This window comes from Paramormyrops kingsleyae, chromosome 11 (assembly GCF_048594095.1).
Source record: "Paramormyrops kingsleyae isolate MSU_618 chromosome 11, PKINGS_0.4, whole genome shotgun sequence".
Taxonomy (NCBI): domain Eukaryota; kingdom Metazoa; phylum Chordata; class Actinopteri; order Osteoglossiformes; family Mormyridae; genus Paramormyrops; species Paramormyrops kingsleyae.
Genome location: NC_132807.1, coordinates 21377217 through 21438164, shown reverse-complemented (window position 1 = coordinate 21438164; position 60948 = coordinate 21377217). Strand labels below are relative to the sequence as shown.

Genomic DNA, 60948 nt, shown 5'->3' with positions numbered 1-60948 from the left:
GCTTCGTAGTACAGGCCACAGGACGCAAGACGGCACACGTTAAGGTGCAATGCTCCGAAGTACCGAAACAGACCAATGGCAAACGTAGTTCATTTTACTTTTATTTCTTTACAGTGCAGTGGATAAAATGAAAGTAAAAACACGCCTCCTGACCAGAAGCTGTTTGTTACCAATAGGGGGCGCCCGCAAGCCAGAAGCGGCGTTCACCTGGAAGCAGTATTTCGATAGAGCGGAAACGAGGCGAGTCATGTAACGTAAAATGGTGTGATCGAGACCGACTCGGTGTCAACAGAGATGTTTTTGGTTTCTGTCTTTGGCTTCTGTGCGACCCTTTCCCGCCCATCAGCCGCAGGACTGACCAAATTTCGCAGCCTTTATAGCACTTGGAAGCAGCCACACATAAGTATGCTGCCTTTGCATTACACGATTAGTATGTTATTTGGGGACCGCGCAAGAAAATGCTTTGCACGTTTGACTAGTAATCTAAGCTTTTTTTTTTTGTAATCTAAGACTTTTGTTGCTGCTACTCTTCATCCTGTTAATTTTGTCTTGGTGCTAGAAAGAGGGCGCCCAGCAATAAAACAATCGTTCTTTTATCGTTGCTTTAAAAGATGACACCATATTGGTAAAATAACCCAATAATAATAATATTTTAAACGCCTGTATCTGGACGTCAAACTGCCCAGCAATTATAGTCGGCCGGTAATTTTATAATGTCTTCCTCTGAAGGGAAACTGCTGCGGATCGGCGAGGAGAAGAAGACCGTGGTGAGTTGGCTGATGTGCTTCAAGGGTGTGCATGCGTTCATCTCGCGAAGGCATCTGACGATATTACTTGGAGGTAAAACCGGAACTTCTCAGACTGATTCATTGTTTTATTTCCAGATTTGTATTGAAGGAAACATTGCCAGCGGGAAGACGACGTGTCTGGAATATTTCAGCAAAACTAGTAACCTGGAGGTGTGTAGGCTGCAGTTAAAATAGTTAAATTTTTCATTTAGTGAGGGGAAAAATAACATCTAAGGAGGCGAAAAGCCTGAACCCGATGAAACATACTTGTACGGTTGTTTTGTACGTATATTTCACGCCCTGATTAGGAGTTTAGTCGTTTCGGTTTTTTTTTTCCAGGTAAACACTGAACCTGTTTCTAGATGGAGGAATGTAAAAGGACATAATCCATTGGTATGTAATGTCCATGATGAATGCATCAGGAATGAATTTCCTCATCCACCTGGCATATGATTTTGATGTTATCCTGTTTGACGGGCATGAAAACCCTCTCCAATATTTATTCATACTGTCATTTCAACCATTTCAGGCTGTGCATATCTAAGTCTCCCTGTATTTATTTTGCTTTTCGTGATTTACAATGTGGCATGGTGGTGCAGTGATTAGCATTTGTTGCTTTACACCTCTGGGACCAGGGTTCGAGTCTGTGCCGCATTTCTGTGCGTGGAGTTTGCATGTTTCCCCCTGTGTTGTCGTGGGGCTTCCTCCGCGTATTCTGGTTTCCTCCCACAGACCAAAAGCATGCTGAGGTGAGCTGCACTCACCAAATTGCCCATAGGTGCGAAGGTGTGTGTGCCCTGCGATAGTTTGGTGCCCCATCTTGGGTTATTCCCGCAATAGGCTCCGGCCCCCCGAGACCCTGCATAGGACGAGCAGGTATAGAAAATGGATGGATAGATTATGATTTAAAATGATGTATTGGTGTTGTGTGGCTCTTCATGCAGGCTTTGATGTACCAAGATCCGATGAGATGGGGCATCACCTTGCAGACTTACGTTCAGCTCACCATGCTGGAGCAACACCTTTCTGCTGTGGTGTGTACCCTGTGTGCTCCCTAATTTAGAGTCTTCTATCTTTATATGACGTTCACCCTCATTTTTAAACTGCTGTTTATTTCCCCCCCCCTAGTCTGCTCCCATGAAAATGATGGAGAGGTCCATCTATAGCGCCAAATACATCTTCGTGGAAAATCTCTACAGAAGGTACTGCGCTGAATATGATTACTGGCCACTGCCTTAGCGTTGGGTACTAATGGGCATGAATGTCCACAGCCAACCCAAAAAAATGTCCCAGAAAATAACCGGTTTTGGTTACCTTTCTCAGTAGGCAGAAAACGTTTCGCGTATGTGTTTCAGTGGGAAGATGCCACAGGTGGACTTTGCTGTTCTGACTGAGTGGTTTGACTGGATCACAAAAAATATCTACATTCCAGTGGATCTTATTGGTAAGCACTGCAGTGACGCAATGCTAAAAACATGGTGGTGTCCTTGATTTGTAAGTAATAAATGGGCGAGTAGATTAAATTTATTGTAGGAATTATTTTTGTACCTCATTTATTTAATGACACCTTTTTGCTTGTGTCTCCATATTTATGCATCACAAAATTGCCGATATATTTTGTCTAATATCACGAGTTCTGGGTGGGGAACTTGCCAGTGCTTATTAGCCGAATAACATTACGTCAGTTTTATTAAACGTTGATCTGGCCAGATTTATTAATGAATTATAAACAGCGGCTCGTATAAATAAAATATAAATAAAAGGCTGTGTCCCCCCTTTTGATCACAAACGATCCCCCAATAACTAATTTACAATATGACTTGTTCATCCTCCATTGTTTTTGGGTGGCAGTGTAGTTTCACATGAAATTACGTGTGAAGATTTTGCCTGAAAACTGCTTGCTTCATCGCTAATTTAGAATAAAGGTTGCAGTTCATGTGGTGCGGTGGGAAAGCGATACGCGAAAGAGGTCAGGAACTACAAAAAGTTCCTGGTTGAGACAAACAGTTTTGGAACTTTGATGTGAAGGTGCCCAATTACTTTGAAGAATACATGTATTGAAGGTTTATATTGTTGCTTTGCAGTCAAGTAGGTTTATGTAATAATTTCTTCTTTCTAATTAAGCAGCACCCTTCAATGAAATGTGTGTGGAATCTCCTGCATAAATTTAACTGGCAAGACAGCAAATTTAAATATTCCACAGTGCATTAGACTCCTTCCTATTTTTAACCAAGCAGGGTAAATTTTGTGTTCTCCCAGTTTACCTGCAGACTTCTCCACAGACGTGTTTAGAAAGGATAAAACAGAGATGCAGAGAAGAGGAGAAAGTGATTCCTTTGGTAAGAGACAAACATTTACTTCTTCTGTCTGTGTTAAAAGGATAACTGTGTGATTCTTGTATTTTCCCCCTTTGTCACACTTTTAGGAGTATTTAGAGGCAATTCATCAATTGTATGAAGACTGGTTGATTAACCAAACATTGTTCCCTGTTCCTGCCCCTGTTCTTGTAAGTGATCCTGTATTTCTAAGCCATTTCCTTTGCTTATTAATCCCTAAGTCGTCACAGTTCCCCATTGTCTCAATTAATGGATTTAGTGCAGGGGTCTCCAACTCCGGTCCTGGAGAGCTACCGTCCAGTAGGTTTTCTATCCTACCCGGCTTCTGATGAGCCACAGCTGTTCTCAGGTAAATACCAGGAACAGGTGTGGCTCATCAGAAGCCAAGTGGGACAGAAAACCTACTGGATAGTAGCTCTCCAGGACCGGAGTTGGAGACCCCTGATTTAGTGGTTAGTGAGTTTTAACCTGCTTGTAATTTCACCACATTGATTACCCTAGTAAAACTGTCTAATCTTTACTTTCAAAATATCTGTGTTGAACCACAGCGGGTTTAGGGTGCTGTGCCTATGATTGGAAGATCATCGGTTCAGGTGACTTCACTGTTGGGTCCTTGAAGGCCTTTAACCTCCAGTTGCTCCAGGGTTAGGGTGACCCTACTTTCTGACTTGTGTCCCCCTTTGGATAAAAACGGCCACTAAATAAAATGTAAAGTTAAAAAAAACATGATCTGATGCACATCCATTGTGTCTTGCCAGGTGATTCCTGCAGATCACAATCTTCAGAAGATGCTTCATCAGTATGAAGAGAACAGAGAAAAGATTTTAATTGATAGCAAATGACTGTCAACAGGGAAACTCTGCAGATTTTGTCTCTCCCTGTTTCCCCTGCCTGCCCCTCCCTATGACTGAATGCTCGCTTTTGTTGGCATCCTAGCGATTGCTGTCTTTTGGGCATCCCAGTCATGCTGTCGTAAGTGTGCTTTCACCACGGAGGGCATTTCCTTATGCCATGACACGTTTCCTGCTGAAAGCAAAGAGGTGGTCCATCCTTTTTTTTTTTTTTTTTTTAAGTTTTGCCTTTTTTGCTCTACCAGTCTTACTCATTCTGTAAAAATTACTTCAGTTAATTCCCCTCCTGTTTTTACAATAATTCACTAACACTGGTGCTTACTCAGAAACTGGTCCCGTTAGACAAGACTGTTGACTAATTAGTGTACATTCCATATTTACTGTACAAATTAGAGCTTAAACATATTCCAAGGGGACTAAAATGGGCATTTCACCCTTTTCATTCTGCTAGCCAGTTTGTTGTAGAAATGTTGTCAAACGTCTACATTACAATTTCATGAACTGACTGGGTCCCTGTGCCAACTGGGTTCATTCAAGAAACTGCTGAAATTTAGAAGTTCAATTAGTAGTGACGTAATTAACAGCTGTTACGACATGTTATACGATGAGATGGTGGGGAATACTGGAAATATGTGATTGCAGCTCCCATACTAAACTAATACTGATTAATGGGATTTTGGAGAATCGTGACGGTATTGGAGCTGTTAGCAGCCGCGAGTTAGGGCCCGTGATTGGGTCGTCAGTTCAAATCTGGTGGTTGGCAGGGTGATGTCGCCGTTGGGCCCTTGAGCAAGGCCCTTAACCCCCAATAGGTCCAAGGACTGGCAAGCACAGCTTTCTCAACTATACGTCACATTGGATAAAAGCGTCTGCTCAATAAAGTAATGAGGAGATTTCAGCCACAAGGAAGGGTTTGGAAGAAGGATGCCCACAAACACAGTGTTGAAGCAGCAAAGCTGAACAGGCCCCACTCCCAAGAGTAATACTGGCAATTTGTTTCTGCTGCTATAGGCACACTGAGGAATAGGACTTAAAACAAAGTTTCACAGTAACGATGTTGTCCTTGTAGTGGTTACTTAAACTGTGTAGTACATAGCACAGTAACACTGCTGCAGTATAAACATTTAATTAAAAACAAATCCTTCCCCTGAGAAATAATAAAAGCCTTCTCTGGGGAAAAAAATGTATGACATTTGGGAATTCATACTTTCTTCCTGTACATCGTCACCGACACAAGGCAATTCTTCATCCTCTTTTAGTTCAATTTCATGACCAATCAGTGCCGTGGCACAATGTTGGTAACATATAAATTGCCCGATGAATCACATAAAATTACCCCTTCACTTTTAAAGCAACAGGTTGCTGAATTACCATTTTTAAGATCTGCAGTGTGTGTGTATTAGCTTTTGCTAAGTCCTCTTACTTGGTCAGCTAAAACATATGGACGATGAACCTCACCTGGTAACCTCAATAACTGAACAGTGATAACGAGATTTAGGGGCTATGTGCTTCACGAGGACAGTTCACCACCCCCCATTGTAAATCCAACGTGGGGGTGGTCACCCTTGGCTCTTTGAGAAGGCACTGCTCGGCCGGTCGTCCTTCCTGTCGTTCTCCACCAGCACGTACGTTTGTAGCAGCTCATCCTCAGACCGTGAGCGGGCGGCCCCACTGGCCTGGAGACACTGTGGGCAGGAGTTGAGTTCTCCCGAGGACTCTGCCCTGCAGTCTAGCGTGGGGGTCTGTGAACCCAGTGGACTGGAGCTCGGTGGAATATAAAATGACTGTGGAGGCTCCTTAATACTATCTTGTGAGTTAGTGCAGCTGCTACAGTTAGGGATGTTGCAGATGGATAGCAGGGAGGGGTTGCACAGTATAGCCTGGGTTCGGATGATAGCGGAGCCGAGGGGCAGCATTTTACCCATCTCTTCCGGGTGGGATGTCTCTTCGATGGGGTACTTAAGGTTCTCATCTGCACAACGATCTTTCATTTTCAAGTTTCCCATCTTCTCAGCCAGGTCTGACATCATACAGTCTTCGCAGTCACGCGGTCTCTCGCCCGACCTCGCCTGTTGGAAACTGAAGGCTGCCGGCTGCATTTCCGAGACATTGGCGTCGGCGTCTTTCGCGGCAGTGTCCGCGGGAGGCTTCGGCGCGGCTTCGTCGTGCTTTGCCGGTGGCTGGGGGGCGCCGTCAGCAGGGCGCCGCAGCTCCGCCATTGCGGTCATCGAGGGCGGGCCGCTCATGCTGTCAGGGTCCAGGAAAGCCTGCCCTGCGCCCTCCGGTGGCCTCGTTTCCGCAAAGTGTCTGTGCTGATCTGCGAGAAGCATCTGAGATTTGCTGAAAATAGGCTGCTGCCGTATGGTGAGGTCGGGGTAATTCGCCTGCATCTCCAAGATAGACTGATCGTCGCTGAAATGTGTTGTCGGGGAAGGTTCCACGATGTTGGGGCCTGGTCTTTCTGGTACGAGTGGGCGTCCATCAAGCAAAGAGGTCCCCGGGTCCACCAGAGACCTAGCCTGGTCTGAAGACGGGTCAGAGACATCTGCCTCGAGTGACAAATTCACTCCCCCAGGCCTGTCTCCTGTACATGTGGCCATATTTCCCTGGTTGAGAAGGGCTGACGATCTCCCCTTAAGGACTTCAACAAATTCAGACTGTGACCTTTGACCCATGACCTCTAAGAGATACTCGCATTCCTGTCTGGCCAGGAACACTTCAAATCCCACTCTCATGGCTTTCCCGGGGTCGGCGTCCTTGCTCAACCTGTATTCTGTGTCGCTCTCCTGATGATATCCGATACTTTCAAGTATATTATTGGCAACGTGGTCTGGCAGTACTGCCTGTACATAGTACACGAAGGGACCTGTAAACGTCTGTTAGAAAGAAAGAGCCGTTTTAACTCCTCTATGCAGAGGAACTGGTGCTATTGATAACTGGCACACTGAGATATCTGATAGCTTAAGAGCCAGTTTCCCCCCTTCAGGCAGCATAACAACTCACACAGTAAAATATAAAGGGAAGGAAATGTAACATCTATATGAACTTGCCATATCCTGCCGAGTTTAAACATAAAAAAACATACTATAACCAATAAATTTGCCATCACAAATAAGCTATAGGGGATATAATACAAAGCATGACAGGTGTAATAATTGTATTTATTCATGCGTAAAGACATGTCCGAAATTATTTGGCTTTACTTCTACCTTAAGCGTCCTGATCTCCTTCTTCCAGGGGAACAGGAAGGCGTTGACACAGTAGGTCTCCAGCAGCTCCGCGGCTTTGGCCAGCCCGCACAGGGCGCGCCGGGGGTCCTGGTCGCACTGCTTCAGACATTCCCGCAGCACCGAGTAGAAATCGAAGGTGGTGAAGCGCTTCTCGGCAGCGCTTTCGGACAACAGGCGCCGCGCCTTGTCCGCCACCGGCGTGTCACCACACAGCTTGGCGTCGCCGAGCGGCCAGGCGGCCTCGTAATATGTCACATATTCGCCGAACGCGTCCCGCCGCTCCTCGGACATCTCCGCGCCGGCGTTCCTCATCGTCATCATCATCATCATTATCATCACCGCCGCCAGCCGGCCGAATGAAGGTTTTCGGGACGCGATCGCACGGATATCAGGAAACGCGGAAGCGACGCAAGCGGCCGCCGCAGGGACCCCCCCCCCCCCAAAAAAAGTCCCGCCGGTGCTTTTCGGAGCTGCGCTGCCGGTTATGTTTTACGGGCCTTTCGACGCGAACGAAGCTACCGAGGCGCCGGACGGACACGGCATGACAGCGCACAGGTGGCGGAGAAGGGGAAAGTGAAAGGGCATGAGCCTCCTCGCACAGAGGAAGTCGTCGGGTTACGACTGAAACAACCTAGAGCTACTGTAAAAAACTGCAAATCCGTGGCATTAATGAACACGTAACGGTACCATACTTTGGCAAAAATCTGCACAAATGATTCTACTTAATAATGTCATTAAACCATGTAACATGGTCGATAGTACACACTTCCAAAACAAAGCCTAGCCATCTGGGTTTCTTTTAAATGCCCTGACACAGTATTGGTACTTTACTGGCCCCTAGTGCCATTCAGGTGTAATTACAGCTTACAACTTTACCTACTGAACTGTGGGGGAGTCTAATGTCCATTCCCATCTTACCGGCAGATGGCGCTGCGATGATGGAAAAACCCATCTAGCCCCAAGGTAAAGCTGATGGTCATCATTGATTGAGTCGTTTCATTTACTAAATGTAACATTTTATTTCATTGTTAAATCAATGTTCACATGTAGGAATACAAGTTAAAAAACGACAATGGTCCGTCTAAGGGTAAGAAAAGTGTTCCCATGATTCGTGTAATTCAGAAGCATATTCTTGTGCTGAAAATGCCAGTTTACACAACACAGAAAATGGTTTTGTTGCTTTTCTTGGATGCTGTGTTTGTTTCAAACCCAAGTTGATAAACACGTACACTGCTGTTCCTTACCTGTATCGATTTCGTTTTAACATCACCTAGGGTAGCCATATATTTTGCTTTGCAGTAAAGATGCCACAGGGGGCAAGACTGAAAGAGAGACGTCAAAACAACGTAAATACGCACACAGAAAGTATTCTGATAATAGAAAGCAAATGGCAGCATGAAACAAAGCGATATCCCAGACATTTCAGGCATTTTTAGATCCCAAAACAGAGGACAAGTCCTAACATCACCCCTAGTCGCGGGCCTTATTGAAGACAGCATTGCGATACAAGGTGCCAACCTTCAAAATCGTTATTTATTTTGCTGCATTGTCACGTGTGATTTTAAATGTTGGTACAGTACATATTCCGTACTGGTATAAATATTTCATATTCAAAGCCTTTTCATACGAAAGCCAAATGCACTCAAGGTAACACTTGCATTCAATGTTAATACTGCACAAAGAAATGGTTCTTTACGGGAAACTAGCTGGAATTTTACACACATTAACTGCTTCTGTCAGCTGACACCAAGATAAGCGCAGTAGTCTCCTGTATATGCTCACACTGAACCAGACTAATCATTAACTTTTGCACACCAGCTGAGTCAGTCCTTCCCGCATGTCAGGTAACATTCCAGAAAGTGCCCTTTCCTCATTCCTACTCATCGGATTTATTGCTTAAATATGTACTGATCAACAATATCAATGTGGACAACTCTGGCAAAGCAACCATATACTTTGCTCCCACAAATAGTTTTTCAGTCTTGTACCATTAGATAGCCTGTCGTTCTGCTCCCCTCACTCAGTGACGAATGGCATTGGTGTTTACTAACAGTCCATTTTCCCTGACACAATTACTGTATAAGATTAAGTTTGGGAAGAAAATTGGATTAAAACAAAGCCTGACTTGCAATCAGTGGATTTTAGGTTGAAGTACAGGGGCGGGTTAGCTTACCTGGGGACCCTAGGCCAGGGGTGGCCAATTTTATCCCGAAGGGGCCGTTGTGTATGCAGGTTTTTGCGGCAACTCCATAATTAGATTTCTAATTAAAAACCTGATTGGCTGAAGTGTTCTCACACCTGGGTTTGAACAGCTGACCTAAAAACCTGCATACACACTGGGCCTTTGTGGATAAGATTGGCCACCCCTGTCGTAAAGGGACACCAGCATGTGGACATTCAACAAATCACTTCTAGAGCCAGGACCTGGTCCCAGGGCTGCCAGTTTTGGTCTCCTGACTGGAGTGAGATTATCAATTGGAGACAAGTCTGAACGCACATGCCCTCACATTTACATATATACAGTTTTGTTACCTTGTAAGTAGCCTGTAGGGTTTGCAAACTACCCCAACACTTTTGATGTAGCTAATTTTGGGTTTATAATGGAATAATATACGTTTGAGGATTCCTTGCGTGAGTGTGAGAGTCTGAAAGAGTGAGTGTCACGCCAGAAGCGTGACCGTTGGCAACACTGTGGTCCTGATGTTTGCTGGGGCCCCGTGTTATACCCTTGGATGGGCTATGCCTTAATCCACCCCTGCACAGGTACCTTTCATGCAGTTTAACATGATTATAACTGAAAGTGTACTGTAAGACTGCTTTTGATAAAATGATCTTTTGGGTTTCTGGTACTGGACTGTGTGGTTAAACACAAACATTCAGTTACAGTGCCCTGGTCTGTTGTAGTTAATCTTTATTAGTTGCAAAAGGTCACAACGTGTGTGTTTATCATCCAGTCTGTAAAAGAGAATGAGGATAAATTCTCATGTGATCACACCTGGTTAAACAGACCGACGGAAAATTAGAATAATACATTCAAATTTAAAGGCATATTACGCTACATTTATTATCGTATTCTGAGTATTGACACCATAACCTCTTGGGTACTAGCTTGCGTACAGAGACAGGTTTCTCTAAAAGACATGCGACCACAATGTCACGTTGACAACTATGACCCCTCTCACTGAACACCATGGGTACTTCTGCAGACTACAATTACCACACACCTTGAACACAATGGCTGCGGCAGCGAGGACCTCTCGCTCCTACTAAAGAAGCCCATCCCCCCGTGCTCGGACCATCCGCCAAATCATTTGTTGGTTCTGAAGCGGTAGACTGGAAGGGAACACAGTTCCTGGATTTATTGACCTTAGGTTGCAGTAGACAGGACTCCATATTCTAATCATCATTAAAGACCTAATTTCCCGAAAGCACTGGCTCTAGATGCAATTAGCTCCAATAATGGACGTCAGACTCTGGGCAGAGAGGCTAATTGGCGGGGGTGCATCAGCACAGACCATCTGTTCTGTCTCATTTGTGTTATTCCATGGCACTGGCGACCTGGGAGGGTGTGGCCCAGCATTGGCATCCTCACCAAACGCATTAAATATGGCTGCGTTCATATGGCAGATCAGGGACAAAAAAATAAATATATAAAAAAAAAATCCATGCAAGCCTTTTTTTTAATTTTTTTTTAAAAGATACATTTACAAGAAAGAAATTTTTTCTCACTTAAAAAAAAGATTATTTTTTTTGTTTATGTTCTAGGTACATTCTGTGGCCAGTTTATTAAGTACACCTGCTTGTTAATGCGAACAGCCTGCACCTCCAAACAGTAAATCAGTTAACTGACTAATAAGCTAAATTTAACTGAATGTTGAATGTGGTGGTGTTACTGTTTCTGCACATGGAGGTTTCAGATTCTCAGAATCAGCCACATTCTTGGGATTTCCACACGGTATGGTGTAATAAACAAAACCACCCAATCAATTCTGTAGCCAAAACAACTTAATGAGTTATTGAGAGAGGTCAGAGGAGAATGGCCAGATTTGCTAAATCTAACAGGAAGACCAAAAGGTGCAAAAATAACAGCTCATTGCAACAGTGGTCTGTTGAACTTGAAATGGCTCGTAGGCAAAAGTGGATCCTACCCAGTACCACATTGGTGTGCTTAATAATGTGGCCACTGAGTGTAACTTTGGTATATTTATATACCTGATATAACTGGAAAAGAAAGCAAGTGATTTATTATTCAGAGGATGAGAGAGGATGGAGGGACTCAAGCATAAAACATAGATGTGATTCAGGACCAGTGAAGATATCATGACTTGTTATTACCACAGATCATGATGCAGGACAGACGCAGAATCGCTCTTGGGGTGTGTTGGGGATTCCTTTGACTTCACTGTAAGTTAGGAAGTGTGTCCATGGTGCCACTGGCCCAAGTCGGCACTGTGCAATGTCTTAACAAGATGTTTTAGATAAATCTAGTGTGATCCAAATTATAGCCTAACATAGACTCTCTTTTTGGTCCATCTTTTTCCAGTTTAGTATGAGACACCCCCTTGGGTTCCTTTAAGAATGTGATGTCTTGCTCCTGGTTGCTTTGGTGCTAAGTGGGGACTTGCACTGACGTAACAGATAACAGAGATGGCTCAAAATCCTGATGCTTATAATATCAAATATGGTGAACTCTTATTATGTTTCTGAGAACACTTTTGCATGTAAACTCCAGTGAACACATACAGTTGTGTGTTTCTGTTAATACATAGTGTCACTTTTTCGAAACAAAGGATGTATCTTGGATTCTTAATGCAATCGTCTTGGAGTGACTATGCAAACTGTCTGCATTATTTCATAACCTACCTGTAAAATATAAGACCCAATACTGTCATCAAGAAACAGTTATTGTTAAAGGTTTTTTTGTGACAAACTGACAATAAATTAACCACGGTAAACACAGTTATAACTATATTTTCACATTACAAACCCAGATTTTAAAAACATTTCCAAAAGCCTCAATTTAATGTTGAGTAGCGATTTAAATATAATCAATAACCTGCAAGTCTGGCTATAATTATGACTTATTTTTATGAAAAACAATCACAAGGTCATTTTAAGAAGGGAAAGGGAATAATGTTGCATATATACTAAATAACAGTGAGTTACATGAACTCTTTGTTCGGAATGAGAGGATTCTTCGCCCTGATTGTGAGCAACTGCTGTTATTTACTTGGTCTAAAGGTTCTCATACCACTACAGAACTGCATCATTGCCACCATGCTCTTGAATGTCAAGGTCTATGAAATGAGTCTGGTCATGGTCATTGGCCGCTTACTGTCCAGTGAAAGAATGCTTAGGAGAAATGGGAGGTACTGAGAATGGTGACATTTCTTAGGATTCATTTTCACTCATTTTTCCAGAAGGCCAGTATGGAGATCTGCCTGGGTGTTGGCGAGATCTCCTAACTGTATAATTAGTATGAGCCTGCTACTCTGTTCAGAAGTTTTAACAGTCTGCATTTTATAGGCATCATTTTCTGAGAAGGTTAATATTGGCGAATGGAATCCTCCATTTCATGTTAGCTCTGAATACAAAAAAGCTATTCAACCCTGGACATGTTATAGAAATACGAAGGATGTTAAGTGACTCATCAGGAAGCATACAGGAAATCCAGCATGCTAGGAAAGAGCAAAGATCAGGACTGTGCTAAACGGTATAATAAATAAAGAGTAAACAAATAATAATACTCTTGCATATCAAACCAAATTCATGATTTTGGTCTTGATTCCTCATGGGCAGTAGAATTTTATACCTCCTTGTGTACTTTGGTGTGTGTAACACGTAAAATGGTGGTCTTCGTTGACAAAGCCTTGCGATTCACTTGCGTGTTGTCTGTCGTGCTTTGGAGAAGCCAGGCTAATGCAATCGGCAAAGCACATGAATCTAACATTAATCACAGTCATCAATAGTGTCTCCTGAACAATAAACCGTTCGCACAATTGTCTGCTTCCTAGACAGCAAGAGCAATGACCTCCATTAAAACTCTCTGGAGAGATACTTCCATCTTTGCATGTCACGAACCTGAAAACATGACCGTAGGAAGAGCAGGGAAGAGAATCTGGGTCCTGATTTATTTTTCAAAGGCTCTCTCTCTAAACTAGGAGCCATTCCGGTGTCACAATGCTTTTCAGGTTTAGGTAAATGTCTCTTACTATCTTACTATCCCTGGTTCCTTCATCCAGTTAGGAAAGAAATAAGAAAATAAAATGTTGAAATGACTGAAAAGTTATTCTCCTGTTTGACTATCGCACATTTACACTGGGCAAGTTACAAACAGACAGAACGACATTTTTATGCTAGTTCCACTGATTTTGTACTAACTTCCTATGATTCTCATGGGCTGTGATATCAATGTTTTCAGTTTTCGTACGTCCTACTTTTTTTTTTCTTTTTAATTCACCAAACTACCACTGTTTATAAAGCCTACTAAACAGACTTCTGAATTGGATAAGCAGTTACAATTATCTGTTTGTGTGTGGGTTGTGTCATGTGTATCTTATCAAAGACAGAGTGTAGAAGACGGTATAAAATGATACGGAGATCACATTAGAAGGCTTCAGTTCCTCGTTAGCCCTGTGTTTGTCATGGCAGTGTCCACTGTGGCAGTTGGTGTCAGAGGCTTCCAAGGACATGTTCGTATGTGTGTGATTTGTTTGTATTTTCGGGGAAGTGGAAGAGAGGAAGTCTCCGTGAAGGCTTCATTTCAGACTAGTACATTTGTGCTGTTCTCTTGGGTCTGCTTCCTTCGGATGACTGGGGTTACTCGAGTGGGGAAAAACAAGCTAAGGGTTAGCTGTTGGAAACACAGGAGGTATTGTGCTTGCCTTGCCCACATCGTAGTGCAGCCTAGAGGATTCCGTGCGGCATGGCTTGCCGAGCCGTGCTGTTCGGCGACGTGTGTTTGGGCAGATCCATGGGGATCAGAGGGATGGGGCGGTTATGTCCGTCGCCTGCGATGGCCTCGTAGGGGGGCGCGGCCTCCGCTGGGAGGGCCGCCAGGGCCACGGAGGCGATCGGTTGCTGTATTGCCCCCTGGGGTCCACTCGAACTTGGGAAGGCCCTGCCGCCCATTGCCCAGGAGGCTGCGTTTGGGAACTCTCCCGCCTCCAGGCAGGAGTGCACCTCCTGCTGCTCCCTCCAACGGCACGGGTCCGTGAGAGAGTACGGAGGTGGGTCGTCGGTGGGAATGTAGATCTGTGTGGCTCCCGGTCCCACACACTCCTCATAGCTGAAATGAGAGGAAAGATGAGGAGAACACAGAACATGTCAACGGTATCGCTCAACAATATCGCTCAACGGTATTACTCTTTGGAATCACACACTATACAGCACCTCCTACAGAGCTATTGGTGTTTCCTGAGCCTTTTTGGACACATCCCCAAATATCTGGACCATAGTACTGAGAAATAATGGTGTTTTGTGGCCTGTAGGCACGACAGTGGACTTGAGCAGCTCATCTAGATTTTAAACTACCTGACTAAGGGAGACTGAATCTGAGAGCAGGTGATTGCAGTGGTGGTATGTTTATGACCACTGGAACTTTGCATTTGTGTGAGGCCTCTGACGTTTGGGGCCCCCTATTGGCCACAAACAGTCACTACACCAAATACTAAATAAACACGTTCCTTATTTAGGAGATGTTGAAGCAGCATGTTCTGCTAACCAGCTAGCTAGTTCTGGTCTTCAGTCTCACTAGCTGTATATTTAGTTTTTGAAACAACACTTGGGAGGCCCTGAAATGAATGGGGGCCCCAGAAATATCAAAGCCGCCCCTGGGTGGTTGCTATGGAAGAACAGGGAGCCAGAATGCGCAGCAGAACTATACATTTGAGATGCCTAACCAAGTTTTAAATGCCTGTGCGCCATCACTGAAAGTCTCTGGTGCAGAGGTCTCCAATTTGGGAGCAGAGGAGAAGCAGCTGGGGGACAGTCAGACCCCGTCAGACTGAGGTGACGAGGATCCCAGGGTGTCTCTGTTGCTCCTGTCACCTCTGGGCCAAATGGTGAGAGATTTAATGAGGAGAGAAGAGTTTTGTGTGCGTCAGCTATAATTAGATTTCCATTAATTGTACACTTCATGTGCGTTTTTAACCTTCCCAGCGAGGGGCTACGAACTTCATTGTACACTGAAAAATGATCTTGTCATTTACCATGTAGACTATTACACGTCGCTTATAAATAACATAAACTGTCATATTTTGGCCCTGCTGAAATTGTTTAATGTCATTTATTCTAAAAGCCTAGAAGGGTATCTGTCACTCCAACCCACTCAGACTTTAATTACAAGGTAATGTCACTGACTGCTGCATAGTTTAAGTGAAATCATTGTGGCAAAAATATGACTGGTGCACTTTTGAGGGGTGCTTTGGCCAATTTGTCTGGCCGAGAGTATGAGGTTGTGGGTGGGGGGATGGATTCAGAGCAGTAGCCTTTCGGTATCGAGGTGCTTAGCTGCCGATTAAGGAGCTGTTCCGTTGTGTTGCCACGGCAGCGAGCCCCTCTGCCACGGAGACAACTGTCTCCGCTCCAGGGTCAGTCTTTGCACCATCTGCTTTTCAGGTTTAATTGGGGGATTTGGTCTCCCTGTCGTCACAAAGTCCACCCCGCTACAGCAAAGTTCTCCGGTCTCAGCACTTTGTAAAAGCCACACATCTGTGTATCTAGGATACGCCATTGTCAGATGACGTTGCATGGAAAATGCATTACAGAGAGTGATATCTCGTTTTGGGGCAGGAGGCAGACTGACTTTCCTGTAGCACTGTGTGCAACCTCTGCTTCCCAGGTCTGTTTCGACATGACCTGCCCACAGGAAATGTTAGCTGTACTTTCAGGAAGATGCCCCCTTGTGGCCATCCAGAGAGTTGTACACCTGATCATAAAAAAAAAAAGTTACGCTTTATATTCAGATCCATCCATCCATCCAGTTTCCGCTGCCTATCCGGGGTCGGGTCGCAGGGGCAGCAGACTAAAGGCTGGTTCATACACAGAAACGTTCGTACTTCCCCGCACAAGCACAAGCGTTTCCACTCTGCGTATGCGAACACAGAAACGTTCGTACTTCCCCGCACAAGCGTATCCACTCTGCGTATGCGAACACAGAAACGTTCGGGGGCAGTTCGGGGGCAGTAATGCTGTGAGATCTCGCGAGAGCTGTGCGTAATCCAACATGGCAGCGTCCTACTAAAAAAAAAAAAAACAAAACAAAACTTACTTCGATAGCCAACTTAACCAAGCCAAAATATTAATAATAGTATTTATAGTACTTTATCGGATAAATAAGTTCACTCATTTACATCCTGGACGAAGAAAGCTTGGAAGATTTACAGGATTACGTGGACGAGTGTTACGAACGACTCATCATGAAGAAGAACCAAGCGACTCCGTCCACGAAGAGAACACGCTCGGACTGTACCTCAAACAGCCCCTCAAGTAGCCCTTCATCGCCTGATAAGGAATACGGAGATATCCTAGAGTCCATTAACAACAAACTTTCCAGTTTTGACGCCCGACTGGCACTTGTAGAAATCCTACACAAGGAATTTCAAGCATTACGGGAATCTCTGGAGTACAGTCAACAACAGGTGGAATCGCTAGCATCCGAAAACAAGATTCTCAGAGACTCCGTAACATCCCTCACGGAAGGTATGGCGAAACTCTCCACAGAACATAAGCGCATGAAAGAGTCCCTGCTTGATATTCAAGCAAGAAGTATGCGGGACAATTTAGTGTTCGCCGGAATTCCGGAGCGCGCAGAGGAAGACGCAGAAGCTACCATCAGAAACTTCATGCAACAAGAACTTAAACTTCCTCGGGACACCGTCAGCAACATCACGTTTCATCGGGTCCACCGCATAGGAGGGGTGAGGAAAGAAGCTCAGCGTCCAAGACCTATCGTGGCCAAGTTTGAACATTTCAAGCAAAAGGAACTGGTGAAAAGCCGAGGCAGGGAGCTCAGAGGAACGGACTTCAGCGTCAACGACCAATTTCCCAAAGAAATCCTGGATCGTCGCAGAATCCTGTTCCAGCTCAGGAAAAAATTCATTGCGGAGGGAGCCCGAGCTGTCATCGCGGTAGACAGACTGTATGTTAATGGACAACTATTTCGCGACCAGAACACCACTGCTTGGCTCTACTGAAACCACTTCCGACTAAGGTAACACGCATTTAACAAACTGACTTTAAAGTTTGGCAGTTAATACAGGTTTTTAGCGCACGCCGCACACTAGACGGCTTTGTCTAAAGACTATTAAGGCTGGTTCACTTTATATCCCTTACTGTTCCTCAACCCCCTTGTTTAATGTCTCACTACAGTCGCAGTTGTTGTTGTTGTTGTTATTGTTATGGCCATCATTGTCAATTTGGTTGTTATGTTAATTGTTGCATATCGATATTGACGCTCAAAAATGTTTTATCTGGAAGCAGTCTACCAGATACTATACACCCACACCGACACGTAGGTAGTCACACACTCGCATGCATAGATGCCCACTCAAACATACACGCACCCCCTCATCTTAACATCACACATGTATGCATTCATACACTCACATATACACATGCCCACTCAAGCTCAGACAGATCTCCTCACCTTAATAACACACATGGAGGCATTCACACATTGATATTTGCACACACACTAATCCTGACATATTCAGACTCATTCACACAGAGTCTTTCACATACACACACATCCATCCATTTTAACATTAGATTGCACTCAGGGGGTCTAAGTTAGGACAGCATGAATTCACTACGCTTTGTCACTTGGAACGTGCGTGGTATTGGCTCAATTGCTAAGAGACATAAAATCTTAGAATATCTAACAACATTACAGGCAGACATTGTCCTACTGCAGGAAACTCACTTAGCCAAAACAGGACAGTGTACATTAAATTCACCAGAATTTCCACACGTATACTTAGCTAGTTATAATTCAAAACAGAGAGGTGTAGCAATTTTAATCAACAAAAGAATATGTTTCAACTGTAAAGACACTATCGCAGACCCAGAAGGTAGATTCATAATTATTAAAATTTCAGCATATAACAAAGAGATATGTATTGCCAATATATACGGTCCAAATAGTGATGACTCCTCCTTCTTCCACCACCTTTTTGCTGAAATATCATCGCACTCAGACACAGAACTTATACTGGGAGGGGACTTCAACTTAGTACTTAACCCAGAATCTGACAGACGTAGTACAGCAGCTAGTTACCGTACTTGCCAATCATCTGAAACAGTAAAACAATATATGAATGATTTCGGCCTATGCGATGTCTGGCGTACTTTTCACACCACGCTCAGAGAATACACGTTTTTCTCACCAGTCCATCATTCTTACTCCCGGATAGACTTTTTTCTTACGAGCAATACAGTTATGAAAGATATATCTGACACACAAATTCACCCTATAACAATCAGTGACCACGCACCTGTCACTATGACGGTCACTGTAAAAGTTAGTGCACCACCTTTTAAACGGTGGAGACTGAATACATCATTACTAACGGACTCAGAGTTTCTAGAAGTTATTAAAAAAGAATGGACAACATTTATTGAAACAAATGACCTGCCAGGTATCTCTGCGTGCATTCTCTGGGAGACAGCAAAGGCTGTAATACGAGGCAGAATAATTTCATATTCAGTACATAAAAAAAAGAAAGAAAAAGCACTCGAAACTGAACTAGAACAGAAAATTAAAACTTTGGAATCAGCACATGTTGCCTCCCAAGAAAAACACCTTCTCAATGACCTGAGAAAAAATAGAATTAAATTGCAAGAATTAAGAGACAAAAAAACTCAGTTTTACATACAGAGATTACGCTTGGACAATTTTGAACATAGTAATAAATCAAGTAAATTTTTAGCAAACCAACTAAAACAGAATAAGGAGAAGGCAGCAATCTCTTCAGTTACAGACCCCAATGGGAAGGCAACTCATAGCCTAGGAGAGATAAATAGGATATTTAGGGACTTCTATAAAAAATTATACTCACCTGATATTAATCCAACCAATTCTGAAATAGAAGAGTTCTTAAATAACATCGACCTACCAATATTAAATAATGAACAAATAACGGCATTAGAGTTACCTCTCTCAATAGTGGAACTTCATGATGCACTACAATGTATGCCTAACGGGAAAGCCCCAGGTCCAGATGGATTTCCAGCAGAATTCTACAAAACATTTTGGCCTCTGCTAGCACCACTCTTCCATAGAATGGTTATAGAAATTAAAGAAACTGGCAGCATCCCTCCAAATATGAATTGTGCAGACATTAACCTGCTCCTCAAACCTGACAAAGATCCTGCTCTCCCCTCTAGCTACCGACCAATATCACTTATAAATGCGGACCTTAAAATCATCAGCAAGGCACTGGCTAGTAGAATTGAAAAAGTGACACCTTATATAATACATCCAGATCAAACGGGTTTCATTAAAGGCAGACAGTCCACTAACAACATGAGGAGACTAATTGGCGTAATAGACTACTGCAACATTCAAAATAAGGAAGCCATAATCATGTCATTGGACGCAGAAAAGGCTTTTGACAGGGTCAACTGGAAATTTCTAATGGCAACCTTACTAAAATTTGGATTTCGTGAGAACTTCGTAACCTGGATTAAAATTTTATACAGTTCACCTAAAGCCTGTGTAAAAACGAATGATCAAATCTCCCCAAGCTTCACTCTCAGAAGGGGCACTAGGCAAGGTTGTCCACTTTCTCCATCACTATTTTCTATATTTATTGAACCATTGGCAGCAGCAATTCGGAATAATAATAATATCAAAGGTATTCAAACAGCAAGTATAACCCATAAAATTAGTCTTTATGCAGATGATGTATTACTTTTTCTTCAAAATACACAGGGTTCCCTCACGGAGACGATAAGACTTATAGATAAATTCTCCTCCATATCAGATTACTCTATTAATTGGAACAAGTCGACTACTCTTCCAATATCTTGTGACTTCCAGTCCAATCCAACTATCCCACTTCAATCTGGGAACATTAGATATCTGGGTATTAACATTTCTGCCAAGCTGTCAGATCTGACGCGATTAAATTATAGTCCGCTGCTTAAAAAGATAGAAGATGACCTTGCACGGTGGAACAATCTACCCACATCACTTCTGGGAAGAGTAGCTACAATCAAAATGATGATCCTACCAAAAATTAACTACATGTTCTCAATGGTTCCGAGTCAACCTCCGCGGACTTGGTTTAAATCATTGGACTCCTTAGTTTCAAAATATCTATGGAAATCCAAACCACCACGAATAAGTTTAAAAACTTTACAGAAATCCAAAAACTGTGGGGGTTTGGAGCTTCCCAATTTCTACAACTACTTTCTTGCCAATAGATTGATATATGTCCTAAAATGGACTACGCAAAATAACTTAGACCTTAACTGGTTGGATATTGAGCAAACTTTCTGTAATGATATTCGAGTCGAGGACCTGCCATTTATCAGTCATATACTTAAACGACATTGCTGTTTTAAGAGCATCAACATCAGCACATCGCTGACAGCCTGGTGGGAATTTCTTAGAATAAACCAAACTTCAGTGGTCCCATGCAAACTGACACCCATCTGGAACAACCCTGACATCCTGTTAAATAAAAAAGTGATAAACTTCCTGGCTTGGCATAATAAAGGAATCAAGCGCCTCGAACATATAATCCAAGACAATTGCATGATATCATTTGACAAAATTACAGAAACTTATAACATTGAGAAAAACAAATACTTAGAATATCTTCAACTTAAATCAATAATACACAATAGATGGTGCCGTAAGCAATTAGATCTGGAGCTTTCACCTAAAATAGCAAACTTCTTAATAACTCCAACTAAAAAACTACTGTCTAGGATTTACGTGCATCTAGCAGAATCTGATACAACGCTCTCACTCCCTACCCACAAATGGGAAAGGGATTTACTTATCAATCAAGACACTAACTTCTGGAGGCAAATTTGCTTGAATACCTTTCGAATGAATCGGAACTCCAACCTGCAGCTTTTACAATACAAAATTTTACACAGAACACACTACACAGGGCAGAGGATGTTCCAGATGGGTATCAGAGATACTGACATATGCCTAACTTGTAAGACGGATGCACCAGATAATTACCTGCATGCTTTCTGGTATTGCACACCGGTCAACGAATTCTGGCAAAGGATTTGTGAAGACTTATCGACACACCTAGGGCATCCCATCCCACCCTCCCCCTCACTCTGCCTGCTTGGGGACCTCACTGACACTAATATGGACATGAATAAATCTTGCATGCTTCTCACAGTACTAACCATTGCTAAGAAAACAATCCTTCTGAACTGGAAGTCAAAAGAGAATTTAAACATAAATCTGTTCAAAAATCTACTCTGGGATTATGTTTCCATGGAGAGGATGTCTGCCTGTAAGAAAAATCAATTGATCGATTTTGAAGACAGTTGGACTCCAATAATGAATTTTTTAACGTAATGTCGTCAGGGGTGGTGGGGCCTTGCCGTCACCGTCCCGGGTTGGGGGCTGGGGGTGGGGGGGCTGGGTTGTTGGGGTCCTCTGGTGTTTCTCTTGGCTGAGGGCGCGTGGTCAGTGTCTCTGGGTGGCCGCTGGCCTGGCCTGGTGGGGGCGGTGCGGGGGGTGGGGGGGGTTCTGCCCCCGCGGGGTGGGTGGCGCGCTGGGGGGGGATCGGGGGGTGGGGCCTCTGGGTTCCGCCTGGGCCGCTGCGCTGGGGTGCGTGGGTTTGGGGGCGTGGGCTCTATCTGCTGGGGCCGCTGCTCCGGCTCCCGGGCGGGTGGTCGCCCGCATGCTGGGGGGCCTGGTCTGCCCGGGCCCGTTGCCTGGTGGGGACGGGTCGTTGTCTGCCGTTGGCGATTCCGGCGCGGGGCCCTCGGGCGCTGTGGGGTGGTTTGGGGGGGGCGGTGGGGGGAGCCTCTGCCTCGCCTGGGGGGGGGCCTGGGGTGGCCGGGGGGCGGGGGTCACCCCGCCTGGCTGGTCCGGCTCCCCGTTTGCCGGGGGGGTCTGGGGTTGTCCCGTCCTTGGCCGCTAGCTGGGGTCTCATCGGGCGTGGTGGGGTGGGTCTCTCCCGGTCTGCGCCTGGGGGGGGGGGGGGCGTTCCCTGCTGCTGGGCTGCCTGTGCCGCCCCTGAACACCTCGGTTGGCCGTCCCTGCCGGCTGTGCGGGGTCAGGGATGGGGACTAATCGGGGCCAGTCGGGGATCTGGCCCCGGTGCCGGGGGGGGCCCACTCCTGGCACGCCCTTATTGCTCCCCTGGGTCCAACACCACATTTCACACAACACTAGGGCCTTGAGGGGCGGTGGGGAGGTGCGCCGAGACACTGCCCCTCAATTTTTACTTACATGTTAGACACCACATGACACTAGGGCTGAGGAGGTGGGTTGAGGCAGGTGGGGCTCTGCCATCTGCCAGCGGTGGGGTGCCCATGCCTCAACTGCTCGCCCACTTTTTGCACCTTAGTCATATACGCAGTCCATATTACATTAGGGCCTTGGGGGTGCGGGGAGGGGGATGGGGGACTCTGCCATCTGCCAGTGGTGGGGCCCTCATACCCGAACTGCACCCACTAATTTTAATGCATAGTAGACATAAACACACAACTCTCTCACACATGTACATGCACACTTCACACCAACATGGGTCAGGGAGGGGATGGGGGCTGAGGGGCCCCCCCTAACTCTCTGTCTCTGGCCCTGTGCTGGTGGGGTGGCCCGCCGGGGGGAAGACCCATCATGGGGGGGTTCGGGTGGCCCTGGCGGGTATGGGCGGCCTCCTCTCTTGGGCCGCGGGCCGGGTGGTGCTTGGCTCTGCTGCGCCGGGGTGGGGCCCTGGCGGGCGGTCCGGGGAATCTTGGGACGCTCTGGGCCCTGCTAGGCGGATTGGGGGGTTCGGTCTGGGCTGGGCGGGGTGTCTGCCGCTTCCCGGTCGCCGCGGGTCCGCTCCCGGGTGGGGGGGGGGGCTCTTTGTATGGGCCCCCCTTGGATCATCCTGCAGTGTTGGGGGGGAGGCGTGCCGGGTCGCTGCGGTGGGCGGCGGCCCGTCCTCCCGGGGGACGGGCTGGGGGGGCTGGGGCTCCCCCGGTGTGTGGGGGGCCGTCCGCCGGGGGGTGGGGGGGGTGGTCCCGGTGGGTGGGGCCCTTCGGCCCTGGACCCGCCTGCCCCGGTGGGTTGGTTGCGGGTGGGGCTGGGGGGCTCGCCGCCCGTCCTCCCTCTGCGGGCCTCCCTGTGCGGGGGTTGGCGCCCCCTTAGTCCCTCGCGGGCTCCCTCTCGGGTTGGGCGGGTGGTTGTCTCTGGGATGCGTGGCTGTGGGCCCTTGTGACGGGGGGGCAGTAGGGTGGCTTCGGTTGCCTGGTTCTCCTGCCTTCGCCTTGGGCCTGGGGGGGGGGGGGGGTGCTGCCGCCTCCCCTGACGGCATTAAATGCCAGCACATCCAATGACAAATCAGGTCACACCTACACTTGCACATGCATACAAGACTGGTTGAGCGATCAATATCATTATTATTATTACTTTTTAGGGTATGTTATAGATTTAGAAATTGAAATATACATATATAACGGTACGATTACGTGTGTGTATGCTACATATATATAATACCGATTTGTATTAATTATTATTAGTATCACTGATGTTGTTATAATTCTTGTTGTTTGATGAGTGTTATGTTTCTTATGGTTGTTTGTATTCTGTATTCCCCTATACTTCATCTTTTTTCCATCCCGCCTACATTATTAGTGTTATTATTTCTGTATACCCTTTTTTTTTTTTTTTTTTTTCTCTCTCCCCCTCTCCCCATGGTGATTGATGTCTGTTATTGTTACGCTGTTGTTTTTGTACCCCCCCTGTTTTTCTCCTTTTCCACGGTACTGGTGAGTTCGGAGCGGCCACAATCTTTACTCTTGAATGTAATGTAAAATAAAGTTGTCCTCCGAAGAGGGGGGGTGGTGGTGGGCAATAAAAAAAAAAAAAAAAAAAAAAAAAAAAAAAAAAAAAAAAAAAAAAAAAGAAACGTTCGTACTTCCCCGCACAAGCGTATCCACTCTGCGTATGCGAACACAGAAACGTTCGTACTTCCCCGCACAAGCGTTTCCACTCTGCGTATGCGTACACAGAAACGTTCGTACTTCCCCGCACAAGCGTTTCCACTCTGCGTATGCGAACACAGAAACGTTCGTACTTCTTCGCACAAGCGTATCCACTCTGCGTATGCGAACACAGAAACGTTTGTACTTCCCCGCACAAGCGTTTCCACTCTGCATATGCGTACACAGAAACGTTCGTACTTCTCCGCACAAGCCATGTACTTTGCACATGCGTGTTGTATTTATATTTTTCTTAATGATAATAATTTTAATTATTATTCTGATATTCCCTGCACACATCCCACAGCAGTGAGGTACACTGAGTGTTTTACAAATTAAGAGAGCCAGATCACAGGGTTTTTGGTCAGCTGGTTGGAGTGAGATTCTCAAGCATTTACATGTATGTAACAGTTTTATCGAATAGTCTGTAGGGCTTGCAAACTACCCCAACGCTCGTCAAAAGCATACATGTTGGTTTTTAAAGTGGACGCTAGTGAATCGATTATGCGCAGTGTTTCCAGAGCTGCGCATACCCCGCTTCAGGGACTGAAATTTGGAGTGCAGCAGGTGTTCATCTGCGGAGGCGTACAATGATGTCAAACTTGTCATAAACGTTTGAGTGGACACATCTGCTAGTAGGCGTGCGGAGAAGTATGAAGCAGCCTTAAGCAGGGATGGCCAGACCTCCCCCTCACCAGCCACCTCCTCGGGCTCCACCTGGAGAATACCAAGGCGTTCCCAGGTCAGCCGAGAGATTTCATCTCTACAGCGTCTCCTGGGTCTGCCCCAGGGCCTCCTCTGGGTTGGACATCCTTCTTTGAATTAATAATAAATATATAATAAAATCTAATGAGTCTGTTATTGTAGTTTTCATGACAAATCACCTTAATCATTACGGAATGGCGAAGTTCATATTCGGCCCTCCGTGCACAATAGTTGCCCAGGCCTATTGTAGGTGGGATTTAACTTATACGCAGAGCAGTAGAGGGTCTGGATACTTTAGGAGCTAACAGATGAGCCTCTGTGAGGAGGAGTAAGCAGATCTGCCCGTGTAATGTTGGCGTGCGGCGGCACACGCCTGCGGTTGGCATCTTGGCATCGCAGTTTTAACACCCCGTGTCTTAATTACAGCAGAGAGGCATGGATGACTGTCACAGCGTGTCATAAGAAAGAGCTCATTGGCGTGTTTTCTACTCTCTCCTAGTGATCGTTCATTCCCTTTACACAAAAACAGTGCAAAATCCAAAAGCATTACTAGATTATTTCATCCAAGACAGCAGGTGATATGATGATTAAAGGTTATGTGTCTAGGTTCAAGACTCAGCATGGTGACTGCTTTTGTACCCTTAATCTGAAATAATATAGATGCTGTATACAATATGTACATATGTACAATATTTTCAAGTCAAAAATACTCTGCATTGGGATGTTTGCTTTTGTTATAAATAATTATTATAACCATCATTGATAACTATTGCCTTGCATTTGTGCTGTTTTTCCCCATTTACCTTTTATTTGAACAGTGCTCCACCAAGGATCAGAACCCACAACCTTCTGGGTATAAACTGCACAGTTTCACACATTTAAAGCTATAAAAGTACGGTGCCTGCTGCTGAACCCATTTTGTGGTTCTGCGAGGGGCCTCCTCTGCATGCTGGCTATGTCTGAGCTGCTATTTACAGACCACTGGAAAGTCATTGTAGTGTTTCTAATAATAGCTGCCGTGTCGCGCACGTGCCTGTGAGTGAATCTGCTGCTTCAGCTCTTGCACCTTTCAGCGACTCCCCTGTGTCGCGTTTGCCTTTGCTAATTTAAATACGGCCAAGGCGTCAGCCTCTTTACCCCAAATGGTTTGTGTCCCCAGTGACACTTCGTAACTCTGCTTTCCCTTCCCGGTGCATATTCAGCACTATCGTTTTTGTTCACTAACATCACCCTGTTGGCGTGAGGACCTCGCCTTCCGAGCATTTTTTTTTTTGTTCAGTAGATAAACTGGAAACAAGCGAAATGGATCCAAACACTGTCCCCCAAAGTTGTGCGTATGCTGAAGTCTACATGATGACTCATGTGCCATTTCCGGATGAACACTGCAAACTTTTGCACCCTACCAAACTTCCTGGTATTAAACATTCCTCCTTAGTCAGGAAAGTAATTGTTGTATTATTATTATATGTTATTTGTTATATTCTGCTGACTGTTAGAATTACTGTGTGATACTTGCACACCCTCATTTCATGGTGCACATGCACAGTGGCAGTGAAGCTGACCTTAACACTGAAGCAAAGGAAGGTGAAGTTGATTTGTATTCAGCTCAGATCAATTAGCCAGCAGTTTGATTTGAGCTTAGCTGAGCTTCTCCACCTTGATCTGTTTTAATGTTGTGTTCTTATGTGTAATACTGAGAGAACACAGTCGAGACTGAGTAAACTCGAGTTGAGTTAACCTTTAGTCTGACACATGCCACAGAAGCTGTCATCTCAAAGGTCTCTGTGAAAAACACAGATAAGCCGACATCGCCTTGGTCTAATTTAGAGATGTTGAAAATGACCTTTGTCCTTTTCTTTATTGTTGGTCCATTTCATACGAACCCGCAAACAAAGTGAAAATGACTCCACGCATGCATTGATCTATCCACTTCCGGCGTTGCAAATCCAATACAGGGTCACAGAAGACCTGAAGCACGCCGTCTCTTCAGTTTTTCTACAGTTTTTAGCAAAGCTAAATTGTTGGGATACTAGTCATGAAATGGAACCTACAGTGTGTAATACTGAAGGACAGGAAGTTGTCATAGAGAGTGATCCCGAACAGAGGAGCCAATCTTCTCATGTCATATCCTGTCCCTGCCTTCTCTGGTGAGCATTGCTCCGAGATAATGGTTCCACTCTGAACACGATGTCTAACAACATCCACGCAATTACTTTGAAATTGTAGAAGGTTAGTGGGGGCTGCCTTGTGGGTGAGGCAGGCAGTTAGCCTTGAGCCTCAGAGTTTTTCTTCTCCTATAACTACCAGGGCAGGACATAAAATAGCTGTTTTTCAGTTTTGTTCCATTCAGATTTTTAACACTGTTCGTTGTTAAATGTTGTTTTGTCCATGTTTTGTCCCTATAATACCTCCACATTTCTATCCCTTGCCAGTGTTTAAAAATAAAAACATCATAACATTTGAGAGCAGTATTTCTCATCCCAGTCCTTGGTGACCCCCAGATAGTTTATCTCCCTCCTAGCTCCTGGAACATCTGGGATGGAGCAAAAATGTGGACTGTCTGGGGCTCCCTGAGAACTGGCTGAAAAACACTGTTATTGGGGTTTTCAACCTCAGTTCCGCAGGGACCATAATGTAGCATGATGAAGTGTTGGTATAATCATCTGGTCCATGCAGCACAAACATAATTTGAGGGCCTTACTCATCCAGTACTTATGGTTTATGTAATAGCTTGCTCCTAGCTCTGGCCCTCTGGGGATTTCTGGTGTAAGAAAGGCTTAAACACCCTCGCCCCTCCATTCCAGCTGTTTGTCCAGTACAGGCTTGTAGAGTGACAGTATCACACAGAACGGCGATATTGAGAAGCATGTTGCTACATTCCTTTCACCAGGGAGGGTGTATATTTTGACCAACCTTAAGCCTATTATTGGATTCCTCTGACTCCCTTCTTCAGCCTCTGACAGGCTGGTACGGACTCGGCAGTCAGGACACAGGTATCTCCCAGGCCCAGAAGCAGTTTCTGTGGCACAGGAGGGATTCTCGGATTTTGCTGAAATAACTTTGCCTTGATGGATATTTTTGCAGCACTGTGAGAATCATCCCGTGGGCGACAGCATGGCCATTTCCCTCCAGGCAGCCGGTCAGCTCGTCTGACTCCTTTATATCGCTCACAGGGTCTGTTCCTGCTTGTCTTTGCCCTCTTGCCAATGTACATTCCCTATTTATCGTCCAATGGTAATATGATTTGCTCTGATTTTAAGAGTCTTTTTCACCCTCAGTGTTCCCAGCAGGATTTTAAAAATTCTGTTTATGACTTGGTTTGAGCTCTTTGGGGTTTTTCGCAGGTATCAAGAAGACCAGAGCTAGTGGCAAACTACTGCATTAACCATAGTAGGGATAAGTGATGTCACGATACCAAAACTTTTGCTTCCTATTGAAAATAAGTAATAAGTTTCGATCATTCTTTAATATGTTTTCTAAAAAGGGGAAACGCTCTCAAATCTCATGATTTATTTCGAACAAAAAAGTGTTTAATGATATTGGGGTCAGTTAAATTTTAAGCATATTAGTCAAAAAAGCAAGCGGAGCTTTATTAATATTAGCAGTTCGAGTCACAGTGGGGTGGAATTAATCCGCGATCGTGAAATGGACCCATGTATCACATGCTAAAGAGGGAGATAGCTATTCATGTAGTAAAACTACAGATTTTTTTCTAAATGCTGGTATTGTACTATTTTAAAAAATCTAGTACTTTTCAGTCGCAGTTTACTGTGCAACCCTAGCAGGAATGCAATGACACAATTTTTTCATACTGAGTACGAGTTCTGATGTTGGCTTTCTGGTGCTTACTGCATGATCGCGACACCAGTTAGGGCTGGGTGATGTCTAGAACACACTGTGATATTTTAATTTAAACAGTCTGGATAAATTATATTGAAATCACTGTCACACACATGCAAACATACACAGCACCAAGCAGGGCTGAATTGCAGTACTGATTCTCATTTTTTAGTCTCTGTGGAAAACGATGGCGGTTTGGATTTAATTAAGATTTTTACACCGCATACCCCCTCAAGTATTACGCTCTTCGTGTACTACCATAATAACATTATGCTTGATTGTCAAGAATAATATACTGGATAAGATGTTCTGTTATTCTTATTTGCTGAGGCTTATTGTTTGACATTTTCTCTCCTTGTCCTAATGTTTGCTGCACGTTGGGTTATTGCAGAGTGCTGCTGGTGGCTCCGTACTCCTTATTTTTAGTTTTTAGGTTTTCAATAGGGCTGTCAATTGATTAAAACGAAAAACGAATTAGTCGCTCATTTTGCAATGAATTAATCGTGATTAATCACAATTAAAACTTGTTTCTCTTCTTACGACTAAAGCTCGTTATAATGCTTATTTAAACAATCACCAAATTAATGTAGAATAATCACGAAGGATGTATATATAACAATGTAATAGGTCATAAACGACAATAGTACAAAAATTTCTTGTAATCATTTATATGATTTTTGTGGTTTAATATGGTTGCCCCATAACGCACTGCGTGATGTCATTAATTGCATTGAGTTGATTTTAAAGTGTTAGATATTTAAAATGAATCGCAACAATTATTTAATTTTAACAGCCCTAGTTTTTAATCCGGTTGCTAATGTTCTCTCAACCTGTTTTCGTACCTCTTCTTGATAGTTTAATCGAGCACCAGTATGCCCTGGTTTTTGTGGTTAACTTTTAAGTACTTCTTCAATGAAGTGTCGCGTTTTTTTCCCTCGATAATGATATCGGTGATATACTATTATGTGTTACGTGGGTTATAGGCATTGGCGTATTGTCATGAAGACAAGCAGGCGTACATGTGAGCATGGTGCATCCCTTGTTTTAGTACCAGCTACCTGGAAGCTGTTTTGAGCTCCTCTCTCTCTCTCTCTCTCTCTCTTTTTCTCTGCTGACCACCTCTTGGCCATTGTCTGCCATGAAAAGGGGAGTCTACACCACATCTATCCAGAAAGAAGCACAGTGTCCCGGTAAAAAACCCCTGGCCAGCATAGACAGCATATACTGAACCCCTCTGGCAGGCTGTTCTGTTCCTGTTCTGTAACAAGGCGGAGGGAATACGTGCCATAATAACAAATGTATGCTGTAATGGGAGCGGAAGCCCGCATTGGCGGATATGAGGAGCAATTTCGCCCTCTCCCCAGAGCACAGATGAGATGGATGGTGGCCTGTAATGGCGGGGGCAGTGATGGAGAGCCCCCCTATGCCCTCGGCTGACTTCCTGCTGCTCCCCCCCCGTCTGCTCCCCCCCCCCCCCCCCCCGTCTGCCAGAAGCATCGTACTCATCCCCATTTTATTCCTGTTTCCCACTTACACCTCAAAACCCACAAAAAAACCAAACACACACACTCACACACACACACACTGATCTCTATTTCATCTATGGGACTTGAAACAGCAGAATTTGTCTCTCTGATCTTTTTTTACCCCAGTATGGCCGAACATAATGACTTTACAGCTATAGTTTGATGACAGATTGTAGTGGCAATGGTTCTAATTTCCTGATAACATACTCATTGTCAGAAATAATGAATGGCTCTGTATGAGAGCTTGTGGGATGGGGATAAAAGGTGTTTTTCACACCCTCTAACTGCATCTTCCTCTATTAGCCCCTGGGTCTTTAGATGTGTAACCAATGGATCGATTGTAGAGCTCTGGAAGGGGAGGAGCGAGACAGCCATCGCTGTGGAAATGGAGCTGACAGATCTGTCCCCAAACCTAATTACGCGCTATTCAGGAACACGTAATGGCCTGTGATGTTACAGAAATATTCCATATACTTCATAATTTGCTGTTTAACATGACAAGGCCTGTTCTTTTGGAAATCTCCGGCTTGCGATGGAAAGGTAATTTTACCCCCTTCAAATTCACTTTTGCAAGCCTGCAGGATCCGGGCTGTGCATCCTAATCGAACTGTCATATAAATGTAAATGATAGTGTGACTGAAACAAGTCAGGAGACGTGGCTGGATGCTGTGATGTTTCCATTGGTTCCCACACCTCGGCCCTTTCTGCTATTGGGCATTTAACCGGAAGGTTTTTCTGTTTCTATGTACACTATATTGCCAAAAGTATTGGGACACCCCTCCAAATCATTGAATTCAAGTGTTCCAGTCACTTCCATAGCCACAGGTGTATAAAATCAAGCACCTAGGCATGCAGACTGCTTCTACAAACATTTGCAAAAGAATGGGTCACTCTCAGGAGCTCAGTGAATTCAAGAGTGGTACCGTGATAGGATGCTACCTGTGCAATAAGTCCATTCGTGAAATTTCCTCGTTACTAAATATTCCACGGTCAACTGTTAGTGGTATTATAACAAAATGGAAGCAACTGGGAATGACAGCAACTCAGCCACAAAGTGGTAGGCCGCGTAAAATCACAGAGCGGGGACAACGCATGCTGAGGTGCACAGTGTGCAGAAGTCACCAACCTGTAGCTGCAAACCTCCAAACTTCATGTGGCCTTCATAATGCAATCAGGCAATACAGTGTATTTACAAAAGGAGAGGCAGCCTGTAGCTGGCCAGCCAACAAACTGGATCTCTGGCTACCTGCTTTGGTACTAATGGGTACTTAAGACTGATATCTGGAATCAGTTTAGTTTGCTGAAAATATCTGTAAAATGAGGGTCATCTGGCTGTTGTTTGGTGTTCATCTCTTGTTTAACCTACGATGATTAGATAAATTCTCTTATTATTCCTTTGGGAATTTGGAGTGATCGTTAAGGTGTATTGTACTGTAAGTCAGTTGAAGAATGGGTCTGTGACCTCGAGAGGTAATTCTGAAGGTAGATGGATGAAGATGAGCTACAGCTTTCCTGAATTTTTTTATTTTTGAAGGCTTGGCTCAGTGCTGGAGGTCAGATGTCCTCTAGCTGGTTTGAAATAAGCTCATGGATTTCCTGTTCCTACAAGCTCTTGACACCGACAGGCTTAGTATAGAATTAAACAACATGTAAGTTAATTTGGCAGCGAGTGTCTGACATGTAGGCGGGTGACCTCCCATCTGTCTTGTAGACATAACAAGTGGTTTCAGGTTTTTCTTTGGCCAATTGTGTCTTTAGATCACGTTGTGCTCTTGCAGGTCCCTCTCTGGCACATGGAAACTGGAACACAGACTTCCCACTCTGGGTTCCATATGGCATTGGTGCATTGTGATGGGAACAGCCTGCAGATTAGCCTTGATACGCAATGGACATCTGCATCCTCCATGTGCCAGAGATGCTCATTTATAGACGTAAACAGGGGTTACTTTATATGCTACGATAACATCACCTGATTATACAAGCAGATTAGCGGCAGTGAGTAAACAGAGACGTGTGGGGAGCTCTCTTACTTGGGCGGTGAGTCTGGGTACAGCACGTTGACCTGCGAGAGGGATTCCATGTAGGAGTCGAAGTCGAACACCGGGGGGAGCTCCTCGATGCATGTGGACCTCAGCTCACCGATGGACCCACCGTAGGAATATCCATCTGGAGCTGTGCACACAAGAGGCCGATTATCCGGCGATCCCACACGCTCTTTTCCTACGCCTGACGCGAGGCCCTTTGAGTCTGTTTACTCAGCATAGATTATCGCGTGAATCACCGGGACAGAGCAGGAGCGAGTGACGGCCGAGGCGTGTTGGGCCTTCTGCTGATCTCTGTGAAATTGTTCTTCAAAGTCTGCCCTGTGGTGGAGAGAGCTTGGGCTTCCACACAAAGGATACTGGAGGCCTTGATATGATTTTCATACAGCATCATTCATCGTTTATTCCCTTTTGGTGAGGATTGGAGCCGCGGTTTAAGAAAGACTGCCTGTCTGAGCAAAAAGGTTGTGGGGAAAATCTTATCCCAGTTATGGTGCCCTTGTTGTTTTGATGGCCTTGCTGCCTTTGGAGTTCTCAGGGCACACGACTCCTGACTGATTCCACGCTGGGGTCTGATGCCGGATTGTGGCTCAGCAGCTTAAGATGCTGTGTTTGTAATTGGAAGGTTGCTGGTTCGCATCCCAGCGTTGGCAGATTTTCTCTGTTGGGCCCTTGAGCAATACCCCAAACCACCACTTGTTCCAGGGTCTGTCTCTGCATTCTCAGAATGTATGTCGCTTTGGATAAAAGCATCTACTAATTTAATTTTATGTAATATGGGGGGTTTAAGAAAAATACATCATTGATTCACTACACACAATACACTCACTACAATCAAGTTACACAGAATGTTAATAAGATAATATCTGAGAATTCAGGGGTTACAAAGGGAAGTCATTTTTAAACCTGAATGCTTGATTTTGAAATATTTATCAACCCATTTCTTTCTTGAAGAATTTAGGCCAAATTGCCTTGAACTTGTATATTACCAGAAAAATGCATTTATAAAGGAGGTGAAAAAATTCCAAGAGCAAAGGGTTCTGGGTAGAATCACCAAGCTGAATGAACAGGACTGGCTGTGTAAGAGGCAGAGAGGTGGGGGTTTCTAATGTTGGATCGCACATCTGAGGTCAGCTCACCGTAACTGGCGCGCAGGTGTGGGTTGCGCAGCCGTCCATCCTTCCTCAGGCTGCCCACGATGATGGTGACGCAGGACAGAAAGAGCACCAGGCCGATGACGATGCCCGCCACCACCAGCGGGGACACCAGCAGGCTGGCCTCACTGCCACCCTCCCGGCAGTCGGGATACTCATGGGCTGGGCTGCTCTGGTTTGAGCTCACTTCTTACCCATGTGGGGGCAATGCGGGGATGACAGCCAGATGAGGGAGAGAAACAGAGTGAGAGTGAGAGAGAAAACTATTACGCCATCTAAGCATCTCCATACATGACATAGAAATGAAATCACCAGTCATATTGATATTGAACACTGTCACATTAAATAAAGATTCATGAAAGTGATGGCTGTGTGATATATTACATCCATCCATATCTGAGGCTCAGGCTGGACTGCCCTCCTCTGCTTCTCAGAGGGACGTCCGCCTCTCACGGTGCACTGGACTGCCCTCCTCTGCTTCCCAGAGGGACGTCCGCCTCTCACGGTGCACTGGACTGCCCTCCTCTGCTTCTCAGAGGGACGTCCGTCTCTCACGGTGCACTGGACTGCCCTCCTCTGCTTCTCAGAGGGACGTCCGCCTCTCACGGTGCACTGGACTGCCCTCCTCTGCTTCTCAGAGGGACGTCCGTCTCTCACGGTGCACTGGACTGCCCACCTCTGCTTCTCAGAGGGACGTCCGTCTCTCACGGTGCACTGGACTGCCCTCCTCTGCTTCTCAGAGGGACGTCCGCCTCTCACTGTGCACTGGACTGCCCTCCTCTCCTTCTCAGAGGGACGTCCGCCTCTCACGGTGCACTGGACTGCCCTCCTCTGCTACTCAGAGGGACGTCCGTCTCTCACGGTGCACTGGACTGCCCTCCTCTGCTTCTCAGAGGGACGTCCGCCTCTCACGGTGCACTGGACTGCCCTCCTCTGCTTCTCAGAGGGACGTCCGTCTCTCACGGTGCACTGGACTGCCCACCTCTGCTTCTCAGAGGGACGTCCGTCTCTCACGGTGCACTGGACTGCCCTCCTCTGCTTCTCAGAGGGACGTCCGCCTCTCACTGTGCACTGGACTGCCCTCCTCTGCTTCTCAGAGGGACGTCCGTCTCTCACGGTGCACTGGACTGCCCACCTCTGCTTCTCAGAGGGACGTCCGTCTCTCACGGTGCACTGGACTGCCCTCCTCTCCTTCTCAGAGGGACGTCCGCCTCTCACGGTGCACTGGACTGCCCTCCTCTGCTACTCAGAGGGACGTCCGTCTCTCACGGTGCACTGGACTGCCCTCCTCTCCTTCTCAGAGGGACGTCCGCCTCTCACGGTGCACTGGACTGCCCTCCTCTCCTTCTCAGAGGGACGTCCGCCTCTCACGGTGCACTGGACTGCCCACCTCTGCTTCTCAGAGGGACGTCCGCCTCTCACTGTGCACTGGACTGCCCTCCTCTGCTACTCAGAGGGACATCAGTGTCTCCTTGTGAACTGCATTCTCAGCACAAAGCTATCTTTGAATGTCTGTGGTATTTAATATTTAATTTTGCCCAATTTCAAATTTTAATTAACCATGAGGTGCTTTTTTCATAATATTAGCCTTGAAAGCTGAAATGAAACTTCAGTTAACTCCAAACTAGACCCCTTTGCCCTAAGATTAAATTGAGAGTAATTCTGTAAATGTTATATATGCTAGAAAACCTAGCAAATCATTTATTTCCAATTACATGATTTCTGTATTGAGACAGATTTATTACAGAAGTAGCTATGTTGTAATACTAAGCATTTAATAGTGAATTTACATATTTTTATGGAACATTATGTAACTGGATTGCTTAAAAATTCTTTATAATGGTATTGTCATGTACAGCACTGCAAAATGCATGTATGATTAACAGGTACTTAAAGGTATAACTGGAATTTGCCATTACTCCCCTGTTTAACTAACTAAAACTATTTCCGTTATTGTTTGGAAGGACACGTTGAGTAGATTGCCCTCTAGAGGCCGTTTGGAGCAATGACCATGCAGTGTCTCGGTAGCGTCTGGCTGGAGACGAAAGCGGTTATGCAGAGGAACAGACCGCTGTGACGGACGGCCGTTCAAAGTCACGCGTGCCAAGAAATAAACCTCCATGACGAGGATGAGTCACACCTTTCTGCTCAATGCTGCAAGCCAGTGACCCCAGAAACATTTCCCTTGGGGGAAATTATGCTATTTTATAATTAGCTGTTATGAGTAATTTAAAGGTATGACTAAAACGGCATATGGGGTACAAGGTGTCAGTGGATTAAAGATCAACATTGTCAGTGTTTACTAAGGATACGGTGCTGGCAAGCAAAGTTATTAGATATGGGCAATTAAATATGAAGTAGAGTCACATAGTAGGGACAAGAAGACAGTATTTCTGGTTTATGGTCTATCACATATAATGCTAATTTATGGGCTGTTTCTCCATGAGGGTCACGGTACAGCCAAAGTACTGAAACAAGCTGTCAGTCAATGAAACAGCTGCATAAATTTAGAAGTATTTAAAATGTAAAGGAAGGAAAATTATATGAGAAAACTTAACCGTGTCCTATAGGGGGACTGATTAATGTCACTAGTTACTAATCGATTCTGTAAGGAGACTGATTAATGTGTGCGGTTAATAACTGATTGTGTATGGTGACTGATTGTCAAGCAATGTAATTGTCATCCCAAATTACCAGCATCGCTGTCGTGTGTGTGAGCGTTAAAAAGCAAAGATGGGGTGTGAAAACTAAAGAACTGTGCTTGTGCAAATGGAAAATGAAACATTGTTTCATTTGGGGGCAGTCTGTGGCTCTACAGGTTTGGACTCAGTGCCAGTCATCTGAACGTCGCTGGTTCTAATCCCAGGGTCAGCAAAGTGATTGCACCATACAACCCTTGAGCAAGGCACTTATTCCCCAATTGCTCCACGGACTAAGGTCCTACTCAACAAATACGAATGTAAAATGTGTGGTCCGTTGGAAGCAGGTGAGCTGTGGGTTTCCCTTGCGAGTGCCGGAAAGAGACCCCTCACTCCACTTACTTTTTCACCTATTCTGCTGTTTATTCCTCCTGTTCGCACATCAGTGCCTGCAGTAAGGCAGCGATGTCAGAATTTAAATGATCCTACCTGTGGAGCGAGAGCCACGTTGGTTTCTTATTCACAAAGCTGGGACGTAATTAACAGTTCGTCAAACACGTTTGTTATATTTCCCAGCTAGCAGTGTGTACGAGCACTGCCTGGTGAGGTGCCAGCTTCATAATAGCATAAAAATGATATTTGACATGTGTGCCAAGGCTCTTAAGCTTCTGTGCGCTGCCATGATTCCTGTACCGGCTCGTGGCCGACGCCGTTCGGTTTAATTTGCAGCAGTCCTGCGGGGAATGAGTCCAGGTGAGCAGGCTGATTATGATGTACCACTTGCTAATAACGGGCTCTTTCAGAGGTGCCACGACCGGCAGCCATCGCCGTGGTGATCTGCTGTCACCCGCACGGGTGCCTGGGACCCTGAAAATGCTCAGCGGATGACGGACGCATTGCTTGTTTCAATTACGCCGATTTCAGGGCTTTCTCTCTAATTTCCTCGCTGCAGTGGAAGAGTGTATGGTCTTGTCCGGGACACGTCTTAATAATCAGTCATACCAGATGTGAGACGGGTGATAACGGCCATTCTTGCCTTTGTGGGGAAGCCCAAAGTTGGATCCAATTGTGAAATTGGCTGTAATTGTGATTTAGGCCCGGCGATTTGCTAACCGGCATGCCAGCCCCTTTGCTGTAGGGGAGAATTCAGCGCTGTGCCTTTCCATTTATGGGCTGTGAGGATTTCCCTTACTCCATGCTTAGCCCATGTGTGCAGCCCCATCGTTCTTCCTGGGGTTTAGACCCAACACCCTCCTCTGCTTTATCCTGTCCCAGAGTAGTGACATGTGAGGACGGGTTGTGTTCTGAAAGACATGTGACTCTGCACACCGCCGGCTAGCTGTGACCCGAAAGAGAGCCATGGGGACCTCTACACACAGAGAACATTCTGGAAGTCGGCAGTGACAGGTGGCTTCAGTCCCACCAGACCCTGTTTGTTTGCACGGATGGTGCCCCCTGCAGCCATGGCACTCTGGGACCCGCCACGGCCAGCAGAGTGGACTGTCTGGCGGGTTGTTGCTGTCCGGCGTGGACTCGCCGTTCCCCTGGAACAACAACATCCTGTTCTGGCTTTGGGGTGGAAAGGGAACACAAACAAAATCCTCCTGGAAAGTGCCTGGACTCCCCCAGCATCCATCCTCGTCTGGACTGCTCTGTCACCTTCCCTTTACGCCGCCTCTCCCCCTCTCCTCCCGCTACCTGCGTTTCGGCTGCCATTTTCCAAATGAGGCGCCCCGAATCTCTGGCTCCCGGAGACAGCCAGCTGTGCAGAAGCAGTCTCCCGTTGAGTGTAAAGAGCGAGAGAGGGAGAGCGATGAGTAACTTTCCGCCTTCCCCCCCTCTCCCACTGGATACATTCCATTTCCATGCCACAGATTTGATAATTATAACCCATATTTAGTATTCCCACCGTACGACCCTTTTTCATTTATTTTCTAGTCCCGTGCATCTGCCCACTTCTGCCTCTCATGCGGGTTGCCCACCCCTCTCGTGCCGTGTGCGTGTCACGCATTCTGGCATCTCTCGGACATTTTCGTCCAAAGCGACGTGCGAGTGGGCAGTTTGGGGTTTACCAGCCTTCCTGGAGCAGTTGGGATTAAGGCCCTTGCTCAGGGGCCTAATGGAGTAATGATATACTCTGCTGGCCCTGGGATTTGAACCCATGACCTTCTGGACACATGCACTGGTGTCTAACCTGAGCTCTTTACCGCCAAATAAGAATAGGGTAGGAATCGTTTCCTGCTCATAAAGGAAATGGCTTTTTACGCCCAGTATATCTCCATGTCCAGTACTAATCAAAGCCCATCTAGTGCCCTATGTAAGGTTCACCACCGGCGCCCCCTGTCTGAGACAAAGTGAAATTGGCTGGCTAAGTTAGTGCCAACTCAGAAGATGGCGCCCTGTTACCTAATGGGCTGACCGGAACTTTCCACTGTACTTAGGACAGAAGTAGCCAGAAACCTAATAATCTATCAATACTGTATGTTCTCAGTCTGTAGCTGCCAACGGGTACAATTACAATGAACCCTCCCCCAGTCCAGCCACGTGGAATAGTACGGAATTAAACACTCCAGCAAGAAAGCCCTTATAGCATGGAGGATAAGTGCCCTGTGAATTGCATTCTGCTCCCTGCTAAGATGTAACCATGGAGAGAAGCTGACATGACTCTGCTTTCACGGGTCAGTGTGGGTGCGTGTTGGCTTAGCAGCAAGGCCTAAGGGACAGAGATTGCTTCTGCTGTCTGCTGCAGTCAGGTTATTTTTCTTGTCATAGCAGAATAGGCGCATCAGGAGCCTCCTGACTCCTTCTGTCTCCTGTACTATCACACTGGCTTGATTTATTTTCGAGAGCTTTCCCACACGCAGAGCGGGAAAACCCTCTCCGTTGGAAAAGACGCTTCCTTTTAAGGTAACCTTGGACGGGATTGGGAGGAGACCCTGGGTCTCTCAGCATCCACATTGCAATCCCATTTCCACAAAGTGGGTAGAGCATCTGCTTCATGCAGTTTAGCACTTGAGACAGTTGTTATCCTGTCAGCGGCACTTGAGGAGAAGTTAAACGAAGTGATAGATTTCTGCAGCTGATCTTCTGTTGTGGTTTGCCGCACAAAAAAGCAATTAGCTTGTTGGAGTGTGTGCTCCATACATACAGCTTCTGGCTGTGGAATCCATGGTTATGCCTGAGTACAGGAATCTACACACCTGACTTAATTTGTCTTTAAGTGACGCTTTCAAATCCGTAGAAACGTTGAACTCTCAATTAGTCAATGTATCTTTGTACTGCCAGTTGTCTTTCTGAAGCACTAATGGAAATTCAGTAAACAGAGCATCTGATGGATTTGAATAGAAACACAACAACAACAACAACAACAAAAAACAGGCAGTCCCCAATTGCAAACCCAATGGACATGAACATTTTTGGAAGTACTGTGTGCCGGGAGCGGTGTTGTGAGTGGCCAACAGGGGAGTCCATCCTGTGGTCTGACTGGATCCCAAAAATGGTGCCGTCCTTTGGATGAGATGTAAAACTGAGGTCCTGACTCTTTGCGTTCATAAAAGATCGCTGGGCATCTTTTGAAAGAGTAGGGGGGTGGTACCCTGATGCCCTGGATGAAAACTGCCCACTGTGGCCCCTTCAAATCTGGCCTCCTAATCATCCCCTATATCTAACTGGTGAATTCACTCCTGCCCCCTTCTCCACTTTAGCTACTGTGTGGTGAGCGTACTGATGCAGAAAGGCTGCCATCACATCACCTAGGAAGGCGTTACACAGAGGTGGTGCTTGAAGTGGCTCCCCATTGGTTCTGTAATGTTTTGGGGGTCTATATAATCTTATATTATTATTATTATTAACATTCTTTCATTTATTCTTGAAGTGAGGAGGAATGGAAAAAAAACATGCAGTCTGTGACCTGCCTACGAATAGCACCCAAAACAACTCCTAACACCCCCGGTGTTTTTGGGCGTACGTCTCTCCTCACGCTCAGACCCCCAGCTGTAACCTTAGCTGGCATGTTAAGAGAAGTCAGAATGGTCATGGCATGCAGAGATATGAGCCAGCTGACCATGGAGTACAGTGATTGGAGGGGAAATATGCGACTCTACATGTTCTTTCACCCGCATACTGGGCTGGGAATCTGCACCAAATTAGCATTTATTTAATCTGTAATTAATGAAATGATCCGTGCCATGCTCATGGTACAGATTATTGCTGGAGTTGGCATTTACATAGAGGGGTCCCAATGTATTAGTCTAATATACGTTTTAAGAACACAAAGGATTTACGAGAAACGCAAGATTTAAATGCTGAAAATTGCTTTTTAAATCATCATACAGTAATGCTGATTAACAAATCAACCAGAAATCTATTGACAGTGAAACCGGCGGAAACTAGCACTGTCTGTCTGCAGAAAGCACAAGTTCCCCTCTCTACAGACCTTCAAAGCAAAAAGAAAAAACCGTGATGACACAACCGACTGTCATCTTTTTTGGAAAATAAGGGACTATATTAAGTTTACTTTATCGGACACGAATATTACACTTTCCTTCTATTTACTGAATGCTTACTGTGGCAGGTTTGGTAGGGGGGCCTGGAGCCTATCCCAGCCATCACAGGGCACAAGGCCGGGGTCCACCCAGGACAGGTAATACACTCTGGACAATTTAGAGATGCTGGTCTTTTACAGGATAATGGGGAGGAAACCCATACGACACACAGGGATGGGTGAGATTTGAACCCCTGACACTGGAGGCATTGAACCTTAGTACTGTTTCTTCTTGGATTTTGTGTAGGCAATCACAGCCAATTATGAGAACTCCTCAGTCCAGCTTCTCATTTAAGCGAATGTGAGTATGTGGAATGGTTCTTGGTGCTGTGAGTAAAAAACAAAACGGGGTCATGGAAGACTAATAACCGGGCTGTCTCATAGACAGCAGTTTTCATTGGATGCTGACACTTGATTGATGAGTGGAAGGACAAATGGTAGTCACTGATGTACAACCCCCCGATTGGCGGATTCACGGTAAAGGGAGGCACATTGGTAGACCAACAATGTGCAGAAACGCACACACACTTCGGCACGGACGAAAGCGCGGGCACACGCGCACACACCCCATAGGACAGCCTGTCCCTGAATGCTCCACAAAGCAGGACCTGGGTCACGTCATTCTGCACCTCACCAGCAGGGGTCTAATGCGGTCCTCATACCCTATCACCAAACTTGGGTTTTTGGGTAGGTTTGGGTTAGGTTTGGGTTAGGTAAAGCTTGATTTGCCATTTGTACGAGAAGCGGTTCTTTGGAATGTGTTTTTTTCTGCATATCCCACCTCCTTCTTTAAGACACACACACATATATTTCGAGACGAGAGTAAAGCGTGGGGTCTGAGCACAGGGTCAGGCGTCCAGCCAGCACCCCCGGGGGGGGTAAGGACCTTGCTCACGGGCCCAGCGGAAATGTAGCGACACTGACTGTCACAGCATCGGCCTCTCCCGCTGAGCCACACACAGCCCCCGTGTATAAATATTTAAATCCTCGTAGGATGAATGCCGGCTACTTAAATAGAACATTGCCAGTAAATATGCTGTTGTAACTGGGTAAAATTATAAGCCACGGTTTTCTTTATGCAAGCTACGTTGGGATCGCCACCTGTCCTTTATAATATGGGACGATCCCGTGTTGGAACATGCTGCATCCTGTATTGTACAGAACGACGGTGGCAACCCTGCTCGATGTCTACCCATCCATCCAACTGTCCATCTTCCGTACTCTCTGTCCAGTTCAGGGCTGTGATGCTCCAGATACCAGTATCTGCTTACTATGTGAATGTATGGTCTAAGGACTGTTTGTAGTATATGGGGTTCCTGCTTTGTCATTCTTTGCCGGAGGTGTTGAAATGTGGCCAGCTTGACTGAAGAACTCTCCTCCCTCCTTGTTGTACTGTAAAAAGGCCCCCCTCCCCCCGGTGGCTGGCTGTCCCTCTGCAGCTGGCCTGCCTCATGCAATGCGACCATCTCCCTCCTGAATGCCTTGGCAGGGAGGCTGCAGCAGAGGCCCAAGGTCGGCCGGACCTGTCCGAGTCGGCAGATGGTAGCGTGCTGGACAGACACCCTCGCCCAGAGCAGGGTCCCCAAGTGCCACCCATGCTGACTGACACAGTGCCGCCTCCTGCTGGCTGGGTCTTTACACTGAACACAGGAAGGTCTTGCATGCTGACTGATGATGACGGTCAACAGCTGATCTCTCTTCCGTCTGATGGCCAGTTACAGGCAATTTGATTTTTTTCTGAAAGGTTCCTAAAGCCATCAATATTGAGGAGATAATTTCATTTCTTAATCAGGTTACAAATAGTGCTTGATCAGTTTGGAGAATAGGATTTTACTGTTTTGCATTTGTTGGCGAAAGACATAGAAAATCAGAGATAATCTTTGGTTTTGCTATTATACTACAGCAGTGGGAACCAATTAGTGTGTTTGTATGAAGAAAGTACGACTAAAAAGGAACCTCAATAACTGACACAACTTGCCCCACTAGAGGGGATCGCAAATCCCTTTCATCATGCAGAATTCACTGCGAGTGGCTCCTTTATATAGAGCAGCGCAGAAAGGAGCCGCGGAGATTAGAGGATCTCTAGTCCATCTGACGACTCGTCTCCCCGAACGCCGAGAGGGCAGAGCGGGGAAGCCAGGGCGGCTGCAGGCGATTAATTTTGCTCCATGGGGCGTGACAGCCCACTGGGATGCACACGCCTGGGAATGGCACGGCCTCTGTCCTCGTGAAGCCACAAATTGGAGTTAATGTCCTTCAGGGCACTGTCTCACAGCTCCAACACTCCCGGACTCAGAGGTTAAGGAGCTCATATAGTTACCGGACTATGAGGTGGCAGAACCAAATCCCAGTGGGAGAACAATTGCTCAACCATAAACCTTGGTTCTTGGCCTGAGTGGTTTCAACACATATCCGGCTGTATACCCAGACATGGATGTCTCTGTAGAGGCTACATTTCATTTTTTTGTTTAGCAGATGTTTTTACCCAAAGCAACATGCACATTTTTGAGAGACTGGGGTCAACCAGTCCCTGAAGTAGGGGTTAAGGGCCTTGCTGAAGGACCCAATGGTAGAATCAACCCATGGCTGTCGAGAGTTTGGAAATGAAGAGCTTGCCTGTTTGAATATACACATTCTGTCTGAATCGGTGTTGACATTCACTGGGCTGAGGGTGCCACTCTTGTGCTCATCCTGCCATGTCTGGGGCCAGCTGTGTTCCATTTAGAGCAGTGTTTCCCATTCAATTCCTCGGAGACCCCCAGACCCCCACGTTTTTGCACCTTCCCAGCTTCCTGCCAGACAATCCACGTACCTGGACTGTCTGAAGGTCCCTGAGGATGGGGTTGGGAAACACTGATATAGATGATCCACAAATGGGCAAATTAGCAGCTGGCGTTCCACCCCCCCCGCCCCCTCTGCCCGACCATGAATTAGAGTCGCAGCAAATTGGGCCGGTTAGAATCTGAATGTCTTGCACCTTCTTAGAGGCACAGTGTGTAGGAGCCGTCTGTCAGTGCCCGAGAGTTTTAGCAAGTGCAGTGAGGATATTTGTGGTGATTGGGTGGAGCGGCAGCTGGCTAGTAATGTGCAGAATCAGAACCTAAAGTGATCCCTCTCCTGTGAGCGCAAATGTAGTGAGCAACTGTCACGAGTCGCTGACCTTTGTCGTCACTACAAGGATGGTGACTAAGCCTCGGAAATCAGCACTGCTTCCTGCCTCTTCCCCGTTTGTCGGCTTCGACCTCCTAGGTGACTTTCTCCAGCTATAAAGCTCTAGACGCATGCTAAATATATTCTCAGCTTTAAAAAGGACATAAAAAACATATATTTATAAGAGTTTATCACATTCATCTTCCAAAGTCTTATCCTGGACAGGGTCATGGGTGGGCCCGAGCCCTCTCTATGGCAGCATATGGCACAGGTCAGGGGTACAGCCCAGGCAGAGTGCCCGTCCTTTATAGTGTACATGCGCATAATCACATACTGTCAGAAATTTAGAGATGCCAGTGCGTGTCTTTGAACGGCAGAAGGAAGCCCAAACTGCACACAGGGATCACAAAAACGTACACAGTCGCGGCAAGTTTTCAGACTTTTCAGAGTAAGTTCCTAACATCTTTAACCCCTAAGCAACCAGTTACTTGAATAATTTATAGCTCCTAAAGCATGCATCTTCTGATATCATTTAATGTAGTTATACCAAAGTTATTGCCTGCACGGGGACTGCGTGTGACATACAGCGGCAGTCTGGCTAAAGGATAATGCTTGAAATAGCCCAGCCTGCTCCCCTGTGATCCAGGTCTGTTCTGGCAGCAACAAACGGGGCTGGGAGAAGGGAGGGGGGTGTTGATGGGACTCACACAGAGGGGTCAGTCTGATCTATGCATAGAGCCACGGACATGTGAGCTGGAGACCGGGTTGCCTGGAGCAGCAGTGGGGGGAAGAGAGAAGATGCCTTCACCTTTTCAAGCTGCAGCAGCAGCTGTGAAAGACAAATTCATTGGCCTGGCTGTCTGATGTCTTGATCCAAAGGGACCTTCAGTGTTTACCCCTTTATTATAAATGTATAGCAGAGTTCTCCTTCTCAAGGACCTTAAGCGCAATGTGCAGGATGGAGCTCTCCTGGGGTTCTATGACCAGGAGCCCAGTTCCTGATGCACTAGACCGTCCTTTGCTCATGATGTCTGCAGAATTTCCTACGCATCTCCTCCTCTTCCTCCTCGCATGTAATTCATCTAATACAACAAAGGCCCATCTTCGCTATTGTTTTCGCTGTCATCTCTTGTGAAATTTTAAATATATATCTTATATCCAGTGAGAAATGCATTTGCATATGTCCGCCAGCTGTGTCTAGACTGCGAGAAATAAAATGTACTGCAGACTGAGATCGAGTATGTTGATTACAGTCTTGCTTTCCTCATTCTTGATGTCGACAGTCGTGCTGTCAGAATGTAATTCTTCTCAAGCAAGAGACCCCAAAAAACTATTAAATAGGAAGAAGTAAATGCACTGTGAGGGCTTTCTGTGGCAATGATTTTCTCCTATTAGGACAGAACAGATCCTAATTGCAAAGAAAATAGCTTGTCTTCCAGAAGCCACATGGTGAATTCACCTGACATCTGCCAGAGGCATCTTGCCACCTGCAAGCTCTTAAATTGTTTTTCAGTGTTGAGAGAACTGGAGCTAAGCCCTGAATATAGATATGGCTCCTGTACAGGCAGGCTTTAGTTCCTCACGCATACACTATCTGCTTGCTCTGTATGTTGTTGCATCAATGTTTATTGAGTTTGTCGACATTCAACATAGCAGTAAGGCAGTATGCTTTATGGTCACTGCTAAATTGTCAATAAAATTGATTCAATAATCTATTGTCATGGCCGATGAAACCAGCAGTGTTCTGTTACTAGAAATCAGACTCATCAGAGGGGACAGGCTGCATTTCCCTCTCATCTTGCCCTGAAGATAATGTGCTGCCTCTGAGATTTGCAGGCTCTTAGCGTTTCTACTGGTTCATTCAAGCTTATGGTTTGACTGTGATGATAGTTCATGGGGTCTGTTTGCAACCATAACACATCTCTGGTTGGATGGCACCGTTCTTCAGGACACTTCTGATACTTTGCAGAATTTGGCCCTTAATGTTCAAGCAAGCATAACTATATTGGTAATAGGGCATAAAATAAGACTAACGTGAGGATTTTGATTAATTTTATTTCATTAATAATTGATATTGGTTAAAAACATATTAATAGTATTCACTGCTGAGGTTCCAAAGGCATGTTCTTAATAACCAATCCATCGCTCTAAGTAACGTATGCCCTCAGTCAGCTGGTCAGTGCCTCCATTTGCCTGTCACCTATGCACTCTAAAATATCGATCCGCATATGTCCAGTGATGACTGACATGATCCGATTCCAAGGGACTCTGGGCCAAAGATGTTGCCGCCTGTGGGAATCTTAATGCACGACTCCTAACTAACACACAGACCAATCCTCAGACAAATACACAGAGGCAGCCAATCCTCAGACAAATACACAGAGGCAGCCAATCCTCAGAAAGAAACACAGAGGCAGCCAATCCTCAGACAGATACACAGAGGCAGCCAATCCTCAGACAGATACACAGAGGCAGCCAATCCTCAGACAGATACACAGAGGCAGCCAATCCTCAGATAAATACACAGAGGCAGCTAATCCTGAGACAGATACACAGAGGCAGCCAATCCTCAGACAGATACACAGAGGCAGCCAATCCTCAGATAAATACACAGAGGCAGCCAATCCTCAGACAGATACACAGAGGCAGCCAATCCTCAGACAGATACACAGAGGCAGCCAATCCTCAGACAGATACACACAGACATCCAATCCTCAGACGTATACACACAGACAGCCAATCCTCAGACAGATACACACAGACAGCCAATCCTCAGACAGTGTGTATCTGACAGCCAATCTTCAGGCGTATACACACAGACATCCAATCCTCAGACAGATACACGCAGACAGCCAATCCTCAGACATTGTGTATCTGACAGCCAATCTTCAGATGTATACACACAGACATCCAATCCTCAGACAGATACACACTGACAGCCAATCCTCAGACGGATACACACAGACATCCAATCCTCAGACGGTTACACCCAGGCATCCAATCCTCCGACAGTTATAAGCAGACATCCAATCCTCAGACGGATACACACTGACAGCCAATCCTCAGACGGATTCACGCAGACAGCCAATCCTCAGACGGATACACACTGACAGCCAATCCTCAGACGGATACACACTGACAGCCAATCCTCAGACAGACAGCCATACGCACATTTGATTTCTCATTCTTATTCCACCTCAGACAGAGGGTACATATAAACAGCCAAACATATACTCATACTCATTTAGGTGCACGTGGTTTCTAACGACTGACCCCTGTCAAGACTTACAACAGCCCAGCCACAAATACAGTAGGATTTCCACACACACACACACACACACACCCCAGCCAGCACTGGAAAACCGGAGGCTGGATGCTCTCTCTGCTCCTCACTTCAGCCGCATTGCCAGGCCCAGTGTGGTGAGGGTGATGGATGCAGCCTCAGTCAGCTCTGTGTGCGAGCGTGTCTCGCATCGGCAGGAGCCCTGCACGCTCTCCTGCGGGGGGGGGGGGGGACGCTGCCCGGCGCCGCCGCGCCCCGTAACTAATGGAAAGGTCTCGCCGCGAGGTGTGACGGCAGCTGGGAGAAGGTCACCATCCGGAGCGGGGGGCTGCAGTAGCCAATTAGTCAAGCGGGCGTGCTGCTTTATTAGGGCCACTGCTGGGGGGCGGCGATACGTGTGTGTGCGGGGGGGGGGGCCTTATCTGTACCCTATCAGCTCAGTGATGTGGCCCCGCCCACACAGCTCCTCAGGTGGTGACTCCCCGGGGGGGGGGGGGGGATGGGATCTGTCAGCCAAGGTGGAGATGGAGGTAATGGGGGGCTGAAAAACACATTGAGATGGGGGGGAGGGGCAGGCTATGGCTTATTTACAGCTGAGGTGTAGCCATTCTGCCATTAAGGAAATACTTATAAAGATGTATGTACTGTATCTGTAGTATCTGTAAACCGCAAAAAGCCTACAATCAAATATAAAAAGCTCACGAATATACAGTGATATATATACAGTATATGGTCTTTTTAATTAAGAATATTCCAGTATGTATCTGTTATCATACAGGCACCATCCAACCCCATTAGTCTGACCCTGACTGGTATATATGGATGGATGTAACTATTGTGCAAGAATGCCACCTGCTTGGATACAAGCTGGACTATGAAAGAATATGAAAGAATCTGACCCATTGCTGGCAGAGTCCAGCTGCATGCACTGGTGATCTTTTTACTGGCTCACAGTGAGCCAGTTACAAGGGCTCATTCGCTTGGCACTGGAGTCTTAGACTTCACAACTTCAGCCTCCACTGTGTAACAGATCCACTTTTTTTAAGATAGTGGGAAGGCGTGAACACCTTTCGGGGGCACGAAGTGTCCACCGTATCTGTGAATTTCACTTGTGAAAAAAAAACATGTTTTACAATGTATATGTTTATGTCATCAAAAGTTAGGCACAATGATAACTGTGGAGCAGTGTTTCCCAATCCAGTCCTCGGGGACCCACAGTCCCCCATGTGTGTCTGTGTGTCCCCAAGGACTGCATTGGGAATCACTGCTATAGAGTAACTAACGTTTGTCACATGACCTCAGGACAGGATAGCATGGACACTGCAGAGCCTCCAATTCTTAAAGGCTTTACGGCTCCTGGACTAAGGGGATGCAGATGAGTGCTTCGTCTTTTCACATGCATTGTAAACCAGTGATCCCCAGGCTCTCACGGTGGAGAATCTCCACCCTATAAATCATCCTAAATCACCTTAGTGGAGCAAGCTGGAAATTAGTATCTATTACGCCGGTCAGTTTTTTAAAATGACTAAGGAGATTAATTTGTTACCATACAGTCTGCAGAGGTGAACACAGGTGAAACCATGTAGAGAGTAATGTATGACAGTCTGGTACTCATGGGAATAGATCTGCATCGTTTGGTGACAAATAATATAGCAGCAGGTGGCTCAATGGGAGAGACCCAGCCCTGGTTAAGATCCACTTCCTGACTCTTTTTAATCCAATGCAACATACAATGCAGGGTCAAGGCGGACCCTGGAGCAATTGGGGTTAAAGCCCTTGCTCAAAGACCCAACGATGACATGACTCTGCTGACCCTGGGATTTGACCCAACAATATTCCGATCACAGGTACAGTTTTCTAACCTGCTGAGCCGCACTCCGCCCTATTGAGTTTCTTCTGTAAACAGCTAGAAATGGGTAGGAAAACCTGGCTGGGCTACAGAGCTTACGGTAGCTTCTAGGCTTTGGGCAGCTGTTCTGGGTGGAACTCTGTCTGGAAGGCTTTTGATGAACCTGGACGCTGAAACACACCCCACTGGGTCAAGAGAGAGGTGTTAACTATAACAGAAGTACTGAGGCCCCCTCACTAGGTCCGATGCTCAGAATCCAACCTATGACTTCATTCTGCGTCTTAAATGAAACGGAACCAAAATGGAGGGTCCAGTCAAGGCTATTGCTATGGGCAACTGTGATATTTCAGGAATGAGATAGATGACTTATGAATTATATATCACGGCAATGGCGGGAAGTCATATTAACCAGCTAAAATCTCTTTGGCAGATGACATTAGCGGCCATGCCGCTGTACCAAATCATGTCCGGATTAGATGTTTCCGAAATGTACTTTTCGACGCTATTGGGGCTGAATCGAAATCTCACATGAGGGAAATGGGTTTCCAATTGTGTTTTAGTACATACATTGTTTTCAGTGAATGTAAATATGTCTCAGTTTACAGTGTTCATTAAGACAATGCTGCAGACTATGCAAAACGTCTTATCTGCTGTTTGTGTGTGTGTGTGTGTGTGTTCTTTTTTAATTTATTGTACCATAACCATGCATTAGGGAGCCCAGGTCTGAAATCTGCAGCCAAACGACCATGTGCAGCCTCTAGTTAGCAGCGTGATCGTGAGTGGGGAGGATCTGTCTCCTTCTGCAAACAATTTAGAGAAAGGTCAGGACGCATTAGCGGCCATCACAAATGTGCCGCATCTGGGGGATACGCAGTTACCCAGAAAAAAGACCAGGAAGGTTGTTTACTGATTGGGTTTCAGATGCAAGCAGAGCGACGGACAGGGATGTTTGACTTCTACAGTACATACTAAGAGTACAACACACACAAACTCCTGGTTACTATGGGCAAACCTTGGAGGAGAACTAAAATGTAGAAGTTTGAGGACAATCCAGCTCTGATAAGGCTGAAAAACCTGCGATCATGAGCAAGTTTTTTCTGCGCTTTTGTTAGCAATGATGTCAGCCGTATCGACCAGCCAGCTGCTTAAATGACACAGCTAAATCAACCCAAGACTAAAGAGCTTGGCCGAATTACACCAAAGAGACACGTGTCACATCTCTCGCAGTCTCTAATCAACTACTGACAGCTTGTTTTTCTTGAGGGGCAACACTGACGGGGTTTTCGAATAAATAGAGATTTTTTTTTTGATTTCCCCGTATCTGCTGTAATAGAGCTTGTCAAAATCATTTGATTAACATAACAAGATGAAAATGAGTAACCAGACACATCAATAAATGGTCTCGGTTCTGTCTGGAAGGATTAGTCCACAAGGCCGCTGTAGTAGGGGTGAAATCCACCACGTCGAGCACAGATGACAGAAGATGAAGATGGATGACTCTAGCGCACAGGACGGCGGGCGGGAATCGCCCAAGTCTCCCTTACCTGAGCAGATCAGTTTCATCAACATGTAATCCCTGCCACAACCCCTCCTATTATAACATCGCAGCCAATCGAACAGGCAGTTCCCAAAGTTTAGCTCCTCCTTCCTGCACAGAAGGGTGACTTCCTCATCTGAAAGGCAGAGACAATACCAGTAAGGCTCCCCTCTTTATGTTTATGCACCCAATACACCCATTGTTTAGATAACTGATTGGCTTCCACAAGGCTTCCATGTTCCTTAGTCTCTCCAGTCCATGGGCGTCCAGTGTGGTGACACATACATCCTCTTTGCTTATCCAGTGTAACCAGTTACAGGCATCCAGTCAGATTCCAGAACTGACACCCACCACCTGTGGGGCTCCCAGAATCCCCCGTAAGTTGTGTTGGGGATTTCTTTCACCCAACATGGAAGTTCTCAAACCAATGCATGTGCGTCATTTATGGAAATCTGTCCATGAAGGCATCGGGCCAGAGCCTGACAGTATCTCCGAGGAAACCAAGAAATGCCTGAGCATACTCTGAGTCATCTTTAAGAGTCACTGCATACATTAACCGTTGTGACTCCTCCGTGAAGCAGTTCCTGCAGTACTGCTTCTAGCTGCTGATTTAAAACAACGTAGCGCTCTCGCTAATGGAAGCTAATGACTAGTGCTGCTCGTGTAATGCATGCAGCAGACTGTGCGTGCCGATGTAATGCTTTTACTTACAGGCTTCGGAGTAGTTCCTGTCAACTTCGATTGGTCCTGAGGTGCTGGTTACCAGGGGGAGATCGAGAAGGAGTGCTTCAGAGGAGAAGAAGGGAAAACAGGACTAAAACAGGCCACAGTATATGCTCCAGACGGCTTTGTTTTTCTGTGAATGGTTGTGCACTTGCCTCTCCCAGCAGCAGAGCAAGCTGATGTGTCATTTCTGCCCCCACCGGGCAAAAGCACTGATTGGACAAGCCACCCTTCACCATGGCAATAGCCTCCCTTACTGCTTCAGTCAATAGGAAAGGGGGCTTGAACATGGAACTGCACTCAATCTGCAGGCAAACTAACCATCAGCTTTGTAGGATAATGCAAACAAGGCTGTACACCTTGAGGGATGTATATGAGTGTGAGGTAAGAAATGTCCAGTTCTGCTCCAGTATGGTAAATAGTCAGCCTCTCCTTGGAAAAGAGAAACTAGTCATCACTACCCACTACCTGCTGATAATATGGGTCATATAAGTTGGTCCAGTCAAAAGACACGCTATTTATTCCTAAAGTGTGTGAAAAAAAACGAAAGCAGTAGCCGAATTGGATAGATTCCACTTTTTTCCCCTTCAAACTGATCAAACTTAACATTTGCCCGGAAATTATTACAACAGCGACATACAGTACAGCTATTGCCCAAAGAAAACGATAACAATAACCGAGCACGTTATTCTCATCCAATACCCAGAATAGCCCAAAGCTACCAAAAATGTCAGGGATTTTAGCGGATAAATGCAGCAATTTCGCGTCAGCGCTAACTAGGGACAGAAATAAGTACAGTATACCGCACAGTTTCAAAATAGGTGAACACTACAGCTACTTTAGAGAACGAAATATTTATTGTTAATAGGCTGACAATGCCATACAAAGAAGGAAACTGCATATGTGTGCATAGGAAACATAGCAAACAGTTAAACAGTTATAGCACAAATTTTATGCATTCGGTGGATGGAATATCCAGCATTAATAATTAAAATCTTATTTAAATTCGGAAGCACATGGATGCTTATTATTAGTACTACCATGCATTAATCCATGCATCAGCAGTCTATCACTTGCCTTCTAATACAAAACAATCGTATGATCGCAAAATGACTAGAAATGTCACCTACCCGCGCCGATGTACAATATCCCCATACGATTGCGGTTTGCGACGACAAGCTCTGGTCGACCAACTAGTTTAAGGAAATGGGTTTCTATGGGTGCCGTGCCATGAATTGTGTCTCCCGGACTCATTGTTTATTTGTAGCCGTAAGGAGAAGCCAGGCTCCGAGCGCCGCAATCTGCAGCATCGGGCTGCCGCGATCCTCTCCCGGGAGCCTGTGTCGTCTGCCGGTGGACCACTGCAGCTCCTCGAAGACCTAACCTCCTAAAATAACATCTCTGATCGAGCCCACCGGGACCGCGTTAGGACGGCATGTTTACACTGCCATGCATAATAACGATCGTTGCATTTTCATTAGGCGACAGCTTTTCCACCAGCATCCTTGTCCACTCAGCCTTGTGCTGCATATTATAGATCTGGATGTTTCAGCTCACATGACAGGCAAGCGGTCAAAGAATGACATAACTAGAGCAATGCCCTCTCAAAAGGCACCACAAAACCGCTCGATACGATTAAATGCCTGCTTCTGTCAGCCCCTTTGATTTTCCATCAGAAAAATTATGCTCGGTAACAAAGTTAGCGTGAATCTGCGTCCATTTCCCTGTCTTTACCCTGTTAATAACATACATTAAGATTAGCATGATATAGCCTACAGAATAGGTGTCTGTGCAGAGAAGAATGGCGATTAGGCATAGTGATTGACCACTAGAGAAATCAGGAACTAGCTTTTCTTCATTAACAGCTTATGCTTTAAAGTCATAGGCATTATCAATTATTTTTACTCTATATATTATTTTTTAAATGAAATAAGGAACATTCACCCAGTGTTGTTTTCCATTTGTATAAACAATTTAAGCATGAAATGTGCGTTCTATGTGTATAAATCTCCATGTTAGATTCTCGTACACTTATAAAATGAAGTTGAATTTAATCTTTTTACAAATGTCTTTGCGACTCCTGCTGGTGAGACGGCGTTATTCGAATGAAATGGTTATTGCGGTCTATATTTCGGTGGCATTTCATGTTACGCGCGTCAATTCGAATTAGTATTAAAAGAATTATATTGTACATTACAGTAGTGTAGATGGCATTTATAATCTCCCTATTCAGTGAATTTTCTACGATTATTTGACACTTTATCCTAAGGGTGGGATTATATAAAAAAAATCTAGGGGCAAAAGACTAAACTTAATTATAATTTGCTTTATAATTTGCTTCGATCGTTATAACCCGCCAAGAAAAGCAGCGTTAAAATAATTGAAATAAATCCACAGCTCTACACATTAACCCGTTGGACTTAAATCCAGTCCTTTATAAATACACATTATGATTCTTCAGATACAGTATATTACATATTTTACAGATTTTGAATCCTGGGGTGTTATTGAGTAATAATTACACTACGCCTACTTTGATGTAACATAACAGAACTAAAAAATGAAGTAAAAAAAACAGGATCCAATTGGATCCTGTTTTTTTTTTGTACTAGGCTAGAGAAGTGTCACTTTTTGCTGTTTTTCTGACAGGTTGTTCCAGATGTACTTTATGATTTCATCTGCAAGTTCATTAATAAGATGGCCGTGATGCTGCTTTCATAGTCCTAGTCTCTTACTGGCAACTTGGATGGACAGCAATTTGTGTAACTGTTTGCCATGTTTCCTATATAAGCATAAATAGGTATTACATTTTTTTAAGAGTCGAGCCCTGCGATGGTTGGGTATTCCTTGCCTTGTGGCCCTTGTTTCTGGGATATACGCTGTAAGCCCCCCCTCCTCCGGCCCAGTATTGGGCAGGTGGTATAGAAGATGAATGAATGAAAAGTTTTTTTTTTTTTTTAATAAAACATTTTGATCATTTGAATGCAGCCACTCTGTCTGCAGCACATAAATCAGACCGTGCTTATCCGAGCCACGTGAAACCCATTGTGGTCCATTGTGGACCTTTCATTCTAACTTCTGGTCACTGTATGTTGTTCTATACAGAGCTGACTTCCCCCCATTATTGTGTGTAAATTTCCTATGGTGGAGATACTGATGGTTGTATGGACATTTTACCTACTGGAGCAGCTGTATTCACTGTGGGAGCTCAGCACCGGCTGCATGGTCCCCTTGTGCCCCCCACTTCTGGGAATCAAAGCCTGGACCATCTGGCCCAGAGGCCAGGGTGCTGCTCTGCAGGTGATGTTAGCATGTGGAGGTGCGTGACCAGAGAAGGTCATCACCATGCCGTAAAGCCATGCCTATGTCCTGTTCAAGGTAGAACTATCTCCGCAAAGGTGAGAACTGGACTCAGAGTATAATCTAAAACCCATCACCCACTGGTGACCAGGACCAAGGTTGCATCACTGGCCCTTTTGTATGCATTTACCTAGTGGATGAATTTGGTGTAGAGAACAATAAAAGGAATAGCTTAAAAAATCCCTGTAATAATAAGTTATTGCACAAGCACTGCCACTTGAGTACTGATCATGGCACTGTTTTTTAATGACCGGCACAATCTAAAGAGATATACGCATACAATTGGAGTAATAAACACAACTACATTTCAAAATGCTACAGCATCACATAAAAGTACGAAAATGTTGCACGAGAACCAGTGGAAACCTAAATATATACTGAAGAGAATGTTTAGCCCCTTTTGATTGTATGATAATTACCTGATGAGGTATTATTTCCTCCGAGCATGAGGACGCTGCCCGTGAACAGGAGCCGGCACGCCTTCATTCCACCTGAAGTAACCTGATGACGTTGGCTTGCGTTGGGATTGTGTATGTAAGCCAGCGAGGACGGGAGACAGACCAGTCAGATGGCTCTGTGCTTCGTGTCCTCTGCGTGTGGCGTTGGAGCGGAAGATGCGAGTTTCCCTGGAAAGAGAACAGGAATGGGAGGGTTAGGGGTGGGGGGCAGCAGGCTGGAGTCATGTTGTCTATGTCCTCACGTCTTGTCTTCTGTGTCCCCTCGCCAAGATTTCCTTTTATAGAAACTCGCCCGACGTCCTCTTGCGTGCTGCATATGCTGTTTTTGTGAATGGCGATGTGTGTGTCCGTGTGCTTGTTATTACATTCCAGATTCAGATTCAGATGCTTTAGTGTAATTGTTGTTTCCACAGCAACAAAATTTAAAGGTGCACCCCCTCCAGTATCTCAACATCGAAACAATAGGCAAATAAGTAGCAATAAAACAAAATAAATCCAATACATAAACAAACAATAAATAAACAAACAGACTAGCACAAATTCTGTGCCTAAGGCGTGAGCCTAATAAATAAACCACCATCACAAGCAGGATTAGCTGAAGTACTTATTCTCGGTTAAAGAGGGGTAAACACTCTCTTTCATTGGCTCAATTCATTACATCACCTGAGTGTCAATAAGAGGCAGCAGGGCCGTGTCAGAAGACAGTAACACTAAACCCATTTCACTTTGGTTTCTGCCCTTTTCCCAACCCTCTTCAAAGACATAAAACTTGGGGCATTTCAGGTACTTGACATTAACTCCTCATGCATGTGGGTTGAGGAGGCCAACGAGAAGTGGCAAATGATTATCCAGCTGTAATGAAAGGTCTCGTCATGGGGAGACTCCTGCAGGTGGGATGACTTCTTCAACAACACCCGTCACTGAGAAAGGTTTATTTGAGTCAGTCTGCTGTCATTTGTTGCTAGTGAGCGTGTAACATGAAAGGAGAAATGCCAGTCAGTCTGAAGGCAACATATGCTACACATGCAAACACAAGCACCAAGGAATGGGAGTATGCCAAATTCACATCCCAGCCAAATTCACATCCCAGCCAAAATCACATCCCAGCCAACTGCAAGTCACATGTTCTTCAAGCTGAGAATCATGGGAGTGACTAGAAAAACGAAGCCATACATTACTAGTGCACGGTCAACTATTCCATTATGAATCAATTAGAAGTTTTGTAGGATATTAAAGATTTTAATATTCCCAAGTAATTTACTAAGTATGAACGGTCTTCTGTAATGTTGCCTAGTTACACATACATCTTGATTAAAAGGCTTGTAATGACATTTAATTTTCAGACCAGCTACGTGAGCTGTGTATTAGCTTAGCATTTTAATTTCATGTACTACCAGCAACACACAATGGTAAAGTAAGTAGGAACTCAGGTTCTCTGCACAGAAAACTGGAATCGGACAACTGCTCTGCTTGTCGGACTACAAATATGTGTGTGAATTTTCATTTCACTAGAGGGCGTGTGACACAACAGAACTGCACATAGTCCATTAACCAATACGCATGCAGTTTTGTTTCCAGTTGTATTAAGGATTATAAATAAAACATAAGTTACAGGTATTACTGAGCTCTGATAGCGGTGATATTGCTCTCATCTCTTGTATTGCAATATTATTTAATGAGATTTTAGTATTTCTATAGGTAGAATTACCTCTCTTACTGATTATGTATTTATACTGGTGTTCTGTCCGTTGCTTAAAAAGACAGTGAAACAAATAACAGATGAAAAATTAGCAGTTAAAGTTTGATAAAGAGAGAAATAGATACATGACGTAAGTATGTTCGGTCAGATTGCCGATTGTCAGGTCACATGTCGTCAGGGTTAAGCACTGCACCACCTGTGCTTCAGCCATAGGTAGTGAGATATAAGTTTATATATGCAGTGTTTATGTATTGCAGTATTCACATTTTTCATTCCCAAGGTAATCCATTGTACTGGAAGCACCTACAGATAAATAAAGAAAGGCCTTTTCCCAGTGGCATTTAAAAGGTGATTGTTCAGAGGCTTCAGGAAGTCCCGTTCGGAGTTCACAGAGGCATTGGCGGGAAGCAGAGCGTCATTAAAGAATTTCCTCCAGTGTCTGTGGATAAGTGTTCGCCATTATCTCAGCCATCTGTTTCTCTCATTCCTTGGCAGTTCCTCCACTGACAGTTTCAAGACACAAGACTTAAATGTTCTTATAAGATTTACATTTTGCAATTGTTGATGTTAGCCATAAAACTCAATGCCCCGTGAAACTCACTGATGCTTGTAATTTGTTCCAAAATTTGGCCACTCGATCCATGCTCATTGCCTGCTGATCCGTTATTCTCTATGGGTGAGCTGCCAAAATCTCACCAGCAAATAATTACAATGGGTATGATTGTTGTTACATTTGTTGTTTAGTTCTTGTTGTTTTGTGGCAGTAGGTGGCGCTGTCGCTTCATACCTCCCGGGTTGTGGATTTGAATCTCGCCCTTTCTCTGTGAGTGTGGAACTTGTGTGTTCTCTCTCTGTTTTGTGGGTTTCATTCTGGTTTTCCTGTCTCAGTCCAAAGGCATGCAGTTCAGTAAACTGTCGTTTCTAGATTGCGCATGGAGTGTCTGACCACTTTGATAGACAGACATCCTGTCCACAGTCTTCTGAAATCTATCTGTTATTTCATTAAGGGACGATAAGAAACTCAACCGGCAACTTTTCACTTAGCTGTAAATTTTATTTAGAAATGATACTATATTCATATAAAGTTACAGTTAAAAATTAAGTAGTTTTACACAATGCAAACTTTACAAAAAATATTTATGGTGTAATTTTAACAGAAGGCACACATTTCTCGCTCTTACAAAGCAGTGAAACACAGTGATTTTGGAAGCGGTTCTTCCAATTTACACAAACTTCATGAGGATCACACGAAAGGGACACTTCCTTACATAAGCACGCACAACACACCGGGTGGTGAAGTTCTCTTGGTGAGACTCAGAGGAAATATTTGAGAACACATACGTGCAGTCAAGTATTCTGAAAAGATGCATAATTACATACAGCAGATATACAGGCACGGTGTCTACTTGCAGTGAGGAGGCTGATAATCTTCAGTATGCACCATTTCCTGGATGAGCGACACCCATAATTCACTGGGGCTGCTGTGGTTGTAAGCGGTGGCAATACTTTCAGAGGCTATCAGTAATTTTCATTTAAGACATAAGGTACATGAATTGCCCAAATCCATCATTTAAGGATCGGCCTGAGTGTGATGTGTTTATTTATATGCACTAGAGACTTAACACTGCATTTGCATCACAGTAACAGGAACACACCAAATTCTTTCTATCAGTCACAGAATTACGTCATTACGCAACACATTTATTTGATCAATGAAACACTGCAAACTCAGCTTCGATTAAGATTTTAAACCGAACAACCTATTCAATTTTAACTTGGTTGGGCTTAAATATTTATATTAAACATATTTGTTACATTTATATTTATAACAACAAGAGGCTGATGGTTGAATTTTTTTTGCGTTACACTTTATCATACTGCCTTTTAATTTTTTCCCAGGGAGAAAACAGGAAAATAGCTACAATGTGTTAGACTCGAAAGATAACAGGGCAGGAAGCAGGCTTCCTCACACATATATGCAGGAAGCTGATTCCAGTGTTTTGTTTGTGTTTTTCGGATCAGACTCCGTGCTGGAGAGGATGGGACCCGGGGCCTCGCTGTATACAACCAGAATGGCAAAGCTTCCACAAATTGTATCTATGGCTTACACCGCCAAATAGTGAAAGAGTACAATATAAAATAAAATAAAACTAACAAGAAAATAAAGCCAAAAGAATAAAAGAAAATATATAGATCAAAGACAATTTTTTTTCCCCCCCCAAAATGTAGACGATATATAAACAAAATGCTGCACACCACTATTGCTAAATGACTTATTCCATTCACTTTGTGTATAACACGATGTTTTGCTGGATCTCAACACTCGGAGTAAAGGTTAAAGTTATTCAGACTGTATTTCTGTCCTCAGCAGACCTTTTCTTTTCGTCAATGCTTCCTGTGACAGTTATTAAAATCTTGTTTGATGGTCCTCAGAGACAATTTTTTTTGTCCTTCAGAACCAAAGTGTTGATGAGCTTTTTCAAAGAAAGCTGGAATTGACCGCAAATCTTTCAACTCCACTGTGCTCAATGCTTCCGGTTGAGCTCCCATGGCTATTGTATGCGCTTCCTGACAAAGCTGTGGTCAACCCGCTCATGACAAACGCCAGACAAGCAAATGGCCACTGAGAATAACTTAATATGAGGGTGGAGGCAACATGAATGCATGCAAATTTCTGTATATTTTTCATTCGCTGGAAATGCGGCCCTCCTTTTTAATTACATTTGATTGTGTGTGTATAATTTTGTCACCATTTAGTGGTATAAATAAAAAACAAGATTTAAAAGTTTGTTAAATCCACACAAGATTCACATTTTTTCTGTTCCCCCCCCCCCCATAAATTCATGAAAAATCAAAAGGGTTTTTTTACAACTAACGACTGATATATCCCATATCTTGCTTATTTTACTGGCAGTGAGAATTCAGGACGAACTCCATTGAACAATTCTAGAAATCATTAAATCAAAGAGAATACTGAAAATTAAATTTAAAAACACAAGTTACGGGAGTAAATGACAGAGATAAGTACATCATTTAAACTCGGCACATTGTTGACAGGGAGACCCATAGTGATTTTGCTGTCATTCTGCATTTTATCCAGGAAGGTGCGGTGAAGCTTTTTTTCTTTGACTGAAAACTGATTAGAAATGACTTTTTCTTAAAAAAAAGAAAAAAAAAAGCCTCACAGTAACTGCTGTAATCAGTACGCGTATTGATTTTCAGAAGGTTCTATTCCGTACAGCTCGGCCAGTGTCTTGAAGCGTGGACCCCAGTCATTGAGGACGTCGTAGTCCAGGCTGCCGTCGTCAGAGCAGCTCTCCAGCGAGCTGAGGCTCCCGAACAGTGACTCGGGCCCCTCGTACCCGTAAATATGGAGGGTGTCGTAGGGCCCGCCATCCCGTTCGTGGTCTGCCTCGTCCTTCTTTACCTCGATCATCGTGGCCATGTCTCTCCTGACCGCCGGCGGTTTATTGACGGCGGCGTACACGCCGGGAGGCGGAGGCAACGCGGCGCCGTCGCTCCGCGCCGAATTCAAGATGGAGACGTCGTAGCCGTTGGTGTCCATCTCGCCGCCGCCTTCCTCGTCGTAGGACACCAGCTGCTCGTGCATCTCCCCGTTCTTGCCCAGGATCACCACGGTTTCTTTCTGACAGCGTTTTCTCATGACGAAGAGGATCACAATCACTGTGGCAAAAAGGGAGAAACCTTTTATTCCAGCTTTACTTTCCTCAATCAGTTTGAATGAATTAAATGATTTGTTTCTGGAGATCAAGAATGAAAAACATTACATTTATATGTATATATAAATGTATATAAATATAATTTATATATTTATATAGTTTCCATCATCTTATCTGGTTCTTGGTTTGATTTGGGGAAAAAATGAATTTTTCAAAATATAATAAAATTAAAATGTGGAATGTGTGAAATTACTATATTTAAAAAAATAACGTATAGAAATCAAGGAACAATTAATATAATGAAATATTGCACGAAAATAAAGTCCATGTTTGGTTTAAAAATGTAGCCAGTTTTTCTGAGACATTATTGACGTTACTCA

The 60948-nt window shown here is 45.1% G+C and overlaps 4 protein-coding genes across 6 annotated transcripts in view; 1 reads left to right on the top strand and 3 right to left on the bottom strand.

Annotated features, from left to right (window-relative positions):
• The first annotated feature begins 203 nt into the window (after positions 1–203).
• Positions 204–4480, top strand: tk2 (thymidine kinase 2). The gene is made up of 10 exons (XM_023790826.2): positions 204–403; positions 730–767; positions 885–959; positions 1128–1181; positions 1733–1822; positions 1917–1990; positions 2144–2232; positions 3048–3127; positions 3214–3294; positions 3883–4480. The coding sequence occupies exons 1-10, from the start codon at positions 295–297 to the stop codon at positions 3964–3966; spliced, it is 774 nt and encodes a 257-aa protein (XP_023646594.1). The 5' UTR covers positions 204–294; the 3' UTR covers positions 3967–4480.
• Positions 4481–5085: 605 nt separating this feature from the next.
• Positions 5086–8025, bottom strand: LOC111832980 (uncharacterized). The gene is made up of 2 exons (XM_023790821.2): positions 7185–8025; positions 5086–6851 (listed from the first exon to the last, which is right to left on the bottom strand). Exons 1-2 carry the CDS (start codon positions 7539–7541, stop codon positions 5535–5537), a joined length of 1674 nt encoding a protein of 557 aa, XP_023646589.1. The 5' UTR covers positions 7542–8025; the 3' UTR covers positions 5086–5534.
• Positions 8026–10099: 2074 nt separating this feature from the next.
• bean1 (brain expressed, associated with NEDD4, 1) lies at positions 10100–55314 on the bottom strand. 3 transcript variants are annotated; one of them, XM_023790825.2, is made up of 6 exons: positions 55151–55314; positions 51360–51434; positions 50656–50784; positions 33633–33836; positions 32482–32623; positions 10100–14493 (listed from the first exon to the last, which is right to left on the bottom strand). In XM_023790825.2, exons 1-6 carry the CDS (start codon positions 55215–55217, stop codon positions 14112–14114), a joined length of 999 nt encoding a protein of 332 aa, XP_023646593.2. In that variant the 5' UTR covers positions 55218–55314; the 3' UTR covers positions 10100–14111. The 3 variants fall into 3 exon arrangements, with proteins under 3 accessions (XP_023646593.2, XP_023646590.2, XP_023646591.2); XM_023790822.2 differs by lacking the exon at positions 55151–55314 and adding an exon at positions 52502–53172; XM_023790823.2 differs by lacking the exon at positions 55151–55314 and adding an exon at positions 52502–53172 and having other exon boundaries at positions 33633–33833.
• Positions 55315–57921: 2607 nt separating this feature from the next.
• The window catches only part of cdh5 (cadherin 5), a 13049-nt gene continuing 10022 nt past the window's right edge, over positions 57922–60948 (bottom strand). Inside the window, exon 12 of the mRNA XM_023790846.2 lies at positions 57922–60572. Coding sequence (XP_023646614.1) covers positions 60088–60572 — 485 coding nt within the window. The 3' untranslated portion in view covers positions 57922–60087. The remainder of the gene's footprint in view (positions 60573–60948) is intronic.

Coding starts and splice junctions, on each gene's coding strand:
- tk2 (XM_023790826.2), top strand. CDS start 295: ATGTTTTTGGTTTCTGTCTTTGGCTTCTGTGCGACCCTTTCCCGCCCA. Junction 768..884: donor GCGAGGAGAAGAAGACCGTG/GTGAGTTGGCTG, acceptor TTTTATTTCCAG/ATTTGTATTGAAGGAAACAT. Junction 1,182..1,732: donor TAAAAGGACATAATCCATTG/GTATGTAATGTC, acceptor CTCTTCATGCAG/GCTTTGATGTACCAAGATCC.
- LOC111832980 (XM_023790821.2), bottom strand. CDS start 7,541: ATGATAATGATGATGATGATGACGATGAGGAACGCCGGCGCGGAGATG. Junction 6,852..7,184: donor AGGAGATCAGGACGCTTAAG/GTAGAAGTAAAG, acceptor TCTTTCTAACAG/ACGTTTACAGGTCCCTTCGT.
- bean1 (XM_023790822.2), bottom strand. CDS start 52,625: ATGAGTCCGGGAGACACAATTCATGGCACGGCACCCATAGAAACCCAT. Junction 51,435..52,501: donor GATATTGTACATCGGCGCGG/GTAGGTGACATT, acceptor TCTCCTCTGAAG/CACTCCTTCTCGATCTCCCC. Junction 50,785..51,359: donor CAGGAACTACTCCGAAGCCT/GTAAGTAAAAGC, acceptor TCTGCCTTTCAG/ATGAGGAAGTCACCCTTCTG.